This window comes from Nomascus leucogenys, chromosome X (assembly GCF_006542625.1).
Source record: "Nomascus leucogenys isolate Asia chromosome X, Asia_NLE_v1, whole genome shotgun sequence".
In the NCBI taxonomy this organism is placed as follows: domain Eukaryota; kingdom Metazoa; phylum Chordata; class Mammalia; order Primates; family Hylobatidae; genus Nomascus; species Nomascus leucogenys.
The window spans coordinates 128478400-128550488 of NC_044406.1; positions in this window are offsets into that span (position 1 = coordinate 128478400).

Below are 72089 nucleotides of genomic sequence, written 5' to 3' on the forward strand. Positions count from 1 at the left end.
CAGGGAAATGCAAATCAAAACCATAATGGGATATCACATCATAACTGTTAGGATAGCTATTATCACAAAAATCAAAAGATAATAAGTATTACTGAAAATGTAGGTAAAAGAGAACCCTTGCACACTTTTGATGTGAAAGTAAATTGATACAGACATTATATAGAAAACAGTATTGAGGTTGCTCAAAAATTAAAACTAGAACTACCATATGACCCAGCAATCCCATCTCTGGGTATATATCCAAAGGAAGTAAATTAGTATGTCAAAGCAATATCTTCATTTCTGTTTATAGCAACATTATTCACATTAGCCAAGATATAGAAAAAACCTGTGTCTGTTGACAGATAAATTGATAAAGAAAATGTGATCTGTCTCTATCACTCTCTATCTCTGTCTATCTCTATCTTTATCTCTATCTCTAATCTCTCTATCTCTGTCTCCATCTCTATATCCAGATGGCCCTCCATACTCACAGGTTTCGCATCTGCAGCTTTGACCAGTCACAGATCAAAATCTGCCCATAGGGAAGCCTAACTGTATGTATTTTTCATAGAAGGTTAGGTGAATCTGTGGATGCAGAATCTGAGGATATGAACAGCCAACATTACTGTGCTATTTTATATAAGGCACTTGAACATTCACAGATTTTGTTATCTTCAGGGATCCTGGAACCAATCATTTGAGAAAACAGAGGGCCAACTGTATGTAAAATGAAGTATTATTCAGCCTCAAATGAAGAAGAAAATCCTGCTGTTTGGAACAACATGCATGAACCTGTAGGATATTATGCTAAGTTACATAAACCAAACACAGAAAATCAAATACTACTTTATCACATACTTGAAATTTGCTAAGAAAGTAGATTTTAAGTTTCTCACCACACACACAAAAGGTAACTATATCAGGTGATGGATATGTTAGTTAATTTGACTGTGGCAATTATTTCACAATTATATATATACATAGAACATCACATTTTACACCTTTAATAGATACAATTTTCCTTTAAAAATTAAAATTAAAATAATAATGAAGTGGATAGATCATGAGGTAATGAAGAGAGCAAGTAGAGTTGACTCACTTGAGACATTTGCTTCTGAAAGTAAGAAAAAACATAAAGAATTAGTTGAAGAGGGAAACCTGCAGTGAAATTGTTTACCCCTATTTTTAATAATTTCCTTATTTACCTAATTGTTAGTATTGGTATGAGGCTGACACCGGATCCTGAAGTCTCTTGAATGCCATCTTTGAGTTTGGGACTTTTTTTTTCTTCTAAGCAATATGGTACCATTGGAACTGGCATAAACAGATCTAGATTTTAGTGCTAGTAACAGATTCTAAGGGTGAGATTAACAAACAGAGATCAACAAGGTGACTATTACAACAGTACAGCTAGGAGATAAATGTCTAAAGGCAGTAGCAGTGGACTTTCAAATATGAAATCATTTCAATTAACAGAGTACAGCTACAAGGATAAGGAAAATCCTAAGGATGACACAGATATATTAATCCTGAGTAAATGGATAGATGATGGTGTCACATAAGGCACTGAGGAATACAAGAGGGACAAGCTTGTGGGTACAGTGATGGTTTAATTTGGATACATTTTACATATGAAATGCCACAATAGAAATGTGTAAGGCTGGGCGTGGTGGCTCACACCTGTAATCCTACCACTTTAGGAGACTGAGGTGGGCGGATCACTTGAGGTCTGGAGTTCCAGACCAGCCTGGCCAACATGGTGAAACCCCCGTCTCTACTAAAAATACAAAAATTAGCCGGGCGTGGTGGTGGGCACCTGTAGTCCCAGCTACTCAGGAGGCTGAGGCAGGAGAATTGCTTGAACTTGGGAGGCAGAGGTTGCAGCGAGTCAAGATCATGCCATTGCACTCCAGCCTGGGCCACAGAGCAAGAGTCCATCAGGAAGGAAGGAAGGAAGGGAAGGAAGGGAAGGAGGGAAGAAGGGAAGAAAGGGAAAAAGAAATGTGTAGTAGATGTATGGGAAATGGGGAGAGAAGATTAGGTAAAGTGAAGAATAACTGCACTTAAGGTGTTTCATTGCATAGAGGCTTGGTGTAAACTCTCAAAAAGAAAGTTTTAATTTTAAAGCTATATGTATGTTTTTATTTTCCTAGACTGAACATATATATATATATATAAAAAATATATGATACATAAAATATGTATTATGTATATAAAATGTGTGTGCATGTATGTGTATGTGTGTAGAATATATATAATCATAAAAGATACATATTCACTAATTTAAAAGGATTCCCATCTCTAGGAAACTGTGTGTACCAAGAGTTCTACAAAATAGAATAATAAATAATTCAATAAAATCCCAGGGGATACTTCAGGGGAAAAATAACTACCAAAGAAATCGGCACATTTAGGTTGACAACTTTAAATGATATATTTTTGTTTTCATGGAAAAATAAACAATGCTTTCCCTTGGTTTATTATTAATATGGTTGCTCATATAGGTTTGAAAATTACTCATCAAGACACATAATCATGTTGAATATGCAGTACCCTACGTTTGTCCTGATAGTTTGGGGTTGGTTGCCTTTATGGAGCACTGGAATGTGCAAGCCTTTCAAATCAATTTCATCTTGTTCTGTTAGGAAGAGGGAGCTTGTTAAAACTTTACATGAAATATTGGGAAAATATTATATCAAATTTGTCTATTGAGTCAGAGTGAAATATTAGTGTGTGTATGCATTGTATTTGAACTCCCACCTTACATCAAGGGATTCTAACTTGGAAACTTCATTCTTTGTATGCTTTCTCCCCAATTTTGACATCTGGTCCAGACACAATATATACCTATTTTTCTCAATGATATGGTAGGCATGAAACTTTCCTCAGCTTACAAATATTTTTTAAGTTTCTTAGTTATTTTGAAATAAGGATACTTGTTAAATATATTAGATTGTCAAAAGATTCTGCTATACTTGTAGTGCATTAACTCCAGGCAATAACTTATATGGTATGAGAAGGACAGTAGCATTTATTAGGGTAGAATATGACTGGAAACATACTTCTATTGATGTCAACCAAACTGTCTCCGTGTGTGATGGTTAATATTGAGTGTCAACTTGATTGGATTAAAGGATGCAAAGTATTGTTCCTGGGTGTGCCTGTTGGGGTGTTGCCAAAGGAGATTAACATTTGAGTCAGTGGACTGGGAGAGGTGGGCCCCATTTAATCAGTGGCCAGCATGGCTAGGATAAAAGCAGGCAGACGAACGTGCAAAGACCAGACTGGCTAAGTCTTCCGGCCTCCATCTTTCTCTCATGCTGGATGCTTCCTGCCCACAAACATCGGAAGTTCTTCAACTTTTGGACTCTTGAACTTACACCAGTAGTTTGCCAGGGGGTCTCAGGCCCTCAGTCACAGACTTACTTTTGAGGTTTGGGAACTCGGAGTAGCTTCCTTGCTCCTCAGCTTGCAGATGGCCTGTTGTGGGACTTCACATTGTCACTGTGTCTGTCAATACTCCTTAATAAACTCCCCTTCATATACACATCTATCCTATTAGTTCTGTCCCTCTAGGAATCCCTGACTAATACATTGTGTGACCTTGAGAAAGTTACTGAAGCTCTCCAAGACATAAACTGTCTCTATACAATGACAACCTGGAGTTATTTGGGAACATCCAGACAATGATCCACATTCAGAAACTCTTGCATTACCTTCCTATCCTGGGGTTAAGTTCCCCTGCTCCATCTTCCCAGATCAGTTTGAGGAAGTCTATCACCGTCTTTACTACAAAATTTTGAAAGATTGCGTGCATAGGCCTGTATCATGAGGTTTTTTGCCATTTCTATTCATCTGTCCCTCATCTCTGCATGGAAAAGTACTTGTAATTATAGTAAGTGCTCAGTAAACCTTTGTTATACTTAACTGAATATTTTCCTGTCTTCTAATTAATTATCTAATCTTGTGAAGTATTATCCACCGTTACTTACAGCTTTACCAGCAAAGAAGACATACCGTTATGTATCCATTTTAAACATCAACTGCTCTAAAAGGTCGGAAAAGTTCTCAAGTTATCAGAATATTGTTGCCGAATTACAAAATGCCAATTCAATTTTCGATAAAAAGACCCTATTATTGTTGTGTTCATTCATTCTGGATAATTATACAGGGTAAGTCATACCATGCATAATGAATTTGGTTTCTGATGTAAAAGATATAAGTGATAGGAAGAGAAGATACAGGCCCTTCAGCCTCAAGACAATCAGAAATTCAATCCCAATTTTAGGGTTGATGAGTTACAAATTGAAATATATTTGCATATACAAATAAGTATAGACAGAATATCGCTTTGACCTAATATCCTTAGGTCAAAGAGAAAGCAGGAAATCTTCAAAAATAAGCATATTCCCTAGAGCAGTTCGACATGGATAAACATAGACTATTGATGCAGCATGTTGAAATAGGAAAAATAATTATTCCAATTAATTTTGTCAATAACTCAGCAAGAATATATTCTGGATATGGCAAAATGCTTGGTGAGCTATACAATACTATATACAGTGCTTGGTGAGCTATACGATACTGTAACAAATTTAGTACCTAACCTCACAAAGCTCATTACCTAGGAAGACAAAGACATGAATTCACATCACTATAATATCAAACAGGCTATAACGGGTGCTAGAGCAGAGGTTCAAAATACTATAGAAACAGACACAGATAGAGGGGGAAACTCATTTTGACCAAGGATTGAGAAAGAATTGGCAAAAAAAGAAACATTTAACCTTGATATTATCTTGAAGAACAAGTAGTTTTTTGACAAGAAGACATGGGGAGAATGGTAAAAGCATAGCTCAGAAGTGGGAAGAAGGACTTTAGAAAATTGCAAGCAGTCAACTTATGTGGAGCTGAAACACAGTGTATTAGTGTGTTGTCACACTGCTATAAAGAACTGCCTGAGACTGGGTAACTAATGAAGACAAGAGGTTTAACTGAGTCACAGTTTCACAGGCCCTACAGGAAGCATGGCTGGGAGGTGTCAGGAAATTTACAGTCATGGTGGAATGGCAAAGGGGAAGCCACCACACCTTCACATGGTGGCAGGAGAGAGAGAGAGAAGGGGGAAGTGTTGCATGCTTTTAAACAACCAGATCTCTTGAGAACTCACTCAGTATCACGCAAACAGCGAGGGGGAAATTTGCCCCCATAATCCAATCATCTCCCACCAGGTCCCTCACCTAACACAGGGGATTACAATTCAACATGAGATTTGAGGGTGGACACAGAGCCAAACTGTATCACACAGTGTACTGAATATACTCGTTGCTTATTGTTTATTGTTTTGGTTTGCCACAATCTCTTGCCTCTTTCTTCTAGTAATGACATCCTCAGTATCTTTGGAGTTGATATTCCACTTTCCTTTCATGTAGTTCACTTGGAAGTGAACTGACTCCAGTGGTAGGACATAAAACCTAGGCCTGGCCAATGAATTCACAGAACCCCCTTAGTCACAGGGACTGATTTAGAAGTGGACATAAGACCTCAGCTTGTCCAATCAGAGTGAATGTTTGGACTTGTACAGAATGTACTGGGAATTTATATATTCTCTTTCCCACTGCCCTTACAGGTGGAAAGTCATAAGCCTGTAGATTCTTCAGGTAACTATGTGGAGCCTAAGAATGAAGACAACACAGGTGAGGACATAGCTAAGAATGGAAATTAATCAAGACAGGATAACATTGGGATCAAGAACTCCTAGGGATCAAGTCTCTTCCAGGGAATTTTACATATAAGCTAAAAAATTCTCTTTATTAAAGGAAGTGTTCTATCACTTGTATCTAAGGGGTCATGCCCAATAGAGAATAAGATGATGAATGAGAGAAAAAAGTCTGGAAAATTATGGCATAACTTACATCAGAAACGTGTTACATGGGTTTCATTTTTATCCCACTCCCCAAACATACAGGCTGCTTTACAGAAGATTCAAATACTGCTGACAGGCAAGTAATCAAGGTCTGAAAGTTACGGAAATATCTTCAGCAGTTCCTTGCCCTTCTAGTGGGGTTCCTCATTTTTCCCACCTTTTTAGAAGCCGAATAACAAGCAGCCATTCTCCCGGATCCAAAGCACCCCACTAATTCACTTCAAAAAATATAGCAGAACTGGTACCACAATCATCCAGAATCTGTACCAGGATATAATTTGCGAGAACAGTTTTGAATATAATTTTCTATATTAGGAAATTGTATCATTTTATAGTCATGCACAGAACTTTGTGACCTTGCTAAAAATATGTTGTCCCTAGTTATGTTAAAAATATAAAAAGGTCTTAAAAAGAAAAGTGAGGTGATGGAAATGATGAAAAGTTCCTTCTAGCAGAGAATTGCAAGAGACTTTATAATGTTAATAGCAATAATCCTCACTTATTTTTATAATATTTCATTTGTTATCTTTTAAAACATTAACTGAATGCCTGCTGTGCTAGATATTTAGAAGATATAAGTGAATCTGTTGTTCCAGCCCTCAAGGAACTCAGAATTATAGTAGGATAGATAAGACTCTTTTTCTTTCCTTTCTTTGTACATTCAAAATGTATTTTATATATCAGGCACTGATAGGTACTGTAGGTTGAGCAAGAGAAAATGACAAAGGCAGAAATCTGGCCTGAATTGGGTTGGCTATGCATTGATAAAATGCTGGGTAAAGAGCAGAATAAAGTGATATATTCACTGGTATGTAATAGCCAAGGCAGAGGCAAATCAAATGATGTTAGATCTAGAAGAAGAAATAGACTCCACACTGTTTGGGGTTGTTGCTCTCTTGGCCAGTGACTCTGACAAGGAGATTTTTTAAATTAAACTTTCTATTTTGGAATGATAGATTCACAAGAAGGTGTAAAGATAGGACAGACAGGTCTTCTGTACCCTTCACTAAATTTGTCCAAGTAGTTACATTTTATATAACCATAATATACCATGTAATTGATATTGATACAATGTGTGAGTACAGTTCTGTGTTAGTTGATCACATATGTAGATTGGTGTAACTACCTCCTCAGTTAAGATATAAACTATTTCATCACTATGAAGCTCTCCACAAGCCACCTCTTTATAGTCACAACCACAACCCCCCGTCCCCACCATCTCTAACCACTGCCAACAACTAATATGTTTTCCATCTCCGTGGTTTCTGACAAGTTTCTAACTCTATGTATGGGAGTGATGCCCTTTGAGTCCAGTGGTGAATCCATGTATCATTGTCCTCGATTTCTGACTCTGAAGGAATGTAGCAGAGCCTGTGCTTTTAGTGTGCAGTTACAACAAAACTTAACGATAGAAACAAAAGAGAGGAGGATGCCAGTGGATTCTGAATTTTTCATGTTGGTAGTGTTGTTTTAATATTTGAATTTTCGATAATCATTCACAATAGTTTAACATTATTAGTAAAGTGTGTTGATTTCTTTAAATAATTGTGGAATAATTATCTCTGTATTATTCATTAATCAGAGTCTATGAAGAGGTTACTCAATTCTCAGAATTGCCAGAGATAGTTTTCGTGTTGTGAATCATCACTTTGGGGAACCCCATTAATGTAACAATGTAAGTTTGTTTTTTAACCAATATTCTTCATGGTCGATTATCTTGGTCACACCATGTGCATTACACATGTATATTCCTCATGGGGTTTTTAGTAAGACAGAAGAAAATTCTGGCAACTTCTCAAAACGAAATGTTTTAATCTTCAGGATACAGTTCTCCCAGGGAAAACCATTGTCTTAGACATCTGCTGAGTAACTAATTCAATCATTTGTGTACGTGGATAGTTGGTCTACACAGGGGAAATCTTTCTGTGCCAGAAAAAGCACATGTTAAACATAAAAGAAATCATTATGAACTGGATTAATAGATGTATAGAGAAAGGGATTGAGAATCTGCCATTGGTAATATTTGGAGACAGGTGCAGGGTATTCAAACCCTCATTTCTCATGAATGAGGAAAGAACATCTGCTCAGAATAGCAATGGCAGGAAATATGCCTATATATATATATATAGATAGATAGATATGTATACATATCTATCTATATATATAGCCATCTATGTGCTAGTTAACGTGTCACTACTCTTCATTGAGCAGTATTCTACAACAAAGTTTCCATTCTGGTGGTGCATTGTGACCACCATTGGAGTGTATTTAAAATACTGCTTTCTGTTTCACACCTCAAGAGTGATGCATCAGAAAATCCAAGAATTGTGTTCTAGAATATGCACTGTTGGAAAACTCTTCCACTGATTCCAATATGTAGCCAAGTTCAGAAACCAGTGTTCTACATGCTATGTAGTAGAAAATGTCCAAAATTAAATTTACCAGTGCTCTCCTTGATTCTCAGTGAATGAGCCATTGAACCTATTCCACCTATTAATTTTCTCCCTGTTAATTTAATTTAAAACCTATTAATTTAAATCCTATTAATTTTCTCCCTCTCTTTAGTCTTGTACTCTTCCATTCTATCATTCACAATTTTATGATGCAGCTACACATTACATCCCAACATCCATCCATAGATGGATGGGCCTCACAAGAACCTAGTCTGGAGGACAATAGACAGCGTCTGTTCTAATCCTGATGATAGAAAATATTATTTTGGGGACCCTAGAAGGAAGAAGCAGCAAATGTGCTGAGGCAGATGGCAGAGAAAAACATAGTGTGTTGTGGGAGAAAAGGCAGGAATGATGAAGAAATATGCCAAATTGGGTATTTGATTTTATGTCTACTTTTCCCATGAAATATTTCCTTGCAATGTGTGATAATATTTGGGTTATATATAAGTCTGACCTTGTCATCCCCTTACTTAAAATGCCTTGTTACTCCATCCTCTACACTGACTTAGCTCCTTTGCATGGCATTTTATGTGCTATCTGACTTGGCTCCTGCCTACATCCCCTTTTACCTATTCACTTGCTTTTATGCTTTATGTTTTAGTAATGTTGTGCTTCTCTTGTGATTTGATCAATATGTTGTCTTCTCCATGCTCTCTGCCTTGGCAAATGTTGTTTCTTCTTCTTCAACAATTCCTATTATTCCTTCAAGTATTCAGCTCAGATGCTATCTCCTCTCAGAAATTGTCCCCAAACACCCTAATCCTTAGGCATATTTAACCACTTCCTCTTCTCTGTTTCTTCTGTAAATCGTAGATATGTCTAGCATTAAAATTAATTATTAAATTTTAGTTATTTATGTGCTTATATTCCTACTATATGGTGAGATCCTGGAAGATATGGCCCCCTTGATATTTCTCATATCATAAAATGTTTTTGAAAAATATTAAATTTAAATACAATTACTGACAAATATTTTATGTGACTATTTCCTGGTTTAGAGGATTTTAGGATGGGTAATATATTCTCTTTTATAAATATCATGAAACACAACTTTATATATAAATTTTGTACTGTATCAATATCTATTTCTTCTTGGAAAATTTCTAGAATTTGAATTGATATATCAATAATTGTGCCTCATAGGCCTTTTACTTCTTATTGTCAAATAGTTTTAAAGAAAAATTGTAAATTTTCAACTTTCTCCAGCCATATATCTCTTCACATTCACTGATATTCATACACCCTCTTCTCTTTTATGTTAATACATCGATCCTTGGTAAAATCATGTTGTACTCTACCATTAAATATAATTTGTAGCTGATGCCTCATTAATCTGTGGCAGGCCCTGACTTTCCTATAGAACTCCAGACTCATATATTAAACTGCCTGTTTGGTATCCCCACATAGTTTATCAAAAGGTATCTCAAACTTAATAAAGTCAAAAAGGAATTGTTGATTCCGCCATCAACAAATTTGTTCTTTCCTAGTCTTCCTCATCTCAGTATATGTCATCTCTTCACACCAAGCATCACAACATCTATGAGTTATCTTTGATTTCCCTCTTATTTCGTCAGACCCCTCAATCTTCACTATGTGCTGTGGATGTCATCTCCAAAATCTATCTGAAATTTGTCCGCTGATCTCCATCTTTCCTGCTACCATCATAGTCACAGCCATCATCTTCTCTCAGTTGGATTACTGTTGTAGCCTCCCAACTGGTGTCCTTGCCTCCCATCTTACCCCTTCTTACAAATAATTTTCCAAAAAACAGCCAGAATAATCTTTTTGAAAATTCAGCTCAGATGATATCACTCCTCTACTTAAAACTTGAAGGATATTCTCACGGCACCTTGAATAAAATCTAACTTCTTACCCTATCTTAAACCTACATAATCTGACCATGTCAACATTCCAAGCTCATGTCTTATCATTCTCTCACTTGACCAATGGGATCCATCTGCACCTTCTATGCAAAGTTTATTCCCATTTAGGGTTGTCTACTAGCTATTCCCTCTAGCTAGAATACTCTCTGTATCTTTACAAGATTGACATGTTATTCAGATTCTCAACTAAATAACAGTTCAGAGGCCTTCCCTAACCACTCATGTTAAGAAGTCATCTAGTTATAGTGATATCCTACTTTAACTCTTTGCATAGCACTTATATATAGCTGATACTTTCCTTATTTTCTTGTTTTGTTTGTCTATGTTCTCCCCACTGAAAATAATTTCCATGGAATCGTTGCTTTTACGTGCCTTTTTCTATAGGCATTCCTGAAAATTCAAAATGTAAACATCTGACACATAGCAGATGTCTGATCAATATTTTTGATTAAGTGTGCTTTTTAAAACCTCTCTCAATTAGATGAATGGTGTCTAATTGTTTTAATTTGCATTACTCTGTTTTCTACCAAGACGGAACACTTTTTATATACTTAGTAGACATTTATAGTTCTGTCACTATTCTATCTTATAGTGAAATAACTGTTTCATGTCCTTCGCCTTTTTTCCCATTATAAGGTAACAGAGCTTTTATTTGTAAGTAAATATTAAAGATATTTACCATTTGTCAAATTCATTGCTTACATTTTACTAGTTTGTTGTTTAATTTCGTTATTGTTTTTTTGGCACATGAACTATTTAATTCTCATGTAGTCATGTATTGATTTCATCCTTTGCAACTGATTCTATATATCTGAAATTATATTCCATATATTTTAACATTCCAGAGAACTGATAGTCACGAATATCTTCTTTTAGTTTTAAATGATTTGATTTTCTACATTACATTATTTGACCTACCTGAAATTAATTATATTATAAAATATAAGGATCTATGCTTATGTATTGAAATGGTATATTTTATTTCCAATTGAATAGTCATTTTATTCTCTACTAATTTATAATATCATATTTTTCGGGAAAAATTCACACTCACACACTCTATAACTGTGTGTGTGTGTGTGTGTGTGTGTAGTAGTGGTGGTGGTGGTGGTGGTGGTGGTCATAGTAGTTGTTGTAATAGTATTAATAGTGATGTGCATGGACTCTGGAATTAGTAAACCAGATAGGATTGCTAGGTCAACCAATTAATAGCCATGTGACTGTGGACATGTTCCTTAAATTCTTTGTGCCTTAGTTCTTCGTGTATAAAATGAGACTAGTAATAGTACTCGATTATCATGATACTTGTGAATTAATAAAGAGAGCACATGTATGGCAGAGCCTGCTAGCCGTACATCAAAATCTACCCTCTCCTTCTCCCAGACAGCAGTTAGACTACATTTTCCTAGTCGCCCATTCGGTTAGGTTTGGCCATAGGACTAAGCTCTTTTTCTGACTTGTAAATAACAGATTAAAAAGAAATGGATGTGATATATAAAACGTTCAGGTCTGGTCTATATAAACGTCCTCCATCTTCTTCATTTTCTTTCCCCCTCTGGTTGATTGTGTTGTTGGTAGCCATAGGAACCTTAGAATTCACCTTCATCATCTTTCGAAAAGAATATTTGACAGACTGAGCTCCGGTATGGCTACATAGACCAGAGCAACCACTGAACTGGAACCTCTAACCAAGATTACTATATAAACACGATGTAAACTATTCTTTTGAGTCATTACATGCCCGGGTCTATTTGCTACAACAGCCTGACTAGCCTTAATATCATATATAAAATTATAAACAGAGTAACTAATTAGTACATAGTAAGAGCTTAAACAGAGTAGATATATAGCCAGATGTGGAATACACAAGTGCAGGTAAAGATGAGGTATCAAGTAGTAGTTGCTTGGCCTTATGTTCTGCTTCACTACCTTGTCAATTCTTGTAGCAATATCACAACATTTTGAATACTGTAAACTGTGCTGTATGCCCTAAAAGCACGTAGTTCAAGTGCCACTTCATTACTCTTCTTTTTATAAATATCTTGGGCTGTTTTTCCACATGGATTTTAGAATCATTTGGTCAAATTAAAATAATTGCAAGGAATGTTTGATTGTATTCTTATTAAACTAATAAATTGAAGATAAATTATGTATTTTACATTATTCATTTCCTAGTGTAACAATTCTTTTAAATAAATAAAATAAATGCATGCTCATTTCTAATGTTTCTGTAATTGCTGTGAATAAGATTATTCTCTTCTACTATATGTTCTAAAAGATTATTGTCTATATAAAATTACAGTCTCTGGAGACAGTGTAATTCTGTATGAGCAAAAAGTGATATATAGTTTATATATAAATATGTTTACATCCATGTATGTATATTAGGTTCTTGCGAAAGTAATTGCAGTTGTTGCCATTGAAAGTAAGGGCAAAAAATGCAATTACTTTTACACCAACCTAATATATGTCTCTATATATTCATGCATATATATATACACATATCCATGTTGTTATAGATATATGTGTGTGTGAACAGATATATATAGGGATGTGTTTGTGTTTACTACATGACCACTTTAATAATATTCTATTAATTATATTAATTTCTACATTGTTATATTTTTAGTTCATTATCTTGTCATCTATAGTTATATGATCTTTCAGTATTTATTTTCCTATATGTCTGAATTCTTTCCTTCAATGTCCAAAATCTATCAAATAATACATTATAGAATTGATAGAAAATACTGCTGTATTTATCCTGATGTAAATGCTTCTTGGTTTCAAAATGATGCTGGCTTTCTGTTTGATCACACATTTTTATCTTATTAGTAATGGATTTATATTTTCCAGGTTTCTATTTATAATTTGACACCAGGAGTATTCTCTAGTTTTAGTTTTTTTGTAGTTGGTTTAAAAGAATTTGGTATCTAGCTTGTCTTACCTTTTTAAAGAAAATTGATAAATTTTATGCATATATATATATAATTTTCTTTTTACGTAGGACGTATAACAGACCAGAGCACAAATTAACTGTTCTAGAATTTTTTGGTGTTTTTTTGATAAGTTTAAACTTTCTTTCATATTTATTTATATACTAGCATTTTCTTTCTTTTAATCATTGTTAGTCATTTATATTTTGTGAGAAAAATTTTCATTTTAATTAGATTTTATAATTTGTAAACATATAATTGAACAAAGCAATCTATTTTTGTCTTGGTTTTGGCTGATATAACAAAATACCATAGGCTGTGTAACTTATGAAAAACATAAACTTATTTCTCACAGTTCTGAAGAATTTATTTTCTTACAGTTCTTACGATTTTGTGGGATCTTGAAGTCCGAGATCAATGCCCCAACAAACCTGATGTCCGGTGTCAGGTGTCTGATATTTGTTGTCTAGTTTTCTGGTTTACAGATGACTCCTTCTACCTGTGTCCTCATTTGATGGAAAGACAATGAATCTCTCTGGGAACCTCTCTGGGGTTTCATTTATAAGGGTACTAATTCCATTAATTAATGCACTGCTCTCATCACCTAATCACCTCCTAAAGGTCCTGCCTCCTAATATCATCATCTTGGGGATTAGGATATCAAAATATAAATTTTTGATGGGGGAGGGCACACACATTTAGACCCTAGCAATCTCTGTCATTCTCTCTCCCTCCACCGGTCTCTCTCTCTCAACATTTTCATATCTGTTGCTATAAACCCTAGCAGCCAGTTTACATGTATTTTATATCCTTTGTCTTCATTATTTTACTTTATCCCCCTCCATCCCAAATTACTTGCCTCGTTTATTTATTAGTTAATTTTTGAATGATTTCCTCCTGTCTGTTTCAGTATGTTTCATTTATTCTCTCAAAATGTTTGAGAAAATGATTTGGGGAAGCCTAGTTACTATTTTTTCACCTCTCTAGCCGGTAAGCCATTGAGAAAACAATGTAAAAAGTAAAATGCAGATGAAATCACAATATAACGACTTGAATGTAGTTAAAAGTTTATTGTACAATATACCAGAATCTCCTGTCCCAGTCCTGATATGCACTTACATTTCCAGACACATGCACACACAAAAGGTGGACAGTGGCTGACTTGGAGAGTGTGGGCCAACTCCTGTAGTAGGCTTACGTCATCACTTAATAGCTATGAAGTCAAATACTTTTTTATTTTATTGAGGCAATCCATGTCTATTGTGAGACAGAAGGAGCGGTAGACATTTCCATGATACTTGACTTTTTCCTAATGACTCCAACACTAATGAACATGGCCCACTGGCTACTAGGACCTACCTGTTTTTTACCAAACAGACACATGCCTCTTCCTCTGGTGAGGAGAAGTAGCCTCTGTACTTTGGAGAGGTACCAGAAGTGTTGACTCCAATACTTCACATTTCTGGGGAATGCTATGGGCTCCGGAGTCTGGCTACATGTCAGCTTAGAGCTGAGTCTGTCCTGAAAATCCCATCCAGTAGAAGGGAGCTTGACTCACTCCACAGGGCAGGTCAAACCCAATATTGGATGGATGCAAGGGTATATAGTTCCTGTTAACTTGCCTAAATTTGGGACAAATGTAGAAGATTGTCCCAGCTCCTGACCTTCCTGTGGCAGGGACTGTAGCAGAGACCTCTGTGGTAACTGTGGCAGTTCAACTTTATCTGCCCAATCTTTTAAAAACTTTTCACTACTTTACAGGTGTTGTTACTGAGAACTCTTCCCAATCAACTTCCTTCATGGGTATCTCTGTCACAGAGTCTGTTTGCAGGTGAACAACATAAGACAGATGCACACTGGAAATACTCGGGAGATTTTTAGTAACACTTGACCCCAACCTCAGAGATTATGATTTAATTGGTCTAAGAAGAAGCCTAAGCATCTTAAACACTCCCTAGATAATTCTAATGTGCAGCTAGGGATGAAAACCACTGTCTTAACCCATTGAGCTTAATAATGAAGCATATGGTGTGGCCATTACCTTTGGAAGAGTAAACTAGTAATATATCAGGGCAGTACTGCTCCACCTAACCTCCATGAGGCAGCCCATACTTGCAGCCCCTGTATGAACCACTACTATTTTATCTATTTTCTATGATGAGCTACGAGCTATGAAGACAGTACAATCTTTTTCTCAGAAGACTGTAAAGTGGGTCAGAAGAAGACACTAATACAATTAACTTCAAGGCTCCATTATACCCTAGGCAGAGTATTTTATCATTATTCAATTTTCCATCTCAAATTATGCCCGTCTTTATTGTTTAATATAGCTCACTAGAGATTATGCAATTAGCCCAAATAATTACAACATGAACAATGCCCCAAATTTGAACACTCTGTACGAAACTCCTTCAATTATTAGTTTTCCAGGAAGAAATTAGAGAAGAAAAATGAAATCTTATCAAATTAAAAATCCAAAGAAATAAAAGATAAAAATGTTTGCCCTTCCAAATTGATATTTTTGTAGGTCACAAATAGAGTGATCTACTGCAAAAGCCTGTGTAAAGCTGGGTTTTCTTCTTCAGTATCTATGGCCAATTTACACTTGAAATAAGTCCCTTAACACCATCCCAGAAGCTGAAATAATCCAGCATTCTATATCTCGTTTGTCTCACTTTTACACGGCATCGGAGTGCCAGGCCCACATTCAGAAAATTTAGAAATCAGGAATATAAATCTAGCTACAGAGATGTTCTCCTGGTAAATATTATATTCCCGGAAGCTGGTACTTTGTAAAAGTCCCCAGTAGTTTTAGCAACCAGACAATAGCAGACACGATTGTTGTAAAACAAGTACACAGCAAAAAGAAAAAGCATGAGACATGAAAGGTGTTATGTACTTTTTAATTTTTATGTTTGTTTAAAAAAATAATTGCTGATAAGCTTAAATATTTTCTTCATATGCTAAGCATCTGAAATAATTATGTGATTGCCCAAGACTTGAAGTACATAATTTACACTTAGAGTGTACTTAGGTTCCTTATAAATCTACGGAAATGAAAAATCTTGCCAATTGTTTGGCTGGTGATGTAGAAAATAGTACTGGATTTCAATATGAAATTAGCCTGCTTCAAAAATTTTCTATAAAGAAAAAGAGAATGGTGGTATTGACTAGCCCAGAAGCCTTTTTTATTATATATAATAAGAAAAATTAAATACAAATATGCTAAAACAAAATTGCATGCACTTTTTATAAAGATTTGAATATCCTCAAATACATATATGCTTTAAATGCAAATAGTCAAGGTCTACTGCTGGAAGCCACTCGCTACTAATAATGAAGTAGGGCACATAGTCATCAGTTGCTTCTGCTTTTTTGTATGTAATTGATTCTCTTCTCTGCCTTGCTCAACCTCGTTCTATTCTTACATAAATCTTCTTGTCTTTTGTGCCTTCTCCAGACATTTTCAGTTGAAGCTCTCCTGAAAACAATCTCCTCAGGCAGGAAACATTAGAAAAAAACTGAACCTAACAAATAAGTAGGATTTGAAATTTCTTTTACTGTTATATGTCATCATCTAATTTTTCCAGAAAAGACCCTAGGCAATTTTGGATACACTGAGCATTACCTTTCCCTTGTCCTACCCAAGCTAATTTGGTATCGATTCCTACCTTATTTCCTGAAAGTCAGTCCGATTCCCTGTGTGTTACAGATGGGATTCCTATGACTGCGCCTTATCTAACAATTTGAAACTTCTTGGCTACAACTAACTCCAAGGTACCACACTCAAACAGACAATATCCTTTTGGCTAGCTCAACCAGTGAGATTCCATAGCCTCAGTTCAGATTTAGAAGTTGCTTACTGCTACTATAAAATAGATCTTCCTGCCTTGCAAAACATACACTAACACACATACACACACATTAATCTTGATTTTTATGCAATGATGCTTTTTCTTTATGAATGGCTGAATAGGGAAAAAGTTTTGATGACAGAGATTTATGTGAAGAGGTATAAGCAGTGTAGATTTATTTCAATATTTTGAGTGACTGTATACTATCCCATTATGTGCATATTTATAAGTTATTTGACCATTCTATTAATGGTCATTTACCTTGTTTTCAGTTTTTTTTACGAACAATATTGAAATGAACATCTTGTTACTTATACTTTTATTATATCTCAGTTGGAAGGCCGAAGACATGTACAAACATAAATAGAAATAGAAATACAAATGTGTATATAAATATAAGTATAAATTACCAGATTGCTTTCTAAATGGTTTGTAACCCTTTACATCTTTACCATCACTGGGTAGTTTTCAAAAAAAATATTATCTGTCTAATGGGTGTGTAATAGTATCTAGTTGTTACTTTAATTTAGATTTCCTAATTACAAGGATAATTTGATTATTTCTCATGTATCTACTGGTGATTTGAATTTACTTTTTTAGTGAATTGTCTGTTAATAATTTTTGTCCATTTTCCTCTTGGATTGTTTATCTTTTACATATCAATTTGTAAGAGTTCTCTGTATGTTCTACTGTTATACATATTTATTTCCATTTTTTATTTTTTTTTAATTTTTGTGGGTACATAGTAGGTGTATATATTTACGGGGTAAATGAGATGTTTTGATACAGGCAGTGTGAAATAATCATATCATAGGAAATGGAGTATACATCTTGTCAAACATTTATTCATTGAGTTGCAAACAAATCAATTCCACTCTTTATTTTAAAATGTACAATTAAGTTGCTATTGACTTTAGTCACCTCATTGTACTATCTAATAATAGGTCTTATTTATTCTTGAGAGTTTGTTTGGAGGTTCTAGCAGCGGAGTACAGCTACTCGTATATGCTTGACCAAAGACTGGTACTCCTCTGTTGGGGATGGTCGTCCTCTTCAACCAAGTGTGCAGCTTTGGGAGATATGCATATGGAGTGGTGAGGGAGGAAGGGGACTCCCACCTAGCCAACCAGATCAGCTGAATAAACCCTGTCGATCAATGGGGTGAAAGATGTTGCAGCCAGGTCACCCTCACATCCTATTCATTCGTTCTATTTTTTTTACACCCATTAACCATCCCCACCTTCCCCCAAACACCCACTACATTTCCCAGCCTCTAGTAACCATCCTTCTACTCTCTATGTCCATAAGTCGATTGTTTTGGTTTTTAGATCCCACTAATAAGTGAGAATGTGTGAAGTTTGTCTTTCTGTGCCTTCCTTATTTCACTTAACATAATGATCTCCAGTTCCATTCATGTTGTTGCAAATGACTGGATCTCATTCTATTTTATGCTTGAATAGCATTCCATTGTGTATATATACCACATTTTCTTTATTTATTCTTCTGTTCATGGACAATTAGGCTGCGTACAAATCTTAACTACTGTAAACAGTGCTGCAACAAACAAGGGAGTCCAGATATCACTTCAATACATTGCTTTCCTTTCTTTTGGGTATATACCCATCAACTGGATTGCTGGATCATGTGATAGCTAAATTTGTAGTTATTTGAGGAACCTCCAAAATATTCCCCATAGAGGTTTTACTAATTTCTATTTCCATCAACAGTGTACAAGGGGTACCTTTTCTCCACATCCTTGCCAGCATTTTTTATTGCTTGTCTTTTGGATATAAGTCATTTTAACTGGGGTGAGATAATATCCCATTGTAGTTTTGATTCACATTTCTCTGATGATTAATGACATTGAGTACCTTTTATATGCCTGTTTGCATTTTGCGTGTGTTCATTTGAGAAATGTCCATTCAAACATTTTGCCCATTCTGGTTATTAAGTCTTTGTCAGATAGGTAGTTTGCAAATATTCTCTCCCATTCTGTGGGTTGTCTCTTCACTTTGTTGATAGCTTTCTTTGCTGTGCAGAAGCTTTTTAACTTGATGTAATCCCATCTGCCCATTTTTGTTTTGGTTGCCTGTGCTTGTGGGGTATTACTAAAGAACCCTTTGTGCAGACCAATGTCCTGGAGATTTTTCCCAAAGTTTTCTTGTAGTTTTGTACTTTGAATTATTATATTTATGTCTTTAATCCATTTTGGTTTTATTTTTGTATATGGTGACAGATAGGGATCTACATAAACTCTTCATATGGATATTCAGTTTTCCCAGAACCATTTATTGAAGAGACTGTCTTTTCCCCAGGTATGTTCTTGGTACTTTTGCAAAAATGAATTCACTGTAGGTGTATGGATTTGTTTCTGGGTTTGCTATTCTGTACCTTTGGTATGTATGTCTGTTATTATGACAGTACCATGCTGTTTCGGTTACTATGGCTTTGTAGTATAATTTGAAGTTAGGTAATGTGATTCCTTGAGATTTGTTCCTTTAGATTAGGATAGCTTTGGCTATTCTGGGTCTTTTGTGGTTCTATATAAATTTTAGGACTGTTTTGCTTATTTATGTGAAAATTGTCACTAGTATTTTCATAGGGATTGAATTGAATCTGTAGATTGCTTGGGTAGTAGGCACATTTTAACAATATCAATCTTTCCAATACATGAACATGAAATATTTTTCAATTGTGGGGTGTCTACTTCAATTTATTAAAGTTTAATAGTTTTAATTACTGAGGTTTTTCTTCACTCCTTTGGTTAAATTAATTCCTAGATATTTAATTTTATATGTGGCTATTGTAAATGGGATTACTTTTTTAAATTTATTTTTCATATTGTTCTCTGTTGACATATAAAAGTAGTACTGATTGGTGTATGCTGATTTCATATTCTGCAACTTTACTGAATTTGCTTATCAGTTCTAATAGATTTTTTGTGGAGTCTTTAGGTTTTTCCTAATATAAGACCATACCATTTGCCAATAAAGATAATTTGACTTCTTCCTTTTAAGTTTCAATGCCCTTTATATCTTTCTCTTGTCTGATTGCTCAACTCCCCAAACTATGTTGAATAACAGTGCTGCCAGTAGGCACATTTGTCATGTTCCAGATCTCAAAAGAAACGTTTTGTTTTTTCTCCATTTGGTATGATGCTAGTTGTGGGTCTGTCCTATATGGTTTTAATTATGTGAGGTATGTTCCTTCTCTACCCAGTTTTGTAAGGGTTTTTTCATGAAGCAATGTGGAATTGTATCAAATACTTCTTCAGCTTAATTGAAATGATCATATGATTTGTATCCTTCATTCTATTGATAAGGTGCATCACATTGATTGAATTGCGTATGTTGAACCATCCTTGTGTCAAATGAATACATCCCATTTGGTCATGAAGAATGATCTTTCTAACGTACTGTTGATTTTGGTTTGCTAGTATTTTTTTTTAAGATCTTGGTATTAATATTCATCGGAGATACTGGCCTATAGTTTTCTTCCCCACCACCTTTTTTTTTTTTTTTTTTTGATGTGTCTTTGGTTTTGGTATCAGTGTAATACTGGCCTCATCAGGTATATTTGGAAGTTTTCCCTTCTGCTTTAGTTTTCAGAAGTGTTTGAGTAGTGTTGGTATTTGTTCTTCTTTAAATATTTGGTAGAATTCAGCTGTGAAGACCTCAGGTCCCAGGATGTTTTTTAGTGGGAGACATTTTACTATGGCTTTGATCTCATTACTTGTTATTGCTTTGTTCATATTCTAGATTTCCTCCCAGTTCATTTTTAACAGGTTGTATGTATCTGGAAATGTGTTCATTTATTCCAGATTTTCCAATTTATTGGCATATAGTTTCTAATAGCAGCCACTAATGATCCTGTACATTTCTGCAGTATTAATTGTAATGTCTCCTTTTTCATTTCTGATTTTACTTATTTTGATCTTCTCTTTCTTTTTCTTAGTTTGGCTAAAGTTTTGCCAATTTTGTTTAACTTTTCAAAAAATCAACATTTTGTTTCATTGATCTTTTATATTGTTTTCTTTGCTTCAATTATTTATTTCTGACTTTATCTCTATTATGTATTTTCTTGTACTAATTTTGAGTTTGCTTTGCTCTTGTTTTTCTGGTTCTTGAAGATGCATCATTAGATTGATTATTTGAATTTTTCCTCTCTTTTGACATAGGCACATATAGATATACACTTCTCTCTTAGTTCTTCTTTTGTGTATTCTATAGGTTTTGGTATGTTGTTTCATTATCATTTGTTTCCAGACATTTTTCAATCCCTTCTTAATTTCTTCATTGACCCACTGGTAATTCAGAAACATATCACTTAATTCCCATGTATCTGTATTGTTTCCAAAATTCCACTTCTTATTAGTTTCTAATTTTATTCCATTATATTGAGAGAAGATGCTTAATATTATTACAACTTTTTGAATCTATTAAGACTTGCTTTTTGTGCTAACATATGGTCTATTCTTCAGAATGATCCATGTGCTGAGGAAAATAATGTGTGTTCTGTAGCTCTTGAATAAAGTGTTCTGTGAATATCTGTTAGATTTATTTGGTCTATAGTGCAGATTAAGTCTGGTGTTTTTTAATTGATTTTTCTGTCTGAAAGATCTATCCAATGCTGAAAGTGAGGAGTTGAAGTCTCTAGCTATTATTGTTTTGAGGCCTATCTCTCTTTTCAGCTCTAATAATATTTCCTTTATATGTCTGAGTGCTCCTGTGTTTGGTGTGTATATATTTAAAATTTTTATATCCTCTTGCTTAATTGACACCCTTATCATTATATAATGGTGTTTTGTCTTTTCTTGTAGTTTTTATCTTGAAATCTATTTTTTCTGATGTAAGTATAGTGACTCCTGCTCCTTTTGAATTTCCATTGGCATGGAATTTTTTTTTCCATCCCTTTCCTTTTAGTCTTTATAGGTGAAGTGTGTTTATTGTAGGCAACAGATTAATGCGTCATTTTTTTCTATCTGTTCAGCCAGTTTATGTCTTGATTGGAGAGTTTAGTCCATTTACATTCAATGTTATTATTGATAAGTATAGACTTAATCTTGACATTTTGTTCTTTGCCTTCTGGTTGTTTATTATCTCCTCTTCCTTCTTTCTTTCTTTTCTGTCTTCCTCTAGTGAAGGTTATTTTCTATGCTGATAAAGTTTGGTTCTTGCACTTTATTTTTTGTGTAAGCATTGTGTATTTTTTGTTTTGAGGTTACCATGAGGTTTGCAAATATTATCTAATCAAATATTTAACCTGATAACAACTTAACACTGTTTGGAAAATCAAACAAGCAAGCAAATAGCAAACTAATAGAAACTCAACACCTTAATTTCTTCCCCCCCCCTCCAGTTTTTAACATTTTATTCTTCCATTTTTATTTTATTGTACTGGTTGTGTCTTGAAAAGATGCTGTAGATATTTTTCATGGGCTCATCGTTTAGTCTTTCTACATAGGATAAAAGTAGTTTACACACCACAGTTTTAATGTTATAACATTCTGTGGTTTTTCTGTGTACTTACTATTACCAGTGAGTTTTGTAACTTCAAGTGATTGTTTATTGCTCATTAATGACCTTTTCTAACTGAATTACTTTATTAAGCATTTCTTGTGAGATAGGCCTGGTACTGATGAAATCTCTCAGCTTTTGTATGTCTAGGAAAGTCTCTTAAGTTAGCAGATGATGAATGCTGTCAGGACCGGGTACTTTTCTTCAAGACACAGGGTTTATTTCTGTCCCAGGGTGCATCTAGAAATGTCAGCTGGGGGCTAGAGCCTAGAACAGGAGCCTCACAACTCTGACCAGTGTCCTATCCTTCTGTGGCTGAGCTGTTGTCCAAGACTCAAGACAAAGGGCTTCCCACTTTTCCCTCTCCTTTCCTCAAGCAGAATGAAGGGGTCTCTTTTGAAGCCTCAAGCTGTGCAGCCTGAGGTTAGTAGAGGAGTGATGCCAGTGCTCCCTTAGCAATCCAAGCTGTCATCTCAGTATGTCGCATGCCCCCTCAGTCCACTATCTCTTTGCTTAGTTCAGCACGAGGACTTGCCTAAGAATTGCAGTCTTTATGGCCTAGACTGCTTTTCAAGTTGACTTGGAGACATATAATACTGTAGCCCTTAGTGTTAAGGTTTGCAGGCATTGATGTTTGGACTGCTGGGGTCGGCAATTATTCTTTGGCTTGGGACAATTTAAATGCTCTTTCTGTGTCTGCACACAGCATTACCTGAGTTGGGTCCAGGTTTCCTTTCCACTCTAACAGAAAATCACTGAGTTCAGGGTCCCATAATTGTTGTATTATTCATCCTTCAGCACCCAAAGACTCTCTCTGCACCATGTTGCCTCTGCTCAGGTGTGGGGGGGAGGGGGCGTCAGTGACTAATGACTCTTTTTTCTATGTCTTCACTGCCTCTTTCAGTGATATGTAGTTAAAACCAGGTACTATGAGTGCTAACCTAATTTTTGGTTCATATGAAGGTGTTTTTTCTCTGTAGATAATTGTTAACTTGGTATCCTTGTTGGGGGCATGATTGGTAAAGCTTTCTATTCTACCATCTTGCTCTGCTTCTGATTATTTCTATTACTTCATTTGTCTATGAATTTTGTTTGTACTGCTCTGCAATCAAAATGTTAAATTTTGTAATCAAATATATTTATCTTTAATTTTATAGCCTTTGAGATTCTAGTCTTGGTTAAAAAGTTTCCATGAATTTGAAATTATACATTTGTCGTTTTATTTTCTTGAAAGATTTTATGAATTCATTACATATGAAAGTTATATTAGTCTGTTTTCATGCTGGTAATAAAGACATACCCGAGACTGGGTAATTTATGAAGAAAGGAGATTTAGTGGACTCAAGTTCCACATGGCTGGGGAGGCCTCCCAATCATGGTGGAAGGCAAAAGAGAAGCAAAGGTGCATCTTACATGGTGGCAGGCAAGAGAGCTTGTGCAGGGGAACTCCCATTTATAAAACCATCAGATCTCATGAGACTTACTCACTACCACAAGAACAGTATGTGGGAAACTGGAAACCACCCCCATGATTCAATTATCTCTACCTGGCCCTGCCCTTGACATGTGGGGATTATTACAATTCAAGGAGATTTGGATGGGGACACAGCCAAACCATATCATAAGTATTTAATGGATTGGAATTTATTTGGGCATATGTCATAAGATGAAGATACATTTCCAACATTTTCTGCATGGATTGCCAATTATAATAGGAATGATAATTAAACAATTAATTCTTTTCTGAAAGAATTTAACTACTTACCCCTTTCATGTGGTAAAATCTCTTATACATTGATGTACATCTACGAACTACTAGTATGTTCTAATGATCTGTTTTTCTATTTATTTACCAAATCCTATTTTTTTTTCTATTATAGGGCCTCTATATCATGTTCTTGTATGCATTAAAGCAATTACTTTCACTCTTTTAAAAATTTTTCCTGGGCTATTGTAGAGCATATATAATCCATGTGAGAATAAGGTACTTTTATAAGTTTTCCAAATTAAATTTTTTAGGATTTTTATTGTAATTGCATTTAATTTGTATATTAATTTCATAAATGAACATATAATGGTTTTTAATGTTCTCCAAGGAAACATTGTCATAAAATGCATTTTTGCAGTTCAATATCTGTATACCTACCTGCCTACCTATCTAGATTTTAAACTGGATAAATCCTTTAAAAATGTTGTTAAAAAGCAATAATTTTTCTTTATGTAATTTATTTTCAGTTTTAAAAATGTAAAACTATACGTGCATATTAAAATATTTTTAAATGAATGAAAAATATGCATATCAATGAAACAAACTGCTGACCTCTGCAGGGAGAAAAAGGGAAGTAGGGTATTAAAGACTAGGTTTAGTTAAATTTATATCTTAGTTTGAAAATGTTTGAATTATATAGCAAAATGTTAAAATTTGATCAATATAGATGATAGGTATACAGGTTATTTTATTGTCCATAATTTTCTGTAAGTTTGAAATACGTTATAATTTACATGTTACTTTTAAAATATTTTTTCTTTACTTTTCAGTATCAGGAATCTCACCACTGTATTGCTGTTTGTTGTTTTTCTTTTACTCTTCTTGGTTCTTGCTGTGTCTTTTTGATATAAAAACCAAAGCTTTTCTTCAACTTGGGAATATGTTTTTTAATGGATTCTCCTCCATCAGTTCTTCTCTTTTTTGTTACTCCCATTGTTATATTTAGACCATCTGTCTGTCTCTATTTTCTATTTACCTTATCTTTTCACACATTTTTCCCTTTTTAAATTGTTATTCTTTTGCTCTCTATTGTAAAATATTTCTTCCAGTTGATCCAGTTGATCTTCTAATGCACCATATTTATTCCTTTACCCTGCTTCTAACTGAACTTTGTATTTCTAAAATAATTCATGGAAAAATATTTATATTTGTATGATATCTTTTATATTTTTCATTTAGAATTTGACTTAGTTTGTTTCATCTTTTGATTTTCTCCCCTTTGCTTCATTAAATCTGTTTCAATTTTGTACTGAATGGTTAGTTCAGTTTGATTCTACTTCCCAAAGCTGTTGATTTCCCTTATAGTTAAAACAATTTTTACTGCCTGCTCATATGTGGGCATAAACAGTTCCAACTACCTGTTAGTTAACTTAAATGAGTTCCTTTAGTATCGCTGCATGCCAAGCTGCGAGAGCCTCATTGGGCATTGGTGGATCACTAGCCAAAAATTGGTAAGGAAGGGAAGACCATCTCCAATTGTAATATAGAATATTAGTTCAACTCAACCAGGAGATCATTTCAAGACCAGTTCATGTCAGCATTCCTTCTTCTATGGCTGGAAGCAGATAGTGGTCAGGAGTAATTCTCACTCAGCATTTTTGTGTGATAAAGAGATACATGCTGGCAATATGCTGATCCTCATCTAACAGTTTCAGGGTAGTGGACTCCTTCCAGATTCTCCCAGAGAGGTAGGCATCCTTATCTTCCCAAAAAACATATTTTTCATTTTTGTTCCACTTCTCAACTAAAATAAGTAATGAAATAGAAATTGCTATTTAATATGAACAAGAAGTTCAGGAAGTATATCAAATTTTGTTGAGCTGCTTTAGTAAAGAGTTTACAAAAAGATGAATATGCAGATTTATTGTCTACCCTTTACTGAGATAAGCAGTTAATGGTATGAGCTAAAAAACACAATTCAAAGGGTGATTTATGAGAATCTGGACGCAAACAGCGCTCTTCCAAGAATCAGGTCAAAACATGTATCAGAGCTGATATCCACCCACAGGAAACCCATCACAGAACACAGCAACATTTGGGCACCTTGTGGACTTTTTTCTCTGAGAGTTTCCTGAATGGACCACACTTATTATATATTAAAGTGAAGATAGATATACCCATAGAAGGTAGTGGCATTAGTGAGGTTTCTCTATATGGCTTTTCCAGTAGTGCATGTGAACAAGTAGCATTTTAGTCCATTTTGTGTTGCTATAAAGGTAACATCTGAAGCTGGGTAATTTACAAAGAAAAGAGGTTTATTTGGCTCACAGTTCTATGCAGGCCTCAGGAAGCTTTTAATCATAATGCAAGGTGAAGGGGAACCAGTATATCACAACACAAGAGACGGAGCAAGAGAGAAGGGAGGTGCCATGCTCTTTTTAACAACCAGTCTTCACATAAACTAACAGGTTGACAACTCACTCATTACCAAAGGGATGACACCAAGCAATTCATGAGGAATAAGCCCTAATGACCCAAATACCTCCCACTTGGCCTCACTTCCAACATTGGAGATTACATTGTAACATAAAATTTCGAGGGGGCAAGCATCTAAACTATATCAAGTAGGAAACAGAATAAGACAGCACAATACAGGTGGATGTTATGTTGTGACTACAGCTACCAGCCAGCCACACTTGGTTGTTACTGTGTGTGATCTATCATTATTTGGGAACTTTAAGAAATAATTGAGGTTCTCTTTGGTTGAAAGGACTGAGGTCCTTGATCATGTATGGGTAGAATATTAAGCCAATATTTATTTGAGTAGCATGGTAATAATAAAAATCAACAATTACAAAGCGTTTTTTGTCAGGAAATGTGCTAAATGCCTTTTATTTACTTGTGTTAATTTATTTAATCCTCTCACTCTGTAAATTGTTATGATTGTTGCTTGCTATTTTACAGGTGAGAAAACTGAGACTACAATGGTGAAATGACTAGTCTAATGTCACAAATCTTCGAAGCCTATGTACTCCTAATCTCTACATCCTTTATTACATGCAGCAGCACTGGGCACTTCACACTGGGCAGATATTGAGGCCCATGACAAAACCAGGCTTTCAACAAATAGGCTGTGAAAAGAGTTTAAAAGACACAGAAATGTCACACACACAAAAATACAGCCCATTAAATAAAGAAAAAGTTATCAACGAGTTAATCAGAGGACTTCTGGCTTCCACCAGAAGCCAATCACAGACCACTTATGTGGTCAGGTGATGACAGATTTGTGTGACATATTTTAAACATAACTGAAAATGGTTTTGAAGACACACACCCATATGGTGATTCACCAAAGGATTTACCAGTTCACTCTTTTAGCTCAAGGTGATAAACTAGACTACTGAATAAACTCAAGTTTCATCAGACAAGCACTTTATATATTCCCCAAAGGGAAAAAGAAAGGATAGTAAAAGCAGCAAGAGAAAAGAAAAAAATAACATACAATGGAGCTCCAATACATCTGGTAGCAGACTTCTCAATGGAAATCTTACAGACCAGGAGACAGTGGCATCATATATTTAAAGCTGAAGGAAAAATAAATTTCATTTTAGAATAGTATATGCAGTGAAAATATTCTTCAAACATGAAGGAGAAATAAAGACTTTCCCAAACAAAAGCCGAGCGATTTCATCAACACCAGACCTGTCCTACAGGAAATGCCAAACAGAGTTCTTCAATCTGAAAGAGAACAATGTTAATCCCAGCCATCCCATTACTGGGTATATACCCAAAGGATTATAAATCATGCTGCTATAAAGATACATGCACACGTATGTTTATTGCGGCACTATTCACAATAGCAAAGACTTGGAACCAACCCAAATATCCAACAATGATAGACTGGATTAAGAAAATGTGGCACATATACACCATGGAATACTATGCAGCCATAAAAAAGGATGAGTTCATGTCCTTTGTAGGGACATGGATGAAGCTGGAAACCATCATTCTCAGCAAACTATCACAAGGACAAAAAACCAAACACCGCATATTCTCACTCACAGGTGGGAATTGAACAATGAGAACTCATGGACACAGGAAGGGGAACATCACACACCGGGGTCTGTTGTGGGGTGGGGGTAGGAGGGAGGGATAGCATTAGAAGATATACCTAATGTTAAATGACGAGTTAATGGGTGCAGCACACCAACATGGCACATGTATACATATGTAACAAACCTGCACGTTGTGCACATGTACCCTAAAACTTAAAGTATAATAAAATAAAATAAAATAAAAAAAGAAAAAGAAGACATTACAACTGATACCACAGAATTTCACGGAATCATTAGAGGTAACTATGAACAACTATATGCCAATAAAGTGTAAAACCTAAAAAAAATGAATAAATTCCCAGACACATACAACTTACCAAGAATGAACAATGAATAAATCCAAAACCTCAGTAGACCAATAACAAGTAATGGGATCAAAGCTGTCATAAAATGTTTCACAGCAAAGAAAAGCCTGGGACATGACAGCATCACTGCTGAATTTTACCAAACATTTAAAGAAGAACTAATACCAATCCTATGCAAAAAATATTCTTAAAAATAGAGGAAGAGAAAAAATAGAGGAAGAGAAATTCTCAAAAATAGAGGAAGCGAAAATACTTCCAAATTCATTCTACAAGGTTATTATTACCCTGATACTAAAGCCAGAAAAAGACGCACCATAAAAAGTAAAACTTCAGGCCAATATGTTTGATGAACATTGATGCAAAATACTATAAAACTAATTTAAGAACATATTAAAACAAGATAATTCATCATGACCAAGTGCGACTTTTCCCAGGGATGTAATGATGGTTGAACATATGCACATTGAACAATACGATATATTACATAAACAGAATGTAGGGTAAAACCCATGTGATTATTTCAATTGATGCTGAAAAAGCATTTGATAAAATTCAACATCCTTTCATGACAAAAAAAAACCTCTAAAACTGGGCATAGAAGGAACACATTTCAACACAATAATAGCCATATGTGATCCAAATACAGCTAATATAATTTTGACAGGGGAACAACTGAAAGCTTTTCCTCTGAGACCTGGAACAAGGCAAGACTTCCCAGATTCACCACAATTATTAAACATAGTACTGAAAGTCATAGGTAGAGCAATCAGACAAGAGGAAGAAATAAAGGACATCCAAAATGGAAAGGAAGAAGTCAAATTATCCTTCTTTGCAAATGATCAGATCTTATACTTGGGAAAATTCAAAGACTAAACACACACACACACACACACACACACACACACACACACACACACACACACCTACCAGAACTGAAAAACAAAGTCAATAAAGTTGCAGGATACAAAATCAACATATAAAAATCAGTAACATTTCTATATGCCAAAAGTGGACAATCTGAAAAAAAATGAAGAAACCAATTCCATTTACAATAGCCACAAATAAAATTAAATACCAGAAATAAACGTAAGAAGTAAAAGCTCTTTACAATGAAAACTATAAAACACTGATGCAAGAAATTGAAAAAGACACAAAAAATGGAAAGATATTTTATTTTCATGGATTAGAATAATCAATATTGTTAAATTATTCCCACTACCAAAAGCAATCTAAAGAATCAACGCATTCCTTAAATACCAATGACATTCTTCACAGAAATAGAAAAAGATCCCAAAATTTATATGGAACCACCAAACACCCAGAATAGTCAAAGCAATCCTGAACAAACAGAACAAAACTGGAGGATACACATGACCTGACTTCAAATTACAATATAGAGCTAAAATAAAAAATACCGGCATTAAAACAGACACATAGTCCAATTAAATAGAATAGAGAACCCAGAAATAAATCCATATATCTACAGTGAACTCATTTTTGACAAAGGTGCCAAGAACATACACTGGGGAAAGGACAGTCTCTTAAATAAATATGCTGGGAAAACTGAATATCCATATGCAGAAGTATGAAACTAGGCCCCTATATCTCGCTATATGCAAAAATCCAATCAAAATTGATTAAAGACTTAAATCCATTTTCTGTGTCTACTGAGATGATCATGTGATTTTTGTTTTTAACTCTTTTATGTGGTCTACTACATATATTGACTTGCATATGTTAAACCCTCTCTGCATCCCTGGTATAAAACCCACTTGATCATAGTGGACTACCTTTTTGATATGCTGTTAGATTCTGTTAGCTAGTATTTTCTTAAGAATTTTTACATCTATATTCATCAGGGATATTGGTCTGCAGTTTTCTTTTGTTTGTTATGTCCTTTCCTGGCTTTGGTATTAGGGTGCTGCTGGCTTCATAGAATGATTTAGGGAAGATTCCCTCTTTCTCTATCTTATGGAATAGTGTCAATATGATAGGTACCAATACTTCTTTGAATGTCTGATAGAATTCAGCTGTGAATTCATCTTGTCCAGGAATTTTTCTGTTGGAAATTTTATATTACCATTCGAATCTTGCTGCTTGTTATTGATCTGTTTGGGGTTTCTGATTCTCCCCGGTTTAAGCTAGGAGGATCGTATTTTTTCAGGAATTTATCCATCTGTGCTAGGATTTCTAATTTATGCACATAAATATGTTCATAGTAGCCTTGAATAATCTTTTGTATTTCTGGGGTGTCGGTTGTAATATCTCCTGTTTCGTTTCTAGTTGAGCTTATTTGGATCTTCTGTCTTTTTTTCTTGGTTGAGCTTGCTAATGGTCTATCAATTTTATTTACTCTTTCAAAGAACCAGCTTTTTGTTTTATTTACAATTTGTATTTTTTGTGTTTCAATTTCATTTAGTTCTGCTTTGATCTTGGTTATTTTTTTTTCTGCTGCTGAGTTTTGGTTTGGTTTGTTCTTGTTTCTCTAGTTCCTTGAGGTGTGACCTCAGATTGTTCATTTGTGCTACTGTACATTTAAAATTTTAATAGTATTTGACTTTTTATTATTAGTGAGTCATATTTATGTAGTAGCTTCCTCAGAAAAGTGTTCTTATAAATACAGACACAACAAATATTATTAGGTGTGACAAGGAGTTTAAAACTTTCTCTGCAAATGTCTAGATAGAAAATATTTTCAGCTTTGTAGACCGTATATATTCTATGAAAACTACTCAACTTTGCCTTTGTAGCAAAGGAAAAGATAATATATAATTAGATGAACATGACTGCGTTCCAATATAACCTTATTTATAAAATCAGGTAGTAGGCCACATTGGCCTATAAGCCCGAATTTTTTGACTGTGCGACTCCTGGTCTTGATAATTTTCAAGTTGGAATAAAAAAAATTAGAAACAAATTTTAAGGTTGAGTTAATTTTAAGTTGTTATATATATGATATATCATATATATTATATGACATATATGATATATCATATATATTATATGACATATATGATATATCATATATATTATATGACATATATGATATATCATATAATATGACATATCATATATAATATGACATATATGATATATCATATATAATATGACATATATGATATATCATATATAATATGACATATATGATATATATCATATATTATATGTTATACGATATATATGACATATATTATTGATATATATTATATATATCATATATAATATATGATATATATTATATATCATATATGATATATAATATATTATATATCACATATTTAAAATATATATTTTAATATATAATATATTATATATTATAAATTTTATATATATATATATATATATATACATCTGATAGAATTCAGCTGTGAATTCATCTTGTCCAGGAATTCTTCTGTTGGAAATTTTGTATTTTATATATATAATATATTTTGTATTTTATATATATATTATTTATTATATATTAAATGACATATTATATTATATAAATATAATATATACTATATATTTATTATATAAATATAATATAATATATACTATATATTATTATATAAATATATAATATATACTATATATTATTATATAAATATATAATATATACTATATATTTATTATATAAATATATAATATATACTATATATTTATTATATAAATATAATAAATATATACTATATATTTATTATATAAATAAAAAATATATATATATTATACATAAATATAATATATATATTATATAAATATAATATATAATTATAAAATATATTATAATTATATTTAATATATAATATAAAAAAAATAATATATTATATATAATATATCAAATATAATATATATTATATTTAATATATATTATTATAATATATTAATATATATTATATATTAATATAATATATACTTAATATTTATATTATTTTTAATATTTATATTAAATATATAAAAATTATATATATAAAAATATATAAATATAATTATATATATTATATTTTTTATATTTTTTTTATTTTTATATTTTATTTTATTATTTTTATTTTATATATATATTATTTATTATACATGTATATTAATATAATTATATATATTTATATTAATATACATGTATATTAATATAATTATATATATGTATTTTATATATATATATAGAGAGAGATGGCCTAAATATATTGATATATGACACTGTGTACCTGAAATCTATATATTTATGGATTATAAATAGAAGAGAATAATACTAAATAAGTGATGGCAGAAAGTTGTTGAACAGTGCTGCCAAGAAAGCCAATGGAAAATCTGTGTCCATATCAAGCTCATATTGTAAGTAACATTTCCCATCAAAGGATTATAAAAATTGTCTCTAATTGCTGGACTACAGATAACTCTGGTCCCACAGACAGCAATGGAGACATCAAAAAGGACAGATATAATTATATAATATTCTATTTTGAAATACAGAAGTGCAGTGACATAATTCTACAGATGGAGTTAAATCTTTTATGTCATTGAAAAAAAACTTAAAATAACAATGTATTCTGAGCCAGTACAAAAGCAAAACTCAGACTTATATATAAGATACCTGAAATTCTTATTACTGAGTATAAGTGGGACAGGAGCAATGGAGAACAGACAACGGGTCCCATATGAAACCCTAGCTTTTCCCCTGACCATACTCATCAAGGGTTCTTAGCAATCTCTTACTGAGGAAGAGTCAGTGGATAAGAATGAAAACCGTGTCTACCTACTATGGTTGTCATTTCAAAACATGCCATTAACCATTTTCAACTGATATTTTTGTCAAGTGCATAAAATCCTGAGTAAAATGCCCATTTCACTGCCATTAAACATTGCTACTGAAATTTTTCAGATCCTACCTTATTATTACAGTTGAGATTTTGGTGCCCATAGATGCCAACTCTTATGGATTTTCGCTTATCCAGGATGAGATAACCTGATTATAAAAAACAATAATAAGTGCATTAGACTGATATTCATCGAATATATAAACATCTTTGAGTTCATCATCATAATAAGATAATCATAGGACACCACTGGAGATTACTGGACACCCACTCATTACTATGAAAATTGACAGATCAAGGTAAAGAAGCAAACACACACCTTGCCTTTTTATACAAATTCTATGACAGAGTATCCAAATGGTTGAGGAGGGACTTTTAATTAATAGAAATATTTGAGCTAATAAAGGCAAAATGAAAGATGGTATTAGGAAAAAATGTTTTTGCAACCCCAAATATTATAATGGATTAAAGTCATAATTATCATGGTTGCTAAAACTACAAGGTGAAATATTGAAGAGAGCTTAATGATGGATGAATCAAGGTGATACACCTGAAGGCACTGCTCAATCTTGACATCAATAAATATGGGACAACCAGATACTAAATATCTTGGGATTTGTTGAACAGAAACTACGCAGAACCACCTAGGAAGTATTTTTACACAAAATAATATTTAAGTTGAATATAATCGTGCCTTCAGATCTAACTCAAGTTTGCTGGAAATACAGGCTAAACACAACAAAATCATACCAGCCAAATCCGTATGTGAGTCATTTTACAGGACAAAAGGCCTATTTTCTATAACAAATTAATTGCATGATAAATGGGGATTTGGGAATTATTTTAGAGAAAATGTGACGAGATAAATCAGTCAAATGCAAACCACCTGTAAAGAGACAGTTTGAGACACCCATGGGAGTCTAAACATGGACTAAATTTTAGATGATATTAAATAAGTATTGATTTTGTTAGATGTGATCATGACATAATGGATATGCCAAAAACGTTTTTATAAGACAAAGATGCACACAGAAATATTTATGTCATATAACATGATGAAGAGAATTTAATTTGAGATACTCCAACAAAAGAAGCAGGTATACTAGGTGACACAACAAAGCAAAATGTTGGTGACTGTTGAGGTTGAGTAATAAGTAAACAGGAGTCTATTACAGTAATATTACTTATTTCACATTTGTGTTGTTCGACAATTTTGAGAACAAAGATTTAAAAGATGCTGGTGCCCAGACTGGCAAAACCAAGTAAGTTACACTGAACTCAATATAGAGGGCTAACATGGTAAAACCGGTTTTGGACTAGATGACATTACATGCTATACATGTATACAACAAAGTATGCTATTTTTCATTTGAAATTACCTAGTATTTTGGCTCAATTTCCTAATCATTAATTACCAAGTAGGCAGTAATTAAGACTTGCATTTTATAAAGTCATTTTCTGCTTCCCCATTATAAAGAAATGAATCTGTGTTTCATTCCGTGTGTGGACATTCATGTTAATGAAATTATCAGTATCTGTTTCAATATAAAGACAAGAACTGTTGATTATTAAGAGGTCAGAGACAGGTCAATGCAGTGAAAGATTATGTTTGTGCAGACATACATGTTTTCATTACCAAAACCTAAATGTGTAAGAAATATTAATAATATTTGCAGACAATGGCATAGTAGAGAAAGGGTAGTGATAATATGGAGCTCAAGAGAGATGCAGTTCTAAAGATGGGAAGATATTCCAAATGCCAAGAGTAGTATCTCTTTAAGAGTAAAATGTCTTTGTACTGAGATAATAGATACATTTTATTTTCTTCTTTGATCTCCTTTGCATTTTTAGATTTTTTTTTTTTTTTGAGACAGATTCTCTCTCTGTTGCCCAGACCGCAGTGCAGTGGTGCGATCTCAGTTCGCTGCAACCTCCGCTTCCTGGGTTCAAGCGATTCTCCTGCCTCAGCCTCCAGAGTAGCTGGGATTACAGGCGTGAACCATCATGTCCAGCTAATTTTTGTATTTTTAGTAGAGACAGGGTTTGGTCATGTTGGCCAGGCTGGTCTCAAACGCCTGACCTCAAGTGATCCGCCTGCCTCGGTCTCCCAAAGTGCTGGAATTACAGGCATGAGCCACTGTGCCCAGCCACTGCATTTTTAGATTTTTAAACAAAAACATCATTTGTGAAATAAAAGTTAATCATAAGAAAATAAATACGACAATATGTGGCAAGATGCATGACAACTGGATGACATTTTGTGAATGTGAATTGAATTGATATATACCTGAAATACAAAAAAAAAAGGCAATAAAGATCAGAAAAAGATCAAGACACCAAGGCTTGTAAAAGTTTTGTTCTTAAGCAATATTAACAAATGAGATAATATAGCTACAGACAATCTTTCTGGAAGGGAGTAAGACAGCTTTTTTTGTTGAGATTGTATTATGAATCAGGTTATGTGCAAAAAACATAAATTTAGAGACCTTTGGCCTGTTTTTGTTAATTGCACCATCCTTAGGATTTAGAAGTATCTGCTGCATAGTTGGTCCTTAAATAATCATTGAAAAAAGAAATAAATGTATTTTCTCCGTCTCAGCAATACTAGAAAGATTTGATAACTCTCCCAAGGTCACACAGCCAATGCAAACTGGAGCCAGAAGTATTTGAGTCTAAAACGTGTGCACTGTATACACAATTTCACTGGAACTATATGTCTTGTGATATTATTTGTAGATAGGTTGCTAGTGAAATGAAGATATACCAGCAGCTATCGTTGAGAAAGAACTGATCTATTATACAATACAACCAATAAACACTAGAAAAGTTACATTTACTCTTGCATATTGCAGCATGTTATAAGATTGTATGGAAACGGAGAAAGTCAAAGTTGTGATAGTAAGCATAACCAGAGGGAGGCGTAAACAGAAGATCTAGAAAAAAAAAAATCTATGTAACTTGACTCCGTAGGTGCGCTAAGTTGTGTAATACAAATTTTAAGACTCGAAAAACTTCAGAGAAGGAATAAGATTCCACAATGCTGAAGGGACTGACCTTTAAAGGTTCTGTTATTTACTGTCAGTAATAACAGCCCTTCTGTTATTACTGACAGTAAATAACAAAAAAAGAAATTCCTGTTGAAGAGAACAAAATGAGTAAATGTTGGAAGGATGATAAAAGAATATTTGATTCTATTCTATCATCTTAGGGAATTCCTTATCACATCAATTTTCTCACATCAAAAGAAATAGTTATGAGTACAGTAGACACATTTTTATTGGCTGAACCCTACACCAAACCTGTTGTTTTCTGAAAATGTCCCCTTCCCCACCTCCTCCCCACTCCTTTTTCTACTATACAAGGTTAAAGAGACAGCAGCAAATAATAATAATAATAATAATAATAATAATGAGACAGCAGCGATGTTTCCCCAGTATCTCCCCATCTTTTCTTGCCACTATTTTTGGCCCAAATTAGGCATCTGGAAAAAAAAAATGAAAACCCATTCTCCATGAATTTTAACTTGTATTACAAAATTTCAGTCTCAGTATGTTTGAACTCTGGGAGAAAGGAAATATAAAACACAAGAGCTTGGCAAAGAGAGAGCTGGTATACATCAAGGAAAGGAATCAAGCCAACACAAAAAGTAGCAAAGGTGAGAGAAAGAGAGAGTAGCTGGTTCCATAAGATGTCCCAAAATCCTTACAATAAATCTTTTCTCCTTTTCTTATCCAGCTAAAACAGAACTTAGTTATCTACAACAAAAGTCCTATGGAATACCATTAGAAAACATTTCAAGTTATTTTAGGGTTTTCTATTCTCAAATTGTGTAAGTTATTATGGTATAATTATGTAGCAGTATGCTTATAAAACGGATGTAAGTGTTGTTTGAATTTAAGCCCTATGAGGATACAGATCCTTATTTTGTTCACTGGTGCATCTTAACTGCCTAGAACAATGAGTTTCTGGTACACAGTAGGTGCTCAATATGTGCTGAATGAAAATAAAGGCATAGAGAAAACTAGCGAGCCATCCATTTTCATATGTCATTGAAGAGAGATTATAGATAACTGAAGAGGAAGACCTGAATATAAATGTTATCTAGAAAGAACTAGGGCGTTCATGATGAATTAGCAATATAACAAAAGTCAGGTTTCAGAAAAAAATATTTCAAAGAATCTTCATTGATTCTAAGATAAATAGAAAAATCTTTGGAACTGACTGTAAAAGCCTGCTTGAACTGGCACCTCACCACATCATCTACAAATCTCTCAGCAAGCTCTCTTTGAAGTCAATACTTAAGCCACTCAGGCTTTCTTTCATTTAAAAAAATATGTGCCGGGTGCACTTACACCACACAAAACTGTGTATGGTCTTCCCCCTACCTGGGAAAATATTTCGTCCCCTTCTCCCTTTATTAACCCCCACTCATTTTTCATATTTTAGCTTGATTTTTACTCCTTCAAATATTTGGCTTGTCATCATTGGGGTTGAAACTGTATATTTGTTCATAACTTTTTTTTAAATGACATTCATCCTTCCCACTAGACTATATGTGGCAGGGGCTGAGCTTACTTTTACACACCAGAATATCCTCTGCTTTTAGAAAAATACCTAGTACACAGTAGCTGCTCAGTAATAATTCTTGAATTAATTAATGACTGAATGACAAGACACAGTTCTGGCAGTTATATTGAAGATTAGAAAAAAAAACTGTAAGACTGTGGTGCCATATGAGAGATATTGTTAATAACTGGTATGAAGGCATAACCTTCTAGACCAGAATTGTAGCAGTGGAAAGCAGAGAAAGCTCACTGTAGGGCTATTTTTATTAGCTATTTTTTTTAACCACAAAACAATAGGTGTTTACTATAAAAACCTCAAACATCCAAGAATTCTCAATCCTAGATCCATTTAATCTCATGTCCCCTGTATAGTCACTGTTAACAGTTTTCTTTCCCACGCCTATGTCCTGAATGGTATTGCCTAGGTTTTCTTGTAGGGTTTTAATGGTTTTAGGTCTAACATTTAAGTCTTTAATCCATCTTGAATTAATTTTTGTATAAGGTGCAAGGAAGGGATCCAGTTTGCTTTCTACATATGGCTAGCCAGTTTTCCCAGCACCATTTATTAAATAGGGAATCCTTTCCCCATTTCTTGTTTTTGTCAGGTTTGTCAAAGATCAGATAGTTGTAGATATGAGGCATTATCTCTGAGGGCTCTGTTCTGTTCCATTGATCAATGTCTCTGTTGTGGTAGCAGTACCATGCTGTTTTGGTTACTGTAGCCTTGTAGTATAGTTTGAAGTCAGGTAGTGTGATGCCTCCAGCTTATATACCCAAAGGGTTATAAATCATGCTGCTATAAAGACACATGCACATGTATGTTCATTGCGGCACTATTCACAGTAGCAGAGTTGGAACCAACCCAAATGTCCAACAACGATAGACTGGATTAAGAAAATGTGGCACATATACACCATGGAATACCATGCAGCCATTAAAAATGATGAGTTCATGTCCTTTGTAGGGACATGGATGAAACTGGAAAACATCATTCTCAGTAAACTATCGCAAGGATAAAAAACCAAACACCGCATGTTCTCACTCATAGGTGGGAATTGAACAATGAGAACTCATGGACACAGGAAGGGGAACATCACACTCCAGGGACTGTTGTGGGCTGGGGGGAGGGGGGAGGGACAGCATTAGGAGATATACCTAACGCTAAATGACGAGTTAATGGGTGCAGCAAAACAACATGGCACATGGATACATATGTAACAAACCTGCACATTGTGCACATGTACCCTAAAACCTAAAGTATAATAATAATAATAAAAGAAAATTCCAGCTTGATACCGATAAAAAAAAAAGTTTTCTTTCACACCAGAAAAAAAATGTAAATATGTTTATGCACAAACGTGTATGTTTTCTTCTCTTTGTACACACAAGTAATATTGTACAAAATATCTCCTTTTGCCCCTATATATCCATTTTCCATCCTTTTCCACCCTGCTCTTTTTCTAGGCAGATTGTACTATATGGATTATATTGCTCATGGTCTCTTGCTGTCTGGCTTGGATTTAGGTGTCGCCAATGAGAAGCCCTGACATGAGATTAGATGGAGGGAGGTGAGATACATACATACATACATACACCCTCCTTTTAAGGGTGCCTTGTACTTATTTTGTTCTTTCATTACGGAAACTGCTTCTCTCTAGATAACCTGTCCTAAATGATTTATTCTCCTTCCCAATCTTACTACCTTTTCTCTTTTCTCATCACTGTAGACCTACCAGTGTCTACAGCTCAGATGTTGCTAGATGTAGGTTCCCGCGCTATTCTTTGTGGTTTAACCTATGCTATGGTCTGAATGTGTCCCTCCAAAATTCATGTTGAAACCTAATTTCCATTGTGGTGTCATCATGAGGTGGGGCCTTTTTGGGAAGTAATTAACTCATGAGGACTCTGCTCTTATGCATGGGATTAGTGCCCTTATAAAAGAGATTAAATGACCTGCCTTGCCCCACTTACCATGTGAGGAGGCAGCAACAAGGCATCATCTATGGAGCAGAGAGTGGGCCCTCACCACACACTAAATCTGCTGGCACCTTGATGTTGGAATTTTTAGCCCCCAGAACTGTGAGTAATATTTTCTGCTGTTTTTAAATTTCCCAGTCTATGGTATTTTTGTTATAGCAGTCCAAACAGACTGAGACACTCAATGAACCACCAACATTTTTGAAAATAACTGCTTTAAAAATAAACCTTCTTTACATTATCCTAATTTTGGTGGATCATCAATTTCCTGCTTGGAGATGATTGATGTAGATACAGTGTTTGTGCTCTATGCAATGTAGTGTTTTTGATTTTTCCACTTGCATCATTTCACTAAAGTTATAATGCAATTTTTTTTACATTTTAATATATCTGTATTTCAGATACATGTTATAATTAATGTTCTATCACAGCTTAATTCTTTGTGTTTTTTTTTTCTTCCTTAGTGATACAAAAAATAGCGATGCCTCTTAAATTTGGTGAAATACAGTAATATATCTTTGACCTCTGTGTATATCAGTATAAAAAGATAGAATTCAGGACAACTAAAGGGAAAAATTATTTGCTGGGTCTTCTAAGAGAGGACAGAAATATGAACATGGATTTAAATTTAGTTACCTGGGAGACCTGTGGTTATCACTGGCTGATATGGTTTGGATCTCCCTTCCCACCCAAATCTCATGTTGAATTGTGATCCCTGATGTTGGAGGTGGGGCCTGGCTTAAGGTACCTGTATCATGTAGGGGAGGGGTCCCCTCAGTGCTGTTCTCATGTTGGTGAGTGAGTTCTCAGAAGATCTGTTTGCTTAAAAAGTTTGTAGCACCTCCCCCTCTCTTCCTCCTGCTCCAGCCAAGTAAGACATGCCTGCTTCACCTTTGCCTTCCACCATGATTGTACGTTTCTGGAGGCCTCCACAGAAGCCAAGCAGATGGCCACCATCATGCTTCTTGTGCAGCCTGTGGAGTCATGGAGCCAATTAAATATTTTTTCTTTATAAATTACCCAGTTTCAGGTCTTTATTTATAGCAATGTGAGAATAGCCTAACACATTTAAAGAATTAGTGCTGAGCAGGAAAAGATACTTTACTGAGAAGGTAATACTAAGTTTATAAAAGTCCACTGGCTATTTCTCTTTTCTCATCACTATATTATAAGGTTTAGGTTAGAAGACTTAACCAAGAATTGTTACATGCTTTTGAGAAAAAGCCATTGTCCTTGGTGCATACTTGATTTAGTCTGCTCAGACTGCCATAACAAAATGGCATAGACTGGGATGGGTTAAACAATACGAATTTTGTTTCTGAAGCTCTGGAGGCTGGAAGTCTGAGATCAAGGTGCCAGCACAGTCAGGTTCAGGTGAGGGATGAACTGCCTTCCTGGACTGCAGATAGATGCCTTCTCGCCATGTGTTCACATGATATTCCTCCTTTTGTGCAACTCTCTTGGATTAAGAACCCTCCCTTATGACTTCATCCAAACTTCATTCTCTCCAAAAAGTTCCACCTCCAAATACCATCACATTGGGTATTAGGACCTCAACATATATGACTTTGGGGGAGGACCCAATTCAGTCCACAGCATTCTACTCCAGACCCCCAAAATCAATGTCCTTTGTGAATGCAAAACACATTCATTCTATCTCAGTATCCCCAAGAGTATTAACTGATTCTAGCATCAAGTCTAAAGTCTAAATTCCAAAGTCTCATCTGAATTTCACTTAAATCAGATATGAGTGAGACTCAAGGTATAGTTCATACTGAGGCAAAATTCTTTACCTACAAACCTGTGCAACCTGACAAGTTTTGTGCTTCCAAAACACAATGGTGGGACAAGCATAGAATAGACATTCCTATTTTAAAAGGGAGAAATTAGAAGGTTTCAGAAAGGGATAACTGACCCCAAGCAAGTCCAAATGTAGCAAGTTAATTTCCTTTAGGTCTTTAGGATTAAGACAATTCTCTTTGGCTACATGTCCTCTGCCTTCCAGGTTCACTGGGATGGCAGCATCACCTCCACCCCTCTATGTGTGGGTTCCTTTTCAGGGCTTCTGCCAGGCCAGAATCTTGTCAGGTAGTCCCATTCTCAAGGTTCCACATGCTAGCCCTAGCTTTTTAATATGAAAGTATTTTGGCACAGCTGCAAAAAAAATGTAGCTTTCAAAAATACCAAATAATCTGTAAACTAGGCGACATCAGCCAATTTCTGATACTTATATTGTCCTCTGTCTCCAAACTCAGGTGGGAAACAAGGATGGATAGAACACAAAAATTAAGAAAAGAAAATATGTAGAACAAGAGTAAGCTATGAGGGAGAGTAAGGGATTTCTGTTGACCACCTTGTCTAGTAATTCAAAAGTGATTTTGTAGTCTGACATTTTGTGTCTTAGCAAACTGGTTGTGAGAAACAAGCATAATTAATTGTTGTGGTTAGATCCTGGTTGACCACTTTACTCCCTCTTGGCCTAGCTTAAAGATTCACTTATTAAATCATCAGTTCAACAATTATATTTTGATAGGCTTTTATGTGCTAAACAAAATTCTGAACTTTTTTGATACAACCATATAAAAGAGAGGTGCTGTCCTTATGGAGCTTAGCCACTAGTAGGGAGTATAAACGAATGTACAAGAAACTGTCATAAAGTCTGATGATGTTCCAATGGAAAATGGACCTATTTATATGAGAACTCAGAGTGACATCGATCACAGAGCAATGTGTTGGAACAGGAGAGGTTGGAGGGGGTGGGGGTTAATCAACGAAATTGTGCAATGTTCTAAGCGGAGGGAACAGCGCATGCACAGGTTTTGAGTTCACAAAAAGAATGTGGAATCCTTGAGGAAATTAAAGATATTTGACTGATAAATCAATTATTGTATTAATTAATGGTACCCTTGGTCTAGAAGAGTGATTGTTAACTAGGGACAATTTTGGCTCTCAGCAGACATTTGACAGTATCTGGAGACATTTTTATTTATCTCAAGTGAGTGGGAGATGCTACTGGCATCTAATGAGTAGAGACCAGGGGTGCTGCTAAACATGCTGCAATACACAGTACTGCCCCTCACAACAAAGAATTATTCGACCTGACAATTCCTGGACTGTCTTAACTACTCCTGTTGTTGCTCAAGTTAGCAATGTTCTCATGCATTACAAAACTCTATTCCCAACCCAGATCAGCCTCTGAACCTCAGAGTAACATATATAATAGAATAACATATACAACAAAATGCCATCAGTGCCGAGAATGAGGAGCTCTGGGCTAGATCCTACCATGTCCCAATTGTCACTTGTTACAAGCACAGATAGTTATGTTATTAATGCTAAAATCATTTTTAAATGACTATCTTCTCTGAAACTCTATGAATTCATTGTTGTGTCCTCAGTGTCTAGCATAATTCTTCACACATAAGGCATACTCTATAAGCCAAAAGGGAAATGAGTTGTAGAAGAGTGCCATATCATGTAGGGTAATGTCTACAGGGACAGATTTAAAGGATGGCTTGGAAGAGGTGAAGCTTTTCCCTCAATGGGTTATTACTGCTTTTCTCAGTCTTCAATATTGAAATGATTTTATCAAAGTGTTAAAAAATGCTATGCAAAAGCAATTTCAAGGTGGGACCACAAATCCCTGATTCTGAGCACATTACCACTATAATTCCCTCCTATAACTACAAAAGCATGTGTTCTCTACATAGAATTTCTGGAGATGCCACTGGTGTTTTCTTAAGGGGCTTAGAATTTTTCCTGGGGACAGTGGGCAACAGCATGATCAGACTATCTTTTTAGAACTCTCTTTATAGTGTTAAAACGGTTTGAAGGAGTAAAAATAAAGTGCAAGGGGAAGAGTTAGCAGACTATGCCTTAATCCAACAAAAGACTGTGGAAGCCAAGACTAGGATAGAGGCAGTCAAGATGGAAAGAATTGAATATAATTCTAAATATATTTCAAAGAGAAAGGAGGAGAGGGAAGAAGGAGTCAAAACTATTCCAGATTTTGCTCTAGGCAATTAGGTGGATATGACAGGAGAGAAACCGAAAGAGGAGCAGGTTTGGAGGTGAAAATGATTTGTATTTCAAATATGTTGAGATCCAAGTCCATGAAAAACATCTGAATAGAGATACCTGATATCCTGTTGTGTATGTTACTCGGAAGTTCAGAGGCTGATCTGGATTATGAGTACAATTTTGTTAATTCATGAGAACATTGCTAATGTCAGCACCAATGGGAGTGGTTAAGACCATCAAGCGGAGACAGAGGAGACCAAAGAAGAGTTTGGGACATAGTCTGCACCGTAAGGGGAAAATCAAGAGTGTGTGTGGTCACCCAAACCAAGGAAAGAAAGATTTTCAAAAATGAGAGAGTAATCAACTTTGTAAACTATGGGATGAGAAACGGGATTTGAATTTTTTGGTCACTGGAGAAAATACCAAGAACACTCTCAGCACTCTCAGACAAATGATGAGCTACTCAGGAGTGGGTTGCGATGTGAATAGAAAGTGAGAAAGTTGAACAGGTGCTTCGACTTCAAAGAGTTTCACTGGAAAAGTGAGGAGCAAGAAAGAGCCGTATGTTGAAAACGGATTTTTTTTTTGTTTTAAGATGAGAGCTACTTGAGTATGTTTACATGCTAGTAAAGGAGGCCTGGAAACAGTCGATGGAGCTGGAGCATTCACAGTCAGCAAATGGAAATGGGGCTCTTCAGACCAGGAGAGGCAGGGACTGGCAGCTGTGAGGCAGGCCCTAAATGAGAGGGCATCGCAGAAGGTATTGCAAATATTCTCCACTTTACTCCAACCTCTTACCTTATTACCTGCACTTTCATCTAAACAGGTGATACACTTTCCTGCCTAAAAAGGAAAAAAAAAAAAAGGCTTTTCTAAGCTTATCGCCTGAGCCAGAACATCAAAAGGAAAAGATCTAGCTACAAAACAACTCCAAAAGTATATGTGAAGGAGGTTGATGTAGTAGTTAAAAGGAGAGCTTCAAAGGGAAATGGATCTGGTTTAGCACCATGTGTCTGTGACTGACCAATTACTATATATATATGTGTATATACACATGTGTACATATACACACATGTATATCGATACACACATATGTATATATACACACATGTATATCGATACACACATATGTATATATACACACATGTATATCGATACACACACATATGTATATATGTGTATCTATACACGTGTATATATAGGTGTATCTATATACATATATATACATACACACGTATATATACACACATATAGGTCTGTGTATATATACATATATGTATATATGTGTATATATACGTGTATATATATATATATATATATATACGTGTATATATATATATATATATACGTGTATATATATATATATATATATACACACACACACACACACACACACACACACAATGTTTCTTGTTGTTGTTCTACCTGTGGACTAAATTGATTCGAAGAGTTTATAATGCCCAGAACACATATGTTTTAGAATTTAACTTTCTGTAGAGTTCAATATCTACATGCCTACTAAAACTAATAGGATATATATAGAGAGAGAGACAGAGAGAGAATATATATATATACATAATTGTTATAAATTGCTGAGTCTCCTCAATGAGTATATGTTAATTTTATAATTGGAAAATAAGATATATATTATATATATATATATATATATATATATATATATAGAGAGAGAGAGAGAGAGAGAGAGAGAGAGAGAATATATGTATATATTCTCTAGAGGGACATATATTCTTTCACTCTAGAGACCCCTGACCAATACACCATACAATTAATGTTAGATAAGAAAAAAATAAATGTGAGATAGAAAAATGGGCAGAGGCCAAAATAAGAACTATGATGGCCAGTGGATTTAGGAAAAATTATCTCTGACATTCATAAGCATGAATAAATCTTTATAAAAATATCCATGAGAATTTCTATGACATTGAAAAGGTTTTAAGAAACAATAATGCTTAGACTTGACAACGATTTGGGGGAAATTAATACACTCACACATTCACTTTTTGTTGGACCATAAATTAATGTAATATATCTGAATTGATATAATATATCTGAAAAGAAATCTAATATGATTTCTCAGTCTTTAATGCAGACCCTTTGACCCAAAAATTCCACTTCTAGGATTTTATCCTAAGGAAAAAATCATTCCCTAACCACACAATTGCACACAGATGTTGGAAAAATGTTGTTTATCATAATTCGTGATAGAGTAAAAAGACAATCAACTTAATATCCTTCAATGGAGGATTGTTTAAACTAACCATAGTATATCCCTATTATAGAATACTGTATAGCTATTACAAATGATGATGTCATACATCTATGGAAATGTTTATGATATATTGAAATGTAACAAAAACAAGTTATCAAATGCTTTTTTCATATGTATATCATATGAGCTGATTTTTCTAAAAGTAAAAGCACAGTTGTGAGTGTGTTTATGTATATTTTTTAAAAGTTTGCAAGACCAGAACATTAATGGAGGATGGATCTAGGTGATGAGATTGTAAATTATCTTTATTATTTTTTTATAAATTGCTGAGCCTCCTTAATGAGTATATGTTAATTTTATAACTGGAAAATAAGATATTTGAAAAAAGTCAACTCTATTGTTAATTGTCTGATTATTTCATCTGCATTGCAACAAAAATAGATTGACTTTGTTTCTAATGGAGGTGATGTGGGATATTTGTTGTTGTTGTTATTTTATCTATGGACTCAATTGATTCAAATAGTTTATAATGTGAAGAATACATATGTTTTAGAATTTGACTTTCTGTAGAATTCGATACCTACTAAAACTAGTCTTACAGTTTTAATTCTCTTTTTATCTCCCCCCACCCACTCTCTCTTTCACTCTCAAACACACACACACACACACACACACACACACACACACAACACATGGCATCTCTGAAAAACACGTAGGGTGTGATCTGTGTCATTTTATAGAGATTTGGAAATGTCATTAACACATAAATCATTAAGTTGTGGATAGTGCTTAAGTTACTTCCTAGTTTTTATAATGTATCTCTTTCTAAAAACTCTTTGTTGAATTGGAATCTACCACACACTTTGAGTTGACTGAAATTGACTCCTTTTCATGGAAGGCTACATGCAGTCAACAAACTGCTTTATTTGTTTTTTAAACAAAAGTTTACCTGCAGTTTCCCACAGATGAACAGTACAGCTTATGAATATCTGGGGGATGTAGGCTAGATGAAGAACTAGACTAGTTCTATTTGGAGACTTATTCTATGGACAACTATTTACTCTGGAAACTGTGATTCTTTCACTAATTCACTGTGTGACCCTGAGTAAATTATATCTCCTCCTGGGGCCTCAGTTTTCCTGTTTTTAAAATTATATTTTAAATTGAGAAATAATCGTTTATATTTACGAGGGACAATGTGATGTTCCAATACATGTATAGATTGTGGAATGATCCAATCAGGCTAATGAGCATATTCATCACCTCAAGTATTTATCATTTTCTTGTGGTAACAACTTTTACAATTCTATCTTTTAGCTATTTTGAAATACATAATACATTATTAACTATAGTCACAATGATGTACAATAAATAAACAGAACTTATTCTTCCTATGCAAATAAAACTTCATACCCATTGACCAACTTCTTTCTTTTCCCTGTCCAATACCCTGACCCAGCTTCTGGTAAATATAATTCCCCTCTCTACTTTCATGGAATCAACTGTTTTAGATTCCACATGTAAATGAGATCATACAGCATTTGCATTCTGTGCCTGGCTTATTTCATTTAACATAATGTTCTCTACATTTATCTATTTTGCTGCAAATGACACAATTTCCTGTGTTTTTTAAAGCTGAACAGTATTTCTTGTGAATGTACACCACATTTTTAAACAATTGATTCATCCGTTGATGGGCAATTAGGTTGTTTCCGTATCTTGGCTATTGTGAATAGAGCTGGAATAAACATGGGAGAGCAGACATGTCTCTTCAACATACTGATTTCAATTCTTTTGGGTATATACCCAGAAGTGAGATTGCTGGATCATATGGTAGTTCTATTTTTAGTTTTTTGAGGAATTTCCATACTGTTTTCCAAAATGGTTATACTAATTTACATTCCCACCAGTAGTATATGAGGGTTCCCTTTTGTCCACATCCTCACCAACACTTGTTATATTTCTTACCTTTTTAATAAAAATCACCTCAAGATGGATTAAAGACTTAAACATAAGACATGAAACTTTAAAACTACTGGAAGAAAACATAGGGGAAAACTCCAAGATATTGGCCCTGGCAGTGATTTCTTGGATATAGCTTCATAAGCACAGGCAATGAAAGCAAAAATAAACAAATGGGAATGGATCAAGCTAAAAAGCTTCTGCACAGCAAATGAAACAGTTAATCAAGTAAAGACACAACCCACAGATGGGGAGAAAATATTTGCTAATCATACATCAGATAAAGGGCAAATATCCAAAATATACGAGGAACTCAGACTACTCAATAACAAGAAAACAAATAACCCTATTGAAAAATGGGCAAAGGACTTGAATAGACAGTTCTCAAAAGAAGACAGAAAAATGGCCAGCAGATATATGAAAAAATGCTCAACATCTCTATTCATTAGAGAAATGCAAACTAAAACCACAATGAGGTATCACCTGTTTGTTTGTTAAATGAGGGTGGTGAATTAGATCATCGCTGAGGTTTCTTCCATCTATTATACGCTCAATTATCTGATGACTTCTTAATTTACACCAAGAGAAAAATGTGTAAGAGTCTACTATGTCAACTTCGAGGAAGGAAGGATGTACAAAGTTTCCAAGCAGCTACAATCTCTCAAGTAATCCTAAGTGAAAGTCTTGGAGTAGCCAGAGCCATCTTTAAACATAACAGTCACCTAGGGTCTCTGACGTGCCAGTTGCTTTGCTAAGATTTATACTCGCTGATTTGCATGGATACATTTTCAAAATTAACTTCATTGTTCCTCAAAAATCAAACATTAAAGTTTTTGTACTTGGATATTTAAATATTTGTACTAGCTGTCAATAGTTAAATCCACGTGTGTGTGTGTGTGTGTGTGTGTGTGTGTGTGTGTATGTATGAGGTGGAAAGATATATGTTACCTAAAGTGGGTGCTTGGAAAGTCACATGCATAGAGATGTGGGTCAGTAACATGCCTGTTTAGGTGGTGTTTTTCTTTGATGAAGTGCAAAAAAGTGCCTTACTTTACAAAACCTTGTGATACGAAAACAAGAAACACATGGAGGATTCAAAATAGCAAGTAGAAAGATATATTTCAGATTTATGAAAATATATAACCAAACTGTTTGGTCACATCAAGAGTGTTTCTTTATCTTTAATGCACTGCAGCCAGAGTAAGATGATGGAATAGAAGCCATCACCAATTTACCCACCAAAAGGATACTAATTTTACAACTATCTACACAGAAAGAAAAAAAAAAAGCACTTTCGTGAGAAAGCAAAATCAGACAAGCTCTCACAGTACCTGATTTTATCTTTGCGTCACCGAAAGAGGCACTGAGGAGAAAGAAAAAACAATCTTGAATTGCTGATACCACCCCTCTCCCAACCCCCAGCAGTGGTAGCATGGTGCAGAGAGCATCTCTGGGCACTGGGGGAACAGAGCAATTGTAAAACACTGAACTCAGTGCTTTTCTGTTAGAGCAGAAAGGAAAATCAGACCAAACTCAGCTGATGCCTGCCCAGGAGGGAGCATTTAAACCAGTCCTAGCCAGAGGGGAATCGCTGAACCAAGCAGTCTGAACTTGAGTTCACACAAATCTTGACACTGAAGGCTAAACATCTCTGGGTCTCTAAGTAAACTTGAAAGGCAGTCTAGGCTATAAGGACTGCAACTGTTAGGCGAGTTGTAGAGCTAAAATGGGCCAAAAGACAGTGGACCGATGGACACACAACCTACCAAGAAACCAGCTGAGGCAACTAAGGGAGTGCTACCATCAACCCCCCTCTAACTCCAGGCTACACAGCTCATGGCTCCAAAAAAGACCGCTTCCTTCCACTTGAGGAGAGAAGAGAGAAGAGCGGGGAGGACTGTGTCTTGCATCTTGGATACCAGCTCAGCCACAGCAGGATAGGACACTGGTCAGAGTCATGAGGCCCCCATTCTAGGCCCTAGCTCCCCTAAGACATTTCTAGACACACCCTGTGGAAAAAGGGAATCTGCTTCCATGAAGGAAAGGTCTCATTCCTGGCAGCATTCATCACCTGTAAATGAAGAGTCCTTGGGCTGTGAATAACCATCTGTGATACCCAGGTACTATGTTGAGGGTCTTGGGTGAGCCTCTGAGACTTGCTGACTTCAGATGGGATTCAGCACATGACCAGCTGTGGCGGCTATGGGGCAAAACTCCTTCTGCTTAAGAAAAACAGGGGGAAAAGTAAGAGAGACTTTATCTTACACCTTAGCTACAAATAGGGCCACAGGGAGGTAGAGCCCACCAAGTGGGCTCCTGGGGTTCCTGATTCTGAGACTTGAGTCTTGGACAGCATTTCTGGACCTGCCCTAGGCCAGAAGAGATCCCACTTTTCTGAAGGGTGAGTCCCAGGCCAGGCAGCATTTACCACAAGCTGATTTAACAGCCTTTAGGCTTTAAGGAAAACATTGGCAGTAGATACTCTAGCAATACTCCCTTTGGACTGTAGCGGCAGTGGCTACAGGGTGAGACTCTTCTAATTTTGGAAATGGAAGGGAAGAGTGGAAAGGACTGCATCATGTAGTTTCAGTGCCAGCTCAACCACAGGATAATAGAACATGTGGTAGATTTCTAAGGTTTTTGACTCTAGTTTATGACTCCTGGATAGCACTTCTGGACCAAGCCAGAGCCTGGGAGAACTCGCCACCCTGAAGGAAAGGACCCAGGCCTGGCTGACTTTGCCACCTGCTGATCATAGAGCCCCAGGGCCTTGAGCAAACACAGGTAGTGGACTTGAAGTGGTTACAGCAGGCCTTGGGCAAGACCCAGTGTTGTATTGAATTCAGGTCTCACCCAGTGCAGTCCTAGTGGTGGGGGGCATAGGGCTACATGAGTCATTACGTCCCAAGATTTAGGTGTCTCATAACAGAGAGAAGAACTCCATTTGTGTGAAAGGAAGGGAAGAGAACAAAAGTCTCTGCCTGGTAATAGAGAATTATCCCAGATCTTGTCCAAAACAATCAAGGCAGTACCACTACAAGTCTGCAAGAACCACAGTACCCTCTAAAGCAGATACACCTTAAATCACAACACCCAATTTGTTTCAAATATCTGGAAAGCTTTGCACAGAAGAAGAGGTACAAACAAGCCCAGAGTGAAGACTACAATAAATACTACCTCTTCAATGCCCAGACACTAAAGAACATCTACTATCATCAACACCATCCAAAAAAACATGACCTCACCAAATGAACTAAATAAGGTATCAGGGACCAATGCTGGAGAAACAGAAATATGTGACCTTTCAGACAGAGAAGTCAAAAGGGCTGTGTTGAGAAAACTCAAAGAAATCCAAGATAACACAGTCAAGAAATTCAGAAATCTATTAAAGATAAAATTAACAGAGAAATTGAAATAATTTAAAAGGATCAAGCAGAAATTCTGAAGCTGAAAAATGCAATTGGCATATGGAATAATTCATTAGAGTCTTTTAATAGCATAACTGATCAAACAGAAGAAAGAATTAGTGAACTTAAAGACAGGCTATTTGGAAAAACACAGTCCGAGGAGACTAAATAAAAAAGAAAAAAACAGTGAAGCACACCTACAGGATTTAGAAAATAGCTTCAATAGGGCAAATCTAAGAGGTCTTGGCCTTATAAGAGGAGGTAGAAAAAAAACATAGAGGTAGAAAGTTTATTTAAAGGGATAATATAATTATCTAGAGATAGATAATTATATCCAAGGACAATAAGGTTATAGAACACCAAGGAGATTAAAGACAAGGAAGACTAACTAAAGACTTTTAATAATCAAACTCCCAAAGGTCAAAGATAAAGAAAGGATCCTAAAACCAGCAAGAGAAAAGAGACAAATAACACACAATTGAGCTCAGATACATATGGCAGCAGACTTTTCAGCGGAAACCTTACAAATCAGGAGAGAGTGGCATGACAAATTTAAACTGCTGAAGGGAAAAAAAACAAAAACTTTTACCCTAGAATAGTATGCCTGGCTAAAATATCTTTTAAACATGAAAAAGAAATAAAGACTTTACTGGAAAAAAAAAAAAAGCTGTGGGATTTCAACACATCTGTCCTGCGAGAAATGCTAAAGGGAATACTTCAATCACAAGGAAAATTAATGAACACTAAGTGATAACCTGAAGGTACAAAACTCACTGGTAATAGTAAGTACACACAGGATAATAAAGACTATTAGAACACTGTAACTGTGGTGTGTAAGCTACTCTTATCCTAAGTAGAAAGACTAAACAATGAACAAATTAAAATTAATAACAAAAACAACTTTTTAAGACATATACAGTACAGTAAGATATAAATAACAATAAAAACTTAAAAAGTGGGGGAAAGGCAAAGTTGAGGTGTAGAGTTTTTATTAGTTTTTGTTTGTTTATGCAAATAGCTTAAAACAAAGGGTTATAAGATAATATTTGCGGACCGGGCATGGTGGCTCACGCCTGTAATCCCAGCACTTTGGGAGGCCGAGGCAGGTGGATCACGAGGTCAGGAGATCGAGACCATCCTGGCTAACACGGTGAAACCCTGTCTCTACTAAAAATACAAAAAATTATCCGGGTGTGGTGGCAGGCACCTGTAGTCCCAGCTACTCGGGAGGCTGAGGCAGGAGAATGGCATGAACCCTGGAGGCGGAGCTTGCAGTGAGCCGAGATCGCGCCACTGCACTCCAGCCTGGGCAACAGAGCGAGACTCCGTCTCAAAAAAACAAACAAACAAAAAAAAGATAATATTTGCAAGCCTCATGGTAATCTCAAACCAAAAAATATACAATGGATGAAGAAAAAATAAAATGCAAGAAACTAAATCATATTACCAGAGAAAAATCACCTTTGCTGAAAAACAGACTGGAAGGAAAAAAGAAGGAAGAGGAAACCACAAAACAATCAGAAAACAAATAACAAAATGTCAGGAGTAAGTCCTTAATTATCCATAACAACATTGAATGTAAATGGACTAAACTTTCCAGTCAAAGTTATAAAGAGGCTTAATAGATGAAAAAAAAAAAGACCCATTGATCTGTTGCCTGCAAAAAAACAAAAACAAAACAAAAGAATATTTCACAAATATTTAACAAATGCTGGTGAGAAGATGGAGAAAAGGGAACCCTCATATGCTGCTGGTGGAAAAGTAGATTAATACAATCACCATGGAGAACAGTTTGGAGGTTCCTCACAAAACTAAAAATAAAGCTACCATACCATCCAGCAATCTGACTGCTGGGTAGATACACAAAAGAATGGAAATCAATATATTGAAGAGTATCCTTTCCCCAAGGTTTGTTGCAGCACTGTTCACCATAGCTAAGCTTTGGAATCAACCTAAGTGTCCATCAACAGATGAATGGATAAAGAAAATGTAGTACATATACAAAATGGAATACTATTCAGCCATAAAAAGAATGAGATGTTGTCGTTTGCAACCACATGGATGGAACTGGAGATCATTATGTTAAGTGAAATAAAACAGGCACAGAAAGACGAACACGGCATGTTCTTACTTGTTTGTGAGATCTAGAAATAAAAACAATTGAACTCATGGAAATAGAGAGGAGAAGGCTGGTTGCCAGAGGTTGGGAAGGGTAGTGGGGGGCTGGTAGGGAGGAGGAGATGGTTAATGGGTACAAAAAAATGGAAAGAATAAGGCCTACTATTTGATAGCACAACAGGGTGACTATAGTAAATAATAACTTAATATAATAACTTAATTGTACATTTTAAAATAACTAAAACAGTGTAATTGAGTTGCTTGTAACACAAAGAATAAATGCTTGAGGAAATGGATACACCCTTTCTATGTTGTGATTAGTATGTGTTGCATGACTATATCAAAACATCTCATGTACCCCATAAATATATACACGTACTACATATCCACAAAAATTAAACATAAAAGTATTTTTTAAATTATTGTATATGGTGAGAGATAGAGATCTAATTTTGTAATTTCATTATTCTGAATATGGATATCCATTTCTCCTAGCAGCAATTATTGAAGAAATTGTCTTTAAGAAATAATAAATAAAAAATAAAACAGAAAGCACTGCAGCCACTCAGAGGTGAGGATCTTCTCTCACACATTTGATATATGCCTTCCTTCCACATGTTTTAGAGAAGTTTGTGTTTCTATGTATGTGTGCCTGTGCATGTGTGTGTGTACATGTGCATATGGGTATCAGGAGAGTGTTTCTGCTGTTGTTCGTTATTTGTTTCCTGAGGTGATTTAGCCTGCCCAGAAACCTGAAGAAGAAACATTTTTTTTTTTTTTTTTTGAGACAGAGTCTCGCTCTGTCACCCAGGCTGGAGTGCAGTGGCGTGATCTCGGCTCACTGCAAGCTCCGCCTCCTGGGTTTACTTAGGCCATCCTCCTGCCTCAGCCTCCCGAGTAGCTGGGACTACAGGTGCCCGCCACCACACCCGGCTAATTTTTTTGTATTGTTAGTAGAGACGGGGTTTCACCGTGTTAGCCAGGATGGTCTCAATCTCCTGAACTCGTGATCCGCCCACCTCGGCCTCCCAAAGTGCTGGGATTACAGGCGTGAGCCACGGTGCCCGGCCTGAAGAAGAAACTTTAAAACACATTACCATCTATGAATGAGTAACATTTCAAGTTACAAAAATAATTTTAATTCCTTCTTGGCACAATAGCTGAGCCTTCTGCTACTCTGCCTCACACAAAATACCTAGTGACTCTTCCTATTGATAGTATGTGCCTAAAACAGAGAAGCAATATTAACATGACTAGTATGACAGAACTAAACTGCACTTTATTGCTTCTCTTCATTTGGAAACTAGACCTCTCACCAATTTGAGTAATCAAGCACGAAGGCAGGTTCTATATTCAAGTCATTTACAAAAAGAATCAGAGTCAGTCAAAGAAAGCCACTATTTTTCTCTATCAAATCCATAAAAATAAATGTGTTAGTTTCATCCTTCAGCTAGGAACAAAAATTTTCCCGATGTCACATAGATATAGATAGAAACAACCAATTTAGCTATTACCCTATGATGGAATCAAAAGAATCACCAGATATTCTTTCCGACTAATAAAGTCCAATAACTACCTCAAGCTCAATTGCTGTATTTTTTCAGAAAATGTTAGTTGAAATGTAATAATTATTCAACAGATAAATCTCATTCCAACCTAATTAAGTCAAATATATGTATAATTACGTTACTTTAATTCATTATCATTATAAGAAATGTTTAATTACCTCATTGGTATTATCAAAATATTAAGTTGAATTTAAATTACATACTAAAATGTCACTTGGTAGGCAATTAAGATATATTTAACTAACCTAGTAAAAATGTTTTGTGTTACATAAAATCCAAATATCATTTGACGTTTACATAGCAAAAAATAACATATCCAAAATGTTCAGTTGCCAGAGAAAAAATAACAGACCAGACATTCACATAGCAACATGGATAGATCTTAAAAATAATACTGAGTGAAACAGTAAGAAACAATGATATGTAACAACACATACATAAATTTAAAATGCATGTCTGCATACTACAGTATGCATTTTATTAACACTCAGGCAAAAGAAATAATATGGATAAAATTTATTAGAGTGATTGACACTGAAGAGAAGGAGAGCACTGGGGAGTGGAAATAAAGACAAATAAATGAGTGAATAAATAAACAGCAGAGAGCCCTGAAAAATTAACTCAGAGAATGTGATTAACTGAGCCTTCTAGACTTGATGTAAAAACCGTCCACAACCACCCCAAACAGAAAGTTCCAGGTGGAGGGGAGGTAAAAAGTAATGACTAAAATTATTTAGAAATGCTGGTGTATAGAGATGATAAAAAAAAGAACAGCTCATACTGTTTCATTCTTCTATTAAAATTTGCTGTAGACAATGTTCCCCTCTATCGCCTTAATCGGGGTAGACCAATCCCACTGTTCCACCCTTGGTAGGCTACTGCTTTGCCTTAAACTTTTTAGCAAGAAAGTGTCCTAATTAATGATGTATGGCCAGCAGTCACCATTATTTCAGTGTTTAGGGATGCTTTCAATGACATTCACTAGTTTGACACTTTTGGTCTTTCTGAGGGCCTTTATGTGCTTATCTCATAGAGTGACATGCAATAAACACCACTATGAGATATGTGGCCTGGAGGTAATTTCTTAGTCTGCCTTTTTTTGGGGGATGGTTCATTGTCACAGAACACAAAACACATCTCAACACTGCCCTCCTCGTACAATGTGCACACATACAGCCAGACACACACACACACACAGACACACACAGAGTAATGCAGAAACAGCAAATCCCTTTCTTCTTTGCCTTTGGAATAATATGTTAAAGAGAAATGTCTGGCTAACTGTGGACCTGCTGCTGCTCTGACTGCAATCCTGCAAGAACTCACATCCCTCTATTCACACACTTCCCTTATCCCTTCCTCTCCCCATCCCCACCATCAGGGAACAGGAAGAGACGCACACATGTTTTTATATATTTCTGATTTTGTTTTAATTACCACCATAAACAAAAATAAGCAAATAGGATTGTATCAAGCTAAAAAACTTCTGCACAGCAAAGGAAACAATCAAGAGACAACCCCCAGATTGAGAGAAAAAATGCAAATCACACATCAGATAAGGGGATAATATCCAAAATATACAAGGAACCCAAACTACACAATAACATGTTTACCATCTTAGTAACAATTGTTCTCTAAGTGGTTGGTCATGTTTCCATAGGCTCCTTTTGAGACTCAGAAGATAATTCTAGGTCTGCAAACATCACTAGAGGAGCAGTGGAATTAATTGGGATTTCCTGGTTATGTTCCAGTAGTGTCTTTCTCTTATTTTGATTCACTATCTTCATATGGTGGTAACAGATGAATATTGTTGACCTTGTTTATGTCTTGTGCTTTCTTGATTGGGCGATAGATATTTTGGAGGATTTTTGGCCTGCACATGCTTGCAGGGGCATTTCTACCCTTTTGGCTGTCTCATGTACCTGGAAAGGCAACACGGTGAGCACAGAAAGGCATTCATTTGGGAGAGGAGATTGAGGACTGGACGGAAACCCTGAGAAGCATGTGTTCTAGTGGGGGTACTTGTGCTAGGCAAGGACAGTGTAGGAGTCTTGGGTGGAGAATCTATAGGGTAGAAGAGCATGGGCAGGGTCATCTGACCTTGTCACTGCCTCTGCACTCACACTGGCAGAGAGTCATCCTCTCTTTCATTTCTTCTACAGTGCTTGTGAATGGTTGTTCCAAGGTTGAGTTTGGTTGGTCTGTGCTTATGGTTGGTTGTCCTCCATGTGTGGTTGGCTGTTCAATGTCTGTGCCAGACTATTTGCCAAGTGTCTCATCCACATTGAAGCAGTGGTCCTCTCCAGGGTTCCCATCTTCCTTATGTATAACTCTTGTCTAGGCAATGAAGAGCCACGTTGTTAGGCTTTGTTTGGTTATCAAGTTTCTCCTCCAGACAGCGCAGCCCTGGAGTGGCTTAACATCCCAAAGCACCATTGCTGACACCTCCATGATGATTGTGGGGGGTGCCAGTGAAGTGTGCTGGAGGCCAAGATTCTCTGGTTGGAGGAAAAGGAAGTTTCTTTAGAACCCCCGAAAGATTCATCCCAAAGTAACTGGAGACCTGTTCACATTTCCCCTGGTTCAATTCTGATGGTACACACAGCAGGAACAGAGAGTTTTCTCCAAGTCTCTCCCCACCCCCATCCAGTTGTTCATTCTGTTCTCTCTCAGTCTTCATCATTATCTAGTATTTTGAATGGCTTGCCAAAATCCTTCCAAGGCACTGTGACCATTTTTAAGTCTCCATGGAGGTATGAATCTTCCCATTCCTCTTCTACAAATCCCCCTTCTTTGCCTTAAAGACCAGTCATTTCTTGGTTTCTAGTAGACAACTTTCCCATCCTGCCTCCTTTTTCCAATATTCTCACAGCTCTCCTCAGCTTTTAGTTTTCAATCCAAAATCACTGCCTTCAGGCTGTCAAGGCTTCTGTGAATAAACATGCTCTACAATGTATCCCCAACTTAATTCGTATCTGAGGAATCTTGTTTATTTCTGTAAGTATAATGTGCAGACTTGGATTTTACTACTACAGGTGAGGAGGGGGAAATATGCACATGCTGGGAGTTGTTCTGAGTTATTTTCATCAGGAAACTACAACCTTAGACTTACTAGTGCACCCAGGGAGGGGCTTACTTTAACCAAAGGTATGTGTGCCTCATGTGAAAGGCATTTCTCAGTATGCATCCTCAGACAGCAGACACATTTTTCATCATATGTTACTGCTGACCTTGTTAACATGCTGCCTTCCTTCTTTATCTTATGGCCTTCTGGAGAAATAAAGCAGGAGGAGAAATACTAGAAGAATAAATTTTTATAAACAATTTAAACAAGCTCTCACTCTCTGGGAAGATGTGAATAAGTCCTGTCCTGACCATTTACCTCTAACTCAGGTTTTTAGCTTGGAAGGAAGGGAGTCATGGAGTTAACCACAGGCCTTATGTTCCTCATTTTGACAGCAGATTCAGTCACCTCTAGTCCTCACTTGAGCATGTGACCTTTTGCCATTATGAGTGCTTTGGGTGTTTCCTATAAAGCAATCACTTCTTGGCAGTCACTGGTTGCTTACTTGTAGAAGACGTATTGATACATTATACTACTTACAATGATTATTTTAATAGAAAGCATGACAAACACACCATAAACACACTCAGATAAAACGGACAAACTTGAAAAACTATTTGCAGCATAGATCACAGGTAAAGGACCAATATCACTAATATGTAAAGACTTTAAAATAGTGTAACAAGACTGAAAATGTGACAGAGGAAAAAATGGAAAAAAGAAGACATGAACAGAAAATTTATTTTAAAAATATAGAACTGACCCTTAGGAATCTGAAAACATGTCTAACCTCACTAAAGTAAGAGAAATTCACATATAAACTACTCTGAGAAATAGAAACCATCTCACAACTGACAAAATATCAAAATTAATAGCCAAGAACATTAAAACAGTTATTATGACTGTATTCTGTACGTTCAAAAAGTAAAGTACAGATATGAAGACAAAAGAGTCATGTATAACTGTAGGAGATGAAAACTGTAGTATTTCAGTTGGCAAATTCACTCAAAGGATTAGTGGCAGCTTAGACATGGCAGTAAGAAAGGATAGTTTGCTCTAAGGCATAACAGTTGAGGCCATCCAGAATGAGACAGAGAGTGAATCAATATATGAAATGGATAACGTACCATGATCAAGTAGAGTTTCCCCTAGGAATCATGCTTTTTTAAACATTCTAATATCATCAATGAATTAAAAACAAACATTTAATCATCTCAATAGATTCAAAAAACACATTTCACCAAATCCAACATGCTTTCATGATAAAAACACTCAGTAAACTAAAAAAGAGAATGCAAATTAAAAGTGAAAGACTGGGGAAACAGCCTGAACTGTACATTGGCCCCTTTTAGCCACAGCTGTAATGGAGGGCACCAAGTCCCAAGACTGCACAAAACAGCAAGGCCCTGGGCCTGGCCTAGGAAACCATTTTTTCCTCAAGGCCTTTGGGCCTGTGATGGGAGGGGCAGCCAAGAAGACCTCCGGCATGCCCTGGAGACATTTTCCCCATTGTCTTGGTGACTAACATTTGGCTCCTTGTTACTGATGCAAATTTCTGCAGCTGGCTTGAATTTATCCCCAGAAAATGATTTTGTCTTTTCTAACGCATTGATAGGCTGCAAATTTTTCAAACTTTTATGCTCTGCTTTCTCTTGAATGCTTCCTTTTAGAAATTCCTTCCACCAGATACCCTAAATCATCTATCTCACATTCAAAGTTCCCCAGATCTCTAGAGCAGGGGCAAAATGCTGCCAGTCTCTTTGCTAAAGCACAGAAAGAGTGACCTTTGCTCCAGTTCCCAAGAAGTGCCTCATCTCCTTCTGAGACCATCTCAGCCGGGACTTCACTGTCCACATAAATTATCAGCTTTTTTTGTCAAAACCATTCAACAAGTCTCTAGGAAGTTCCAAACTTTCTCACATCTTTCTGGCTTCTTCTGAGCCCTCCAAGGTATTCCAGCCTCTGCCTGTTACCCAGTTCCAAAGTCACTTCCACATTTTGGGGTATCTTTATAGCAGCACCCCACTGTCTGTGGTACCAATTTACTTTATTAGTCCATTTTCACACTGCTACAAAGAACTGCTGGAGACTGACCAATTTATAAAGGAAAATGGTTTAACTGACTCAGAGTTCAGCATGGTTGGGGAGGCCTCAGGAAACTTACAATCACGGCAGATGGTGAAGGGAAAGCAAGTCACCTTCTTCACAAGGTGGCAGAAAGGAGAAGTGTCAAGCAAAGTGGGGAGGAACCCCTTATAAAACCATCAGATCTCATGAGAACTCACTCACTATCATGAGAACAGCATGAGGAAAATCACACCCATGATTCAATTACCTCCACCTTGTCTCTTCCTTGACACGTGGGGATTATGGGGATTTACAGGTCAGGATGAAATTTGAGTGGGTACACAAAGCCTAACCATATCATCTACCCTCTATAGAAACATTCCAGGAAGAGAGGTGAGTAAACATAACCCTGAGAAATATTACAACATACCCCCAATTTACAGTGTGTCTAAAAGGAAGAGGATGTCACCAAATCCAGTTCAATGTGCAGAAAGTTCCATTACTTAAAAAGCCCAATCCTGTTACCTTCCTCCTCTAACCACAGTCCAGAAATATTGCTGGAATTTGCTGTGGCTCTCAATTTCCTGCTGGGAGGATAGTTGAAGAGAAAAATTACAAGGATTGTAAAAGCTCAGACTTAATTATTGCCAACAATAAAAAGAAATGCAGTCAAACAGAAGACCAAAAAGAAAATAAAACCCAAGGAAGTGGGAGTTGGGAGAAATGACATCTGAATGAGCAATGAGCCTTTAATACTTAATGTCTGCTCTCAGTGCAATGAGCCCATAACCCAAAACCCCCTTCAACCTATCATTTTGCACTCTTTTTGAAGTAGTAGAAATGTGCCTTAAGATAAAAATGCAAAAGAAGAAAATAAACTAGGAAAAGTTACGGGGCACTTAAGAAGGCCTTAAAAGACAAGGTAAATCCTAAGTCTGGTAAACAGTTCTGCCCATGAACATAGGTGATAGCTTTTTTTCCCCACATTTACTCATTCCTCTAGATGAGAGACTTAGCTCCCAAATGGTGTCTCCCCATAAAGGAAAAAGAAAAAAATTCCAACACAGTGAAATGGGAGTCAAGATGAATCCATATAAATTATATCAACAGAAATAGGCTGCTTGGTATAGCTACATCTGCCTTTTACTGCTGGATTTCTCTGTTTGGCCTAAGAGGGTCCAATGGAGAAAAAAATATAGACTACTTAGAGCTCTCCACTTTTTTTTAATTTAAGTTCTAGGGTACATGTGCACAACGTGCAGGTTTGTTACATATGTACACATGTGCCATGTTGGTGTGCTGCACGCACTAACTCGTCATTCAACATTAGGCATATCTCCTAATGCTATCCCTCCCCCCTCCCCACAACCCACAACAGGACCCGGTGTGTGATGTTCCCCTTCCTGTGTCCAAGTGTTCTCATTGTTCAATTCCCACCTATGAGTGAGAACATGCAGTGTTTGTTTTTTTTGTCCTTGCAATAGTCTGCTGAGAATGATGGTTTCCAGCTTCATCCATGTCCCTACAAAGGACATGAACTCATCCTTTTTTATGGCTGCATAGTATTCCTTGGTGTATATGTGCCACATTTTCTTAATCTAGTCTAATATTGATGGACATTTGGGTTGGTTCCAAGTCTTTGCTATTGTGAATAGTGCCACAATAAACATACGTGTGCATGTGTCTTTATAGCAGCATGATTTATAATCCTTTGGGTATATACCCAGTAATGGGATGGCTGGGTCAGATGGTATTTCTAGTTCTAGATCCTTGAGGAATTGCCACACTGTCTTCCACAATGGTTGAACTAGTTTACAGTCCCACCAACAGTGTAAAAGTGTCCCTATTTCTCCACATCCTCTCTAGCACCTGTTGTTTCCTGACTTTTTAATGATTGCCATTCTAACTGGTGGGAGATGGTATCTCATTGTGGTTTTGATTTGCATTTCTCTGATGGCCAGTGATGATGAGCATTTTTTCATGTGTCTATTGGCTGCATAAATGTCTTCTTTTGAGAAGTGTCTGTTCATATCCTTCGCCTTCTTTTTGATGGGGTTTTTTCTTATAAATTTGTTTGAGTTCTTTGTAGTTTCTGGATAATAGCCCTTCATCAGATGAGTAGATTGCAAAAATTTTTTCCCATTTTGTAGGTTGCCTGTTCACTCTGATGGTGGTTTCTTTTGCTGTGCAGAAGCTCTTTAGTTTAATTAGATCCCATTTGTCAATTTTGGCTTTTGTTGCCATTGCTTTTGGTGTTTTAGACATGAAGTCCTTGCCCATGCCTATGTCCTGAATGGTAGTGCGTAGGTTTTCTTCTAGGGTTTTTATGGTTTCAGGTCTAACATTTAAGTCTTTAATCCATCTTGAATTAATTTTTGTATAAGGTGTAAAGAAGGGATCCAGTTGCAGCTTTCTACATATGGCTAGCCAGTTTTGCCAGCACCATTTATTAAATAGGGAATCCTTTCCCCATTGCTTGTTTTTGTCAGGTTTGTCAAACATCAGATGGTTGTAGATGTGTGGTATTATTTCTGAGGGCTCTGTTCTGTTCTATTGATCTATATCTCTGTTTTGGTACCAGTACCATGCTGTTTTGGTTACTGTAGCCCTAGAGTAGTGTTGGAAGTCAGGTAGCGTGATGCCTCCAGCTTTGTTCTTTTGGCTTAGGATTGACTTGGCGATGCAGGCTCTTTTTTGGTTCCATATGAACTTTAAAGTAGTTTTTTCCAATTCTGTGAAGAAAGTCATTGGTAGCTTGATGGGGATGGCATTGAATCTATAAATTGCCTTGGGCAGTATGACCATTTTCACAATATTGATGCTTCCTACCCATGAGCATGGAATGTTGTTCCATTTTTTTGTTTCCTGTTTTATTTCGTTGAGCAGTGGTTTGTAGTTCTCCTTGAAGAGGTCCTTTACATCCCTTGTAAGTTGGATTCCTAGGTATTTTATTCTCCTTGAAGCAACTGTGAATGGGAGTTCACTCATGATTTGGCTTTCTGTTATTGGTGTATAAGAATGATTGTGATTTTTGCACATTGATTTTGTATCCTGAGACTTTGCTGAAGTTGCTTATCAGCTTAAGGAGATTTTGGGCTGAGACGATGGGGTTTTCTAGATATACAATCATGTCATCTGCAAACAGGGACAATTTGACTTCCTCTTTTCCTAATTGAATACCCTTTATTTCCTTCTCCTGCCTGATTGCCCTGGCCAGAACTTCCAGCACTGTGTTGAATAGGAATGGTGAGAGAGGGCATCCCTGTCTTGTGCCAGTTTTCAAAGGGAATGCTTCCAGTTTTTGCCCATTCAGTATGATATTGGCTGTGGGTTTGTCATAGATAGCTCTTATTATTTTGAGATACGTCCCATCAATACCTAATTTACTGAGAGTTTTTAGCATGAAGGGCTGTTGAATTTTGTCAAAGGCCTTTTCTGCATCTATTGAGATAATCATGTGGTTTTTGTCTTTGCTTCTGTTTATATGCTGGATTATGTTTATTGATTTGCATATGTTGAACCAGCCTTGCATCCCAGGGATGTAGCCCACTTGATCATGGTGGATAAGCTTTTTGATGTGCTGCTGGATTCGGTTTGCCAGTATTTTATTGAGGATTTTTGCATCAATGTTCATCAGGGATATTGGTCTAAAATTCTCTTTTTTTGTTGTGTCTCTGCCAGGCTTTGGTATCAGGATGATGCTGGCCTCATAAAATGAGTTAGGGAGGATTCCCTCTTTTTCTATTGATTGGAATAGTTTCAGAAGGAATGGTACCAGCTCCTCCTTGTACTTCTGGTAGAATTTGGCTGTGAATCCATCTGGTCCTGGACTTTTTTTGGTTGGTAAGCTATTAATTATTGCCTCAATTTCAGAGCCTGTTATGGGTCTATTCAGGGATTCAACTTCTTCTTGGTTTAGTCTTGGGAGGGTGTATGTGTCCAGCAATTTATTCATTTCTTCTAGATTTTCTAGTTCTTTGCGTAGAGGTGTTTATAGTATTCTCTGATGGTAGTTTGTATTTCTGTGGGATTGGTGGTGATATCCCCTTTATCAGTTTTTATTGCGTCTATTTGATTCTCTCTTTTCTTCTTTATTAGTCTTGCTAGTGGTCTATCAATTTTGTTGATCTTTTCAAAAAACCAGCTCCTGGATTCATTGATTTTTTTTGTAGAGCTCTCCACTTTAAATAGAATTAATTTTTTAATATGTTAAGACATCTTTGTAAAATGTCTTTGGTTGAGGGTGGAGGAAAAATGGAAAAAAAAAAGAGCAAGCAAACAGATATTTTGTTAAAAAGGAAATAAAAAAAATAATTTATCCAGAAAATGTTCAACACTATATTGAATACAATGAAATTTATTAAAACAAGAAATCAAAAATCAGAAGATAAAACATCAAAGTAAAAGTTCAAATGAAAAGGAATAGTGCAAAGTGAAGGAAACAATTGAGGGCTTAAACACTATTGTTATTGAACTAGGAAATAATGTATAAACAGCAAGTAACTGAGCAGTCACAGATGAAAACCAAATATAATTTGTTATTCCAAAAGTAGAATCCCTAACTGGAAATGGAAATGAAAGTGAAATAAAAAGCATTACAAAGTAATTCAGAATCTGCAGATTAAAATGTCACACTACACCTTAAAATATCGGATACAAAATTGTCAATATTTAGATAATCTGGGTGTGTTATTTAATTTTAAGGAACGAACAGTTATTCTTTAGTCATCGAGGCAAATAAAACAAGGGAGGGGAGATTACACTGGCCCTAAAAGTGTCCACAGAAACCTTCATTTTATAAAAGGATACCGTCTACAAAATATTAAATTTAAAAAGTATAACCACAAAACATTTACTCAACTGTGGCAAAGATAGCTAGTTTTTCATGTATACTTATTCTCACAGTAATAGAGCTTTGTTGATCTTATGGGCATAAAGCTAAACTGTACTTTTCCCACCCTATCTTTTCCTGAACTTGACTATAAAGTAGAATTAAGTAGCAGCCAACAGATTATGAGCAAGAAGTGATGTTTTATTCCGGATAATACACATCAAGACATAGAACATACTCTCTCATTTTACATTTCCCCATATGATATGGTTGGGCTGTGTCCCCATCCAAATCTCAACTTGAATTGTATCTCCCAGAATTCCCACATGTTGTGGGAGGGACCTAGCGGGAGATAATTGAATCATGGGGCCCAGTCTTTTCTGTGTTATTCTCGTGATAGTGAATAAGTCTCATGAGAGCTGATGGGTTTATCAGGGGTTTCCGCTTTTGCTTTTTTCTTATTTTCTCTTGCCACCTCCATGTAAGAAGCGCCTTTCACCTCCCACCATGATTCTGAGTGCTCCCCAGCCATGTAGAACTGTAAGTCCAATTAAACCTCTTTTTCTTCCCAGTCTTGGGTATGTCTTTATCAGCAGCTTGAAAACAGACTAATACACTGTTCTTTCTCACTAGCTCAGATGAAGACATCATGTTGGGCTCACATTGCGGGTTGAATTATGTCTCTCTAAAAAGATGTATTCGTAGAAGAAAATGCCAGGTTAAATCTTCATGACTTTAGAATTGGCAATAGATTGTTAGATATGACATAAAAAGCACAAGAAACATACACAAAAAGCAGATAAATTGGATTTCATCAAAATGAACAATTTTGGGGTATCAAAGATCATTATCAAGAAAGAAAATGACAACACACAGAATGCAATATAATTGCATATCCCATATCTGGTAAGGGTCTAGTATCTATACTATATGAAGAACTCTTACCGGTGAACTAGAAAGAGACAACCCAATTTTTACAATAGACAAAGGATCTCAATTAGACATTAATCCATAGAAGATATACAAATGGTCAAAAAGGACATGAAAAGATTCTTAGTATCATTAGTCATTAGGAACATGCAAATCAAAACCACAAAGAGGTCCTACTGCATATCCCCTAGTATGGCTACAATAATAATAATGAACACAGAACATAACGAGTGTTCAAAAGATGTGGAAAAATTGAAATTATAGTTTGTTGCGGTAAGAGTGTAAAATTATTCAGCCACTATGGTAAACAGTTTGGTGGTTCACCAAAAAGTGAAATATAGAAATACCATGTAACCCTGTAGTCCACTCCTAGCTATATACTCAAATAAATTGAAAACAGGAACTCAAGCAAATGCATGTACATATACGTTCATAGCAACACTATTCACAATAATAAAGAGGTAGAAAGAGCTCAAATGTTCATCAACAGATAAATGGTATACCCATTTTTCAGGAGGGGAATCTGAATGCAGAATTCAGGAAGGTGGCCATGGGATGCTTGAGTCAGAGATTGTAGTGAAAGCAGCTGCATGCCAAGGAACACGAAATATTGCTGACAACCACCAAAAGGTAGGAAGAGATAAGAAAGTGTTCTTCCCTGGAGACTTCAGAAGGAGCATAGCCCTGCACACACCTGAATTTTTGACTTTCTGGCCCCCAGAAGTGTGAGAGTATAAATTTCAATTGTCTTAAGCTGTTGTGGTAATGTGTTACAGCAGTCCTAGAGAATGAACCCAGATGTGGAGAAGTCATCACAGATCACAGGATGTAAGCCTCCTGTTGAAAATGGCAGAGCTAGAGGGTCTGGGCACCTCACGTTGAAAATGGCAGAGCTAGAGGGTCTGGGCTTAAGTATTAACTATGAAAATAAAGCCTATCTGTGTTGAAAGAATATGGCTTAAGACATCATCAGAAACAAACCATGGTTAAAAAATATGACTGGCATACAGAAAAGATACATGATGAAAAACTTAATGAACTATAAAAGGAAATTGAAATTTTAACTTCAAAAAAATGCCAATGAAATAAGTAATGTCACTGTGAAATACGGTTAAGTGAAAAGAAAAACCACAAGCATCAAAACATACAGATGGCAAGTATACAAGAGTGCCAATCCAGCATCGTGGAAATTATGTGTCTTGAACAAAAATAAGCTGTTGCAAATGTAAGTGTCACCAGTAACACTTCGGCTCAGCATGTTAAATATATAACTAAGAACTTACAGGAAAAGGTACGTGAAATGCTAAATTCTTTGTGATTTCTTCTATTTTCATAAATAAATGTGGATTTGGAGGCAAAATAAATTTTCAGCATGTATGAAAATGAATTGATATTGTTCAATATTTTCAAAATGTATGAAAATGAATTGATATTGTTCAATATTTTCAATTCACATTGATAGTATATATCAGTATCTACATATAAAAGTTGATGTGTTATAATTCCATACTGAAAATAAGAAAGACAATAGAATATCAGAATGCTACTAATATCTCAAGTATAGTGACCCTAAACACAAACAAACATTATGCAAAGATTCTATCCATAGTTGGAAAACCTTACATTTGTTAATAGATAAGCTTGATGGCATCAAGCTGCCACGTGTCTGTGCTTTTTTCTGAGGCAGTTCACTCAGGCCTATAGATCATCCTCAGTGAACCCCAAGAGTGTCTTCTTCCCCAGCTCCTCACTAACATAACCTCAGTGCGATGGCTTCTGTTAGAACAGGTGTTTGTTACCTGATGCCTATGAACTTAGGTGGGAACAATTCCATATTTATTTTCGCTAGCCTTTAACAAAAATTCAGACTTTCTTTCCATTGTAAACACAAGCCAAGAGCATTAAAAGTAGCTATGACTTTGTCACTAACAGAAGTCACAGATATTTCATATCATATTAGAGTTATTGAAGAGGTCTTTGATTGTTGTTCATATTTAGACCTGCTGCTTCATCTTGTCATGCAATTCACTGAAAAAAAAATTTCCATATATTAACTCATCAAATTTTTCTCTGTTTAGATATTTAATGTATGGTGACTCCATAGATTCCTTAGTAGCTATTTTATGTACCATGAAAATAAAAACAAAAAACAAAAAACAAAACAAAAAAACTGTTCTATTTATACTCAAATGGCATTTTTCTACGTGGTGCATACAATTTTCTATTACCTTTAAATACAGTAGATCATTATCAATAATATGGTCATCATTACATAAGGGAGAGTGTAGAATTAAATGACTTTTCCATTGAGAAATTAGACTAATTGAACAAATTTTCTTCAAAACTTCTTTAATCTGAAAAACTGGGCTATCTTGTGGGCATACTATGACAGTTAAATGGGATAATATACAGCCAGGATGGTATTTGACATATAATGCAAATATAGTAGCTATTATTAAGAGTGTTGTTGTATTATGCATGTGTTTCAAATTAAGCTGTGTAATTCATGAGTCCTCTTTAGATTGATATAATCATACTTCCTTAAGTTCAAAAATCCAAGGTGAATTTTTAATACATGAAATGCTAAGTTCTTAATGTTTAAAATGAGCTCAGCTCTGCCAATATTTTGGAAGCAAAATACCCAAAGATTTACAAGGACTAATATTGAAAAAGTGACATTTTGGTTTCTAATTAATTAAAATTCAGGTCTTCTTAAATTTCGATTTTGAATTATTTTCTGCCTTCCATTTAAAGAAATGCCCACAATCTTGTTTTGGAAAAAAATCAAAATAAAAACATTGTTATGATGCTTTTATGCAATTTTCTTGATTCCCATGGTTATACATGATTTTGGTGACTGTTGAGTGAAAGTCTTTCAAGTCAGGTAAAACACCAAGGTTTTCAGGACGCCAACTGTGAAAGATAAATACTGGCTTGCAAAGGCAATATTGGAAGGAAATTTATTTAAACTTTCACAAGACCCAGCTCTCCATTGGTGGGGATCCAGTTTGTTCATCTTTGTATTCTCATCATCTAGAATGATATATGGCACAGAGTACTTAATAAATGTGTGTTAAACAAATGAACAAACTAACTGTTGATTACTAGAGAAGATTAAAAGTAGTTATGAATTCCCTCAAGAAAATAATCTTTAAAACACACAGATACAGAATATGCGCAGTCGACGAAAAATCTAGACATGCTGAGAGCCTGCCACAGGAAATTGGATCTTAGTTCAGATATATTATACATTGGTGCAAATCTCTTCATATCAGCCAGGGAATGAAGATGCAGGAAACATAAGAGGAGATACTGCTAGATGATAAGGAGGTGAGGGAGTACAGGGAAAGAAAACCAACAATATTGTGTTTCTTCTTTGCAAGAAGCACTACACTTTGGATGCTGTCTTATGGATTCTTCAAACAACTCTCATTCTCTGAGCTGGCTATAATTTACAAAATAAAGAAGGAATGAATGGAACAAGGAAGGAAGGAAGGAAGGGAAGGAGGGAAGGAGCAAAACCATGAAGTGCTCAAAGGCACTATGCATATATCCTTCAGTTCACAGCACTGGAATCACTTTCAAAAATGGCAAGAAGAGACTTAATTGGGCAACACAAGATGTACATTCCCTCCTTCCCATTTTCTACTTCCCATTGTGTAGTGCTTGATGTTCTTACATTTCCCAGCATTAAAAACTAAAAGCCCCCATTCTAGTTAACTGATAAAAATATTTACCTTTGAATCTACTATCCCCACTATTTTAACAAACATATACAGAACTACTTGAATGCCCTTTTTATCCAGCAAACCCTTACATACTAACCCTCAGCAGTAAAATCTTTGGATTCCTTTATCTATAATTTTCTAGCCAAAATTGTGTTATTTGCCCTTCACGAAATTGGAAGGGTAGAACCTGCCACCTTTGGAAATACTCACCTTTCCACTACCTTGTCTTAATCTAGGTCCTTTCTGTAGGACCCACAATTTGGACAATGATATTCTCCACCAACTCTCTCTTAAGTAGCAGGGTAAGAAGGTCCTTGCCTTGGCAAAGCTGACCTATTTCTGAACTCAGCTCCTATTGTGTCTGATAACATGTGACTTTTCTATCATGGCTCTTGAGGAAAACAGCATCTTTTTTTTTTTCTGGTATTTTCCAGCCTCACTCATGAAGCCGTTTGTCTCTGAATCACCAAGAAGGTCTTTCTTCTGATATATTCTGCTAGGAAATGCCTGTTCTCGCAACAATCTCAAATGGCGAACCACAGACTATGCCATGAGTTCCCAGGCTGTGATAAATACTCCCTTTAAGAGTAGCTATTGCTGTCATCTGTATGACTCAAATTTTATAGCTTAAGCTTATACATTTGGATATGTAAAAATTGCTACATACTTGGTTAAATTGGCTACTACATTTCTGTATCCTTTCATATTTCACCCTACATATACTGTCATTCCCTGGAAACCGGAAGGGTTGCTTCTATACCTTACTGTTACCTTTTTTTTTTTGAGATGGAGTCTCGCTCTGTCACCCAAGCTGGAATACTATGGTGTGATCTTGACTCACTGCAACCTCTGCCTCCCGGGTTCAAGCGATTCTCCTGCCTCAGCCTCCTGAGTAGCTGGGACTACAGGCACCAGCCACTATGCCCGGCTACTTTTTGTATTTTTAGTAGAGACGGGGTTTCACCATGTTGGCCAGGCTGGACTTGAACTCCTGACCTCAGGTGATCCATCCACCTCGGCCTCCCAAAGTGCTAGAATTACAGGCAAGAGGCACTGCACCCGGCCTCTGCTATCTTGCTTGTATTTGTTGTGATGATTAATTTTATGTCAACTTAACTTGGCCATGGGCTGACAAGATAATTGATCAAACATTATTCTGAGTTATTTTGTGAGGGTATTTTGGGTTTTAATTTCAACTTTTATTTTAGATTTAGGGGGTACGTGGGCAGGTCTGTTACAGGAGTATATTGCATGATGCTGGGGTTTGGGTGCAATTGGTTCCATCACCTAGGAAGTGAACATATATTACCCAATAGTTTTCCAAACCTTGCCCCCATCCATTCTTTCCCACTCTAGTATTCATCAGTGTCTACTGTTGCCATTTTTATATACATTAGTACTCAATATTTAGCTCCCATTTATAAGAACATATTGTATTTTGTTTTGTTTCTGTGTTAATTCACTTAAGATTCTGGCCTCCAGCTGCATTCATGTAACTGCAAAGGACATGATTTTGTTCTTTTTTATGGATGCATGGTATTCCACGATATATGTTACCATGTTTTTTTAAATCCAATCCACTGTTGATGGGCACTTAGGTTGATTCCATGTCTTTGCTCTTGTGAATAGTGCTGCGATGAACTAGCAGAAGAAAAGAATTAACTAACATCAGAGTGGAACTGAACCAAATTGAGGCCCAAAACTCTATACAAAGAATCAATGCAACCAAAAGTTGTTTTTTAAAAAAGATAAATGTGATGGTTAATACTGAATGTCAAGTTCATTGGATTGCAGGATACAAAGTATTGATCTTGGGTGTGTCTGTGAGGGTGTTGCCAAAGGAGATTAATATTTGAGTCAGTAGGCTGGGAAAGGCAGACCCACTCTTAATGTGGGAAGGTACCATCTCATCAGCTGCCAGCATGGCTAGAATATAATAAGCAGGCAGAAAAATGTGAAAAGAGAGACTGGCCTAGCCTCTCAGCCTACTCCTGTGGTAGATGCTTCCTGCCCTCAAACATCGGACTCCAAGTTCTTCAGTTTTGGAACTCGGACTGGCTGTCCTTGATCCACAGCCTGCAAATGGCCTATTGTGAGACCTTGTGATCATTTGAGTTGATTATATATATATGATTATATATATAGGAGTTT